The sequence below is a fragment of the Rhincodon typus genome, chromosome 12, assembly GCF_021869965.1.
Source record: "Rhincodon typus isolate 14 chromosome 12, sRhiTyp1.1, whole genome shotgun sequence".
Classification (NCBI taxonomy): Eukaryota; Metazoa; Chordata; class Chondrichthyes; order Orectolobiformes; family Rhincodontidae; genus Rhincodon; species Rhincodon typus.
The window spans coordinates 20,747,587-20,817,152 of record NC_063343.1 but is presented as its reverse complement, the minus strand read 5'-3'; the positions used below and the strand labels follow the sequence as shown (position 1 = coordinate 20,817,152).

Below are 69,566 nucleotides of genomic sequence, written 5' to 3'. Positions count from 1 at the left end.
TCTGATGCTGCTTGGCCTGCTGTGTTCATCCAGCTCTACACCTTGTTATCTCAGATTCTCCAGCATCTGCAGTTCCTACTATATCTTCTTCATTGCCTAGACAGATTCTCTCCAAATACTCTGCTAAAACTAAAAGTATTTTAACCAGAAACTAATCATTACTCTAAAAATAGCAGAGAAGCTCACTACAATTTTAATCATTGTCACATACTGAAAGTTTCCAAGCTGGAATATTAATCCACATCATGGAGACTATTCATAATGACTTTATGAAAATTGTAGCAGTCTGCTTGTTTGAGACATTGAAATTGTCAAAGGTCAAATTCTCTGCTTGCCAAAAATGAATAATTTGTGCGAATGACCTTCCAAGTTAATCAAACTGCTGTAGAAAACCACAGATATTTAACTGTGCTATTTGGGTATTTCATTTAAGTAAGCAAAGGGAAATTTAAATGAGTATTAAGTCAAAACTTTCAACAATTCTGAAATTTGAGTTCAACAAGAAGAACAATTGTAAATGGTAACTGGCGTTAGTAGGAGGTACATGTTTCCTTAGCTATTGGAAAAGTGCAAACTAAAGTGAATGAATGAGATAGAAAGGAAGTCTGGATCTCACTCACTGTACTGCTGCCAGTTTGGACCTACCAGCATTGCTGTTCTCTGTCTTATTTTGGAAATTTTCAATACCAGTGGTTTGGCTTGAGTTTGGAATCCGTTATGTGTGAGGGTGGTTTAAAATGCATCTGAGACAAGGCCAAGCTGAAATGTACAGTGTTTAATTTCTAGAAATGACTGTAAAAACAGCACATCTAATTATAGTTTACATCAGCTTAGTCCCATCATTGAAGGGATTTCAATGTGCTTTTTAAGGGAAGGGATTGAAAAAGAATTAAATATATTCTCCAAATATTTTGCACAGAGTGGAATTTAAGAATAAACTTCTTATAAAAAATCAAGATTAAGAAATTAATAAGCTAATGTGGTTCAATTAACTTTGGTTACATCTTGAATTGAGCTTCCATCCACATTTCATACCATTTCCCTTTACCAACATAGACCATCAGATTCAGCAACAACTGCTGCAGGTTGCAAAGTCCAGGCTACTTTTAAGGTGACATCACATCTTTGCACCTTTCTTGTAAACACAATTTAATATTAATTTTAACAGATAACATGCCAAATTAGAGTTTTGTGTTTACATAACAGAACAGCTCTAATTGGACATGATTCTGCCATATGTTAGGTTTTTCCCAATTCCAAAACTTGTTCTATCTTACACTTAGCTTCTGAAATAAGTGTATATCAGAACTCTGCAGTCTTGATTTACACTCCTGTTTATAGGTCTTTTCCAATGTCAGAAAATGTCTATGCCAGTCAGCCTTATGAGCATTGGCAGGTGGAACTCAAGCAGCAGAGAAAATGTCATTCACAATGCTGGCAATACCACTAGCAGCTTTGTTTTTCTGTGGAATCCTTGAAAAATCGGTTTCACTCTTTTGGTGGCGTAGTGACATTTCGTTTTATGTTGCAGAATTTCTAATGGTGACCAGTCTACAATATGAATAATTGGTTTTCTCTCATCTTCTGCTGCATGGCTGCCCAGGAAACTCTCCTGCTTTTATCACCTGCTGTCAGCTACATTGGTGAGATTTACAAGTTGATAATAACCTTTCTGGCCTCATTAGAAACACATTTTCCAAAGCCAACAAGTCCTGAGATGAGACTTGAATGAAAAGCTTCTGGCCAGTAGGCTCACTGTCACTGGAAGTACTCTGGAAAGTTTTTGGTAGTGCTGTGTTATATTATTGGATTTGCCAGAGACTACCGAATAGAATAGAATAGAATAGCCATTTATTGTCACATTGAAATGTGTATAGGTCGCCACAATTTGGCGCAATTTTAACTACATAAATTATAAAAAGAAATCATTGAGACAAGTTAGGATAAAGTTCATATTTTGTTCCCTCACAGCTCTTAGGTTCCTGGTGGCTACGGGATGCTGCCGCCTAAGCCAGCCCTGAAGTTGCCAAAGCGCTGCCACCGCTTAAATTACCACCAAAGCCGTGCAATGCCACCATAGCAAGTAGGGCCAGACCAGACCCACCAAGTCGCTGACGCTGAAGCTGTTGCTAAAGCTGTCACCACTTCAGTTGCTGCCCAAAGCCGCCACATTGCTGCCACAGCCATGAAAAAACGAGGAACAAACAGGAACCAACGTGCAACCACTGCCATGGCTGTCAAGATGAACAGACCAGGCCCACTGACAAAGAAGCCTTCAATAAAGCTGTGACAGCTATGGCCACAAGGAACGGACATCTGGATCTACCTCACTGACGCCACCACAGCAGGCCCTCGCAACTGCCTTCCTCCACCGCAGCCGCAGAAAATAAGAAAAGGAGAACTTTGATCCAAAAGAGAAATGAAGAAACAAAACAAAAAAAGAACAAAGAAGAATGCAGCTGGCTAGGTGATTGGGAATGGGAGCGTATGGACATAGAGCTCAAACACTTCCTACCCTGCCACCGCTGCATTCAATGGGTCTGCTGGATTTTGGGAAGAATATAAAAGCTGGCTGTATGGGGTTGGGGGACTATGAGATGGGAAGGTATAGGAGGGGAGATTGCCAGATGAGGTTAATGATCATCACAGAAATAATAGTTTAATGCTGAATGGAGGGGTCATGGTCAGGGAAGATTGGAAGGAGTGACGGTGATCTGGCACTCAGCCTCTGCATGGTAGAGGTCAATATGCCAGACAACAATAGCGCCACCCTTGTTGGCAAATTTGAATACAAAGCCAGGTTGGATCTGAGAGCACAGAGATGAGTAGGTTCAGAGGGAGAATGGGTGAAGAATGAAGAGAAATTAAGGAGACTGATGTCACGTTGAAAGTTCTCAATGAACAGGTCAAGAGCAGGTATGAAACCAGAAGGAAATGTCCAAGTAGAGGAAGAGTGTTAGAGGCAGGTGTAGGCGTCTGTGGAATGGAGAGAGGACCCCTGTTCAAAGAAAGGTGAGGGCAACAGAAGAGTTTGATGTCATGGTGTGCCTGAAATTCATCGAAAGGGGGGGCGTGAAGAGATAAAACTAAGTCCTTTGCTGAGTACTGATTGTTAAGAAGGCATAGGTTCAGAAGGTATGGTGGGGTTAGCGGAAGGGATGGATTTAGAGAGTTTGGGAAGGGATGAAGATTTCAGAGGGATGTGGGTATATCTGAATTGTTGCAGCTTGTGTTCTTTAAAGGAACAGAAAAAGTCTCTTGTTAAACCTTTGAACTAGTTGAAGAAAGATGTGGAACTCAGTAGCAGAATGGCTTTGAGACAGTGTGAGGTGGTGCCGATGGAGAGGGAGTTCGAGATAGTGCAGAATTTTGATGTCAGGATGCAGCTACGACAGCTGTCAGAGGAGGGTTATATATCATAGAGATACCCACGATCCTGGGTTGGTTTGAAACAAGAAGGACAAAGTTTTAGTTGGAATTCACATGGGGTATGTCTGAGCTGGAGGCAGTCACTGATGAAAAGATGTAGCCATGAAAGTGAGTTTTGGCAACGACTTTGTCAAACACTAGGAGGGAAGATGAACAAAATGATGGTGAACAAGAAGAAAGATTCAAATTGAAATCTTGTTGACAAAAGAAATAGAACTTCTTCTTAGCATAACTAAGCTCTGGGTCACCTGTACTATCAGCTTGTGTGGCTCCAAGACAAGTTTTATCTGACAATTATTCAGTTCTCTTAAAATGAGGCATAATTTCATGGTTGGAAGGATTTACATCAATCTCTAGCTTCAGTCTTGATATTTGGCTCCCATCAAACACCGTCCTGCAGCATTCTCACAGGGAAGGTAGAAGAGTAAATCATCTGTCTGCATCATGACAATAACAGATGTGACTTTGGAACTGCTAAAAGTTAGAGAAACAAAGCAAGGCTGCGGAAGGGTCATGCCCTGTGTGAAATGCTCTGCCAGCTTGGAACCAGACTCCTGATTGTCCCTTGACAAAGACAGGAGGCTGTCTGATGGGCCTGACAATTCACCCAGCATCTGTGCCCACCCCATCAAGGTCACCATCTCAGTACTCTGAAGAACCTCACTGCAATCTTGCCCATTGGTGAGATGGTTAAAAAAAAAAAAAAAAAATCCTTTCCCCTGGCTTGAATGCAGCCATTCACCATGTGCTGGTTCAATTTCCATATATAATTCCTGAGGAAATACTGTCCCAGCCTAGGTTTACAGCTCTGAGGGCAGGTTGGCAGAATGATGGGATATTTTCATCATCATTGCGCTGTTGCTTTCTTTCTCCCATCTTTGGGCTGCTGTGGTTGGGCTGATGGCATTTCTTGGGTGCAAGAACTCAGAAGGAGAAGGCTGGTGTGAAAGAAGAGGGGTGTCTGAAATGTGAAGCAGTGTTGTCCCACAGTCTCAGCAGTTTACATGTTGCAGAGATTTGGATGAGTGTGAGCTGGGAGTTGAGAAGGGGCAGAATGCAAGAGTGTACAATCATCTGCAACAGCGATTACATAGAGCTGGACACAGTACTCCAGAAGAAGCCTCACCAATGTCCTGCACAACCTCAGCATGACGTCCCAACTCCTATACTCAAATGTCTGAGCAATGAAGGCAAGCGTACTAAATATCTTCTTAATCACCCTGTATACCTGTGATGCAAATTTCAAAGAATTATGTACCTGAACCCCTAGGTTTCTCTGTTCTACAACACTACCCAGGGCCCTTGTTTGTTTTACTAAAATGCTTTACTTCGCATTTATCCAAATTGAACTCCATCTGCCACTCCTCAAACCATTGACCCAACTGATCAAGATCTCTTAGCAATCTTAGATAACCTTCTTCACTGTCAACCATACCACCAATTTTGGTGTTATCCACAAACTTACTAACCATACCTCCTATATTCTCATCCAAATCATTTACGTAAATTACAAACAAAAATGGACCCAGTACCAATCCGCGAGGAATACCACTGGTCACAGGCCACCAGTCATAAAAACAACCCTCCACTAGCACCCTTTGTCTGCTACCATAAAGCCAATTTTGTATCCAATTGGTAAGCTTGCCTTGAATCCCAAGTGACCTAACTTTACTAACAAGTCTACCATGCGGAACCTTAACAAAGGCTTTACTAAAATCCAATTAAACAACATCTACCACTCTGCCTTCATCAATCTTTTTGTACTATATCCTCAAAAAACTCAATCAAGTTTATGACACACAATTTCCCTCACACAAAATCGTGCTGACTGCCTCTAATCATTCATTGCCTCTCCAAAGGCATGTAAATCCTACCTTTCTGAATCACCACTGACAACTTGCCCACCACAGATGTCACACTCACAGATCTGTAGTTCCTAGGCTTATTCTTACAGCCTTTCTTAAATAAACACACAACGTTTGCCACCCTCCAAACCTCCAGCACCTCACCAGGGATTATAAATTATACAAATATTTCTGCTAGGGTTCCCGAAATTTCCTCCCCAACTTCCCACAATGTCCTGGGATAGACTTGATCAGGTCCTGGACATTTATCCACCTTTTATGTTTTCTGAGACCTCCAACACTTCTTCTGTAAAATGAACTGCTTTAAAACATCAATATTTATTTCCTGAGTTCTCTAGCCTCCATTTCTTTTTCCACAGTAAAAACTGATGTGAAATATTCATTTAACATCTCTCCCATCTCCTGAGGTTCAACACAAAGATGACCTCCTTGATCTTAAAGGGCCCCTACTCTCTCTCTAGTTGCTGTCTTGGTCTTAACGTACTTGTAGAATCTCTTTGGATTATCCTTAACCTTATCGGCCAAGACTATCTCATGTCCCCTCTTTGCCTTCCTGATTTGCCTCTTAATAATGCCTCTACACTCTTTATACTCTTAAGAGATTCATTTGATGACAGTTGTCTACATCTAATATATAATTCATTTTATTCCTGAATAGAACCTCAATATCTTTAATTCGTCTATTATTTTCTCTAATCTTACCAGACTTTCACTCTAACAGGAACATAATATCTCTGAACTCTCGTTATCACGCTTCTGAAATTGTCAGTCATCCCTGTACCTGCGAACAGTCTAGTCCAATCAACTTTTGAAAGTTCTTGTTTCATACCATTAAAATTTGCCTTACTCTAATTAAGAACTTCAACATTTATGGAAGGCTTATCCTTTTCCATAACTATGTTAAAACTAATAGAGTTATGATCACTAGTCCCAAAGTATTCCCCTACTAACACTTCAGTCACTTGTCCTTTCACAGTGTTGCGCTGGAGGAACACAGCAGGCCAGACAGCATCAGAGGAGCAGGAAAGTTGACGTTTCAGGTTGGGACCCTTCTTCAGACCTGAAATGTCAACGTTCCTGCTCCTCTGATGCTGCCTGGCCTGGTGCTGCACACTGTCTTATCTCTGACACCAGCATCTGCAGTTCTTACTATTTGTCAGTCATTTGCCAGGCCTTGTTTCCTAAGAGAAGGTCAGGTTTTGCTCCTTCTCTAGAAGGAACATTTGCATACCGATAAAGAAAATTTTCTTGAATACATTTAACAAATTCCTCACCATCCAAACCTTTATCATTATAGTAGTCCCAGTCAATGAATAGAAAATTAAAATCCCCTACTATTATAGCCGTATTATTCTTACATATATCTGAGACCGCTCTACGTATTTGCTCCTCATTTTCCCTCTGATTACTGCCCTATAGTACAATCCCATCAAGGTGATCATCACTTTCTTATTTCTAATTTCAACCCATATATTTTCACTGGACAATCCCTCACAAATATCCTCTCTAATTACAGTGGTAATGTTTTGCTTAATCAAAAATGCCATTTCCCTTTCTGTCTTGCTTCTCCTTCTATCCTTCCAATGGCATCTAAAAACCCGAAACATTGAGCTGCCACTTCTGTCCTTCCGTAAGCCAAGTTTCTGTAATTGTTATGACATCCCAGTCTCATGTTCTGATACGTGCCCTGAGATCATCAGCCTTACTTGTAAAACCCATTGCAGTGAAATAAATGCTGCTTAATTCTTCAGAGTTACCTCATTTTCTGATTTGGTCTTGTCTGTCTTTTCTAAGGAGCTTGCTCTCTTCTGATTCAGAACCATCCTTGTCCATCTGTCAGTTTTCACTGCTACTTAGGAAACCCCAAACCTGCTCCCTAAAGGTTTATAGGCTCCCAGAATAGAACCAGAACATTTCTTTGCCATGATATTGGTCCCTTTCCAGTTCAGGTGAAACCCATCCCTTTTGAACAGGGCTTTTCTGTCCCAGAAGAGATCCTAATGATTCAAAAATCTGACTCCCTGCACATAGCAGCACCTCTTCAGCCAATGATTTATCTGCCCTATCCTTTTATCCTTCAATAGAATTTGGCACAGGAGCCTAAACCAGAGATGACTATTTTTGAGGATTTTTTTTTCCACTTAATCTCTTATAAATACTCTGCAAAGCCTTAACCTTTTCCCTAACTATGTCTTTCCTACCAATGTGTGTAACAACTTCTGGCTTCTCACTCTATTCTTTGACAGTATGCTTCAAATGTTTTGAGACATCCTTAACCCTGGCATGAGGAAAGCAACATAGTATTCTAGATTCATGCTGACTGCCACAGAATCTCCTGTCTGTGCCCCTGACAGGAGAGTCCCCAATAACAATTATTCTTTTAAATCTTGACAAACCGCGCTTAACGTAAGATTCATTCTTAGTTCCCAAAATCTGACTGCCACTTCTATTTTCCTCTGACAGACTACCTCCTTCCACAAAACCCAAAATGGAATATCTGGTTGAGAGAGGAATAGCCACAAGAGACTTCAGAACTACCTTCTTACCCTTCCTGACAGTCACCCATTTATCTGCCTGATCCTGCTGTGTTATCACTTCTCTAAATCTTTTAGTCATCACACTCTGTTTCTCTTGAATGCTGTCAGTGACATTAGGCCTAATAAGAAGAAGCTGTCAAAAGCACCTCATATAAAAATAAACTACCCTTCCTTATCCACAGATTTTAATCTTAATCATGCAAAAGATAAAAAATATTAAACATATAAATGTTATAAAAAGGTCAAGCACTTAGTTCAAATAATCGAAAAAACGCTTCCTAAAGTCCTCCAACTATCAGCTTTCAATCTCCGGATTAAAAAAAACCTTTCTCTAGAGCTGTCCACATGTAGGCCTCTACAAGCTCCATATGTAAAGCAAGTTATCTGTCCTTCTTTGCGTATTTTTTAGCATTCATTTTTTTTTGAAGTATAAAGTTTCAAACATAGAAAAAATCCTTTTCTGGATTGAAACTCGACGAACACTTGGAGGCCTCTCTCACACAATGTTCTTATTGATGCCAGATATCACAAACGATGCCACAGCCAGCCCAATGATGCAGAGAACTATCTCCTTTGGAGTGTGTGAGATTCAGGTGCCCTGGACCCCACCGATACCTTCTATTGTGTAACAATGCCTCCTGCAAGTTGAGTGCCAGCCACTGTATAGTGCTGTGTTTGGATGATGTGTCTGCCATAGCTGAATAATTGACTGTAAATGGAGGCAGTGAGAGGTATAAGTGAGGCTGGCAGTATTAGTAAATGTGTGAGCATGAGATGCTCTATGTGCATGTTAGGCATGAACCTGTCCTAGGGATTACTACAGTGTGAGACATGGGGGTGCAGTGCATTAAGCAGCATAAGATATTGGTGGACAATAGATCGGAGATATAATGTGAAGAGGCATTTAATAATCCGTGTGAGGTTATTAGATATCCTGTACTACTATTTGGATCCTTGTTCTCGGACCCACACTCGAGGAGGTGACCTCTCTGTCCGGCTGCTCCCAGGTTGTTAACATCTATTGAAGAATTATTTAGTTTAGTCCAAGAGGATATGAAAATCCAATTGAACTATTTGGAGCAGTGGCAGATGAGAACCTTTTTTTAAAAAAATTTTGGTAACTATTGTGCCAGCATTGTATAATTTTACACCCTTGCCAGGGAGAAAAGATTGGTTGAGCACCCATCCCCTATTTTTCCCAGTATGCCCATTGGATGCTGAGCTGAGTCCTGTACTGGAGTGCAGGATGTTCACTTTGCAACAACTCTAGATGCCTTTCCCTGACAAGCATTGGCCTATGAAGGCTCACCACGATGATTAAAGTAACCTGTAACATTAGCAAACCTTCTCCAGCAGACACTTGTGCTAAGATCAGTTATAAACATGCCTGCAGTCTTTTTACTTTTCTCTGCAACACCTCTCTACAGCTAGAGTGAAGAAAGTTTTTCATGTGCATTCACCAAGGCATAGCTTGAGCAATGTAAAGCGTAAGTCTATTAGCAATGTAACAAGCTGAACTGCACTTAAATTTGTTTTTCATTAATGGCAGGTGGGTTGCTGATCTAGGCATGAACCAAACTTTCCATATCATTGGAGACTGTTACAATGATTTTGGATTCACAACCCAGCATCATCACATCAATTTTATGTAACCTTGGGTTAAAAATCACCAGTCCCTATTTTGAAATGTACAATTCATCCCTATGTTAACATTACTGTTCCATTAACCAAATGTAGAAAAAAATGACCATAGGCTCTGTTTATAAAATACCACACATTCCATAACCCATCTAAAATTCTTCCTGTATGCATGATTGGTGACGGTTAATGAATAGCTACGTTCACATCATGTATTTATCAAATAGTATCAGTTCAACAGAGTGCCAGATATTAAATCCTATTGAAGACGTGACTCAGGACATGTTCACTATTCTTTCAAAGTGTGCAAAATGCCAGCATAGTTCAATTCATTATATATGCTCCTCACTGCTGCAATATTTAACTGCACATGAACCTACTTGTCTGTGCTACTTTCAGATGAATATACTGTGTAGCAGGGCTTCTCCATGTGGGAATCAGGTGTCACTACTTAATCCACCAACAGTTTCCTGTTCCAAAATTTTCTTTCCATCATTATTAAGAGTCATAGAATCCTGCAGTGTGGAAGCAGGCCATTCAGCACATCGATCCCACACTGACACTACGAAGAGCATCCCACTCAGATTCTTCTCTATAACCCTGCATTTCCCATGGCTAATTCACCTAACCTGCATATCTTTGGACTGTGGGAGGAAACTAGAGCACCAGAGGAAACCCATGCCTGATTACCTGATTATCTATGTGGAGTTTGCACGGCCGTCGAAGGGTGGAATCGAATCTAGTCCCTCCCTGGGGCTCTAAGCCACCATGCCACTCCTTTAAACGGATAAATGATTGCTAAATAATCAGGTAATCAGGCAGAGCCAACATGATTTTGTGAAAGAGAATTAATGTTTAACCAACTTACTGGAGTTCGTTGAGGAAGTAACATCTGCAATCGATAAAGGAGAATAAGTGTATATACTGTGCATAAATTTTCTGAAGGCATTTAATGAAGTACCACATCAAAGGTTATTGTGGTAAGTAAAAGCTCATGGTGTGAGGGGTAACGTATTGGCATTGATAGAAGACTGGCTAGCTTACAGGAAGAACAGTAGGCATAAACAGGACATTTTCTGGTTGGCAACATATAAAGAGCAGTGTGCCTCAGGGACAAATGCTGGGGCCTAAAATTCTTACAATTTGTGTAAATGAATTGAATGAAAGGACCAAAGATGTAATAGCTACATTTGGTGATAACACAAAGATAGGATGACACGTCCACTGAGTTGGTACCCAACCATTGACTTCATAATTCACTCTCTTCATAACCAATTCAGATCTACAAGATATGCAGCAGTAAGTCACAAAGGATCCTTCGAAAGCAACTTCCATTCCGAGGTCTTTTCACCTGGAAGGACAAGGGCAGTAGATACGGTGAAACATTACCACTTGCAAGTTATCCTATAAGTTCCTAACAAACTGGGTGCTGGGTCCATGGCTTTTCATTATTTATATAAATGATTTGGATGTGAAGATAGGAGATAAAGGCAGTACGTTGGCAGATGACACCCAAATTGGAGGTGTAGTGGACGGTGAAGAGGGTTACCTCAGAGTATGAAATAACAAGGTGTAGAGCTGAACGCAGCAGGCCAAGCAGCATCAGAGGAGCAGGAAAGCTGACGTTTCGGGTCTGGACCCTTCTTCAGAATCTACCTCAGAGTAAAGTGGGATCTTGATCAGATGGGCCAAAGGGCATTTTGGAAAGGCAAATCAGGGCAGGACTTTATACCCTTTATGGTAAGTTCCCAGAGAGTGTTGTTGAGCAAAGAGACTTTGGAATGTAGGTTCATAGTTCCTTGAAAGTGGAATTGCAGGTAGATAAGGTTGTGAAGAAGGCTTTTGGAATGCTTGCCTTTATTGGTCAATGCATTGAGTATAGGAGTTGGGAGGTCATGTTATAGCCGTCCAGGACATTGGGTAGGCCACTTTTGGAATATGTGTGCAGTTCTGGTCTTTCTGCTATAGAAATTTTGTCAGTGCAGGCTTGGAGGGCCAAAAGGCCTGTTCCTGTGCTGTAATTTTTTTTTGTTCTTTGTTCAATAGAAAGGATGTTGTGAAACTTGAAAGATTTCAGGAAAGATTTACAAGCAAGTTACCAGGGTTGGAGGGCTTGAGCTATCAGGAGAGGCTGAATAGGCTGGGGCTATTTTCCCTGGAGCGTCGGACACTGAGGGCTGACCTTATAGAGGTTTATAAAATCATGAAGAGAATGAATAGGGTAAATCGACAAGGTCATTTCCCCAGCGTGGGAGAATCCAAAACTAGAGGGCATAGGTTTAAGGTGAGAATGGAAAGATTTAAAAGGGATCTAAGGGCCAACTTTTTCACATGGAGGGTGGTGCGTGTATGGAGTGAACTGCCAGAGGAAGTGGTTGAGGCTGGTAAAATTACAACATTTAAAAGGCATCTGAATGGGTATACGAATCTGAAGAGTCAAGAGGGATATGGGCCAAATGCTGGCAAATGGGACTGGATTAATTTAGGATATCTAGTTGGCCTGGATGAGTTGGACTGAAGGGTCTGTTTCCATGCTGTACATCTCTATGACTCTATGATTCTAAACCTGAGTTGTAACTATATCCCCATCCCTTCATTGTTTTTGTGACACAACTCTGGAACTTCCTCCCAAACAGTGCCATGGATGTCCCTAATCCACAAGGACTGCAGCAGTTTCAAGAAAGTAGTTCACTGCCTTCTCCAGGCTGATTAAGGATGGGTAATAAATACTTGCCAGCAATGCCTGCATCCAATGAAAAGAGGAAGAAAGTAAGTTGTGAAGAATACAGAAAAGGCTGTAAAGGAATAGTGACAGTTTGGTGAAAAAAGACCCATTTTGTCAAAGCCACATTAAAGGTGCTATGTAAATGCAAGTCATTGTTGCTGACGGAAGTAGACTGGCAGCATTTAACTAGACTTTTTTAAAGCAAGAATATCACAATTATTTATCAATAACTGTGATTAAAACCTTTATGCTAATAATAGATTGGTTTTCTTTTTGCAGCATGTTAATCAGAAAGTATTCTAATCATAGTAATTACAGTAAATTATTGGAATACACAATCATTCAGCATTCTTCTAGATACAATGACTATTTTGTTGTTTTATTCATTGAGTCATAACTACTTCAGGATGGCTGGAATGTACATAAAGGATGCATTTATTTTAGGCAAGTTAAGGCAATGGGCAAATTAAGCTAATAGTATGCCTGTATTAAAAGGACAACGCACTTTTATTATAAACTTTATTTCTTCCTTCATGTCAGCACACGTAGAAAGACAAAAAGGAATTTCAGCCACCATTGGCGATCCTGAAAACAGGTAACTCCTTTCATGACTTAAATAAGCAACTAGTAAATAGTAAAATGGTACTAAAATGTTACAAGTTAGTAATAACTGCTTACATTCCCTTATGAATGGAAGTTTGAGAAGGGATCTGAGTGAAAAATTTAAAATTTTACTGGTTTTGATAGTGTAAGTATGTATAAATTATTCCCACCAGCGGGTGAACCAACAACAGGGTGGTTTAGTGTTTAAATTAGGCGAGGTCATTCAACACCAGAATTGGGAAGCACTTTTTCTCACAAACAGCAGTTGAAATTTGGAAATCTCTCCCTCAAATGGCCATGAATACTCAGACAATTGGCGATTTCAAGACTGTGAGTGAGGGTATCAAGGGATGTGGAACATAAAGTGGAAAAATGATGATGATGTATAAATTAGCTACGACCTAATTGAATGGCAATGCTGGTTCAAGGAGCTAGTTGACCATTTCATATTTCTGCATTCCTAAACTAGTTGAGAAATAAGGAATCTTAAATCTTATTGCATTTCTGGTCTAGATGACATCCATGTGTTTTTAAAGTTCCTCATCCACATCTTTAGTAAATTACTAGAGCCTGGACTTGTTCCCTTGGATATGAATTCCAATTTTCAAAAAGGATAACAAATCATCCCAAGGAATGATAGATTTCTTATTCTGATCTCTGTTGTAGTACAATACTTGTAGGAGTCATTGAATATGTTCTTTCTGATTACCTCAAAAAAGGAATCAGTCCAACTTCTGAGAATAAGGTCACAACTTACTAAATTGCTAGAAATTATTTGAAAGTGTTACCAGGAATAGTGTTTGAGGGTCACATATTTGATGTCTCCCTTGATCTTCAGAAAACCTCTCCTATGGTACCTCATAGTAGTTTTGTCAATAGTACAGTCTTGTTGCATTAAATGAAGCTGTTATAATGGATTAAGAATTCATTGTATTCCAAATATTGGTAATGGTTGTGAATCTATTACATTTGGAAACTGATGGCGGCACCTCACAGGAATCAATGTTAGGCCCATTGCTTTTTGCTGTTTTCGAAAGTGAGCTAGAAATATGCTTTGGGGTGTTAGGTTCCCTAAATTACAAACAATTCTAACATTTGTGTAAGGGCTAGTTCCATGGAAGAGGACAAAGGTTTCTACAAACACACTGGAGTACTGTGTGCAGTTTTGGTCTCCTTACTTTAGAAGGGATATACTAGCACTGGAGGGGGTGCAGAGGAGATTCACTCAATTGATTCCAGAGTTAAGAGGTTTGGATTATGAGGAGAGACTGAGTAGGCTGGAATTATACTCATTGGAATTCAGAAGAACGAGGGGAGATCTTATAGAAACATATAAGATTATGAAGGGAATAGATAAGGTGGAGGCAGGGAGGTTGTTTTCACTAGCAGGTGAAACTAGGACTAGGGGGCATAGCTTCAAAATAAAGGGAAGCAGATGTAGGACCGAGGTCAGGAGGAACTTCTTCACCCAAAGGGTTGTGAGTGTGTGGAATTCCCTGCCCAGTGAAGCGGTTGAAGCTACCTCACTGAATGTGTTTAAGGCAAGGCTAGATAAATTTTTGAACAGTAAAGGAATTAAAGGTTATGGTGAGTGGGCAGGTAAGTGGAGCTGAGTCTCAAAAAGATCAGCCATGATCTTATTGAAGGGTGGGGCAGGCTCAAGGGGCCAGATGGCCTACTCCTGCTCTTAGTTCTTATGTTCTTATGTTATGTTCTTAAGTACACTCATGAAAAAGGAACAAAATCTGTCAAATAGCAATAAACCTTGTCTCCTAGTCCTTCTTGATCCTCAATGAGGTCAAAGACAGATGCAACGGTTAAACCTAACTAGACTACTAGTGGGCAGTGCTGTTTCTCTTGTCCTGTTGTCGCTGCTGGGCAAAAGACACTATTGGATTTCCCCGGTAAAAATCTTATAATGATGAGCTGGCATCAATTAAGTTATTAGATAACAACCATTGAATTTTAAGTGGGCCCTACCTACTTTTAGTGGGGGCTTATGCAGTACTTGAATGGCCCAACCATCTGCAACTGCTTCAGCAATAACCTTCCATCTTCAGCAGTAACCTTCCTTCCATTATGTTCTATTCCGAGGGCAGCAGTGGATGTGTTTGTTGATGATCGCACAAGGTTTAGTACATTGTATAGTGTTTAGTTCATTCATAACTGATTGGATAATGTAGCACCTGTGCTTGCATGCAGCAAGATAACATTCGAGCTTGGGTAACCAAGTAGCTTGTAACATTTATGCCAAACTAGTGCCATGCAGACAATGGCCACCTCCAACAGGAAACTGAGTCTCACCACTTCCCTTTGATATTCACCTGCATTACATCACTGAATTTCCCTCACCTCTCTACTCTTCCACCCACTGCCCCACATCAACTGTCCTGGATCTCACTATCCTGGGTGGCTCAGTAGTTAGCACTGCTGCCTCACGGTGCCAGAGACCTGGGTTCAATTCCACCCTTGGTTGACTGCCTATGTGGAGTTTGCACATTCTCCCTCTGTAAGTGTGGGTTTCCTCCCACAGTCCAAAGACGTGCAGGTTAGTCAGATTGGGCATGCTAAAATGGCTTTAGTGACTAAGGATGTATAGGTTTAGGTGGATTAGCCATGGTAAAGCTGGGGTTGGTCTGGGTGGGATGTTCTTCAGAGGGTTGGTATTAACTAAATGTAGGGATTCTATGATCCACTAGAAACTTAGTTCAACCAGCTATATGAATACTGTGAGTACAAGGGAAGAACAGAAAGTGGATATTCTGTGTTGAGGAGCTTACCTCCTGACTTGCCTTTTTCATAATCTGCAAAGCACCAATCAGCAGTCTGAGGCTTTTATCTTTATTTTTCATGGGATGTTAGCACCATTGGCAACGATGTTGTTACTAATCCTTAAATTTCCTTGAACTACGAGAGCTAGTAGATCATCTTCATTTGTCTTGAATAATGCAGATTTTAAAATGCTCAAAATGTTCGAAACTGTCCAGGCCAAAGCAGCCTGCTTGATTGGCATCCCATTGAAAATCGTAAACAATCATTCCATCCACCACTGGTGAACTATGGCTGCAATGTGTGCCATCTACATGATGGACTTCAGTAACTTGGCAAAGCTTCTTCCAAACCAGTAATGTCTATCACCTCTAAGAACAAGGCCAGCGAGTGAATGGGAACAAGGAAGCTTCCCTCCAAGTCACATACTGAGCATTGAATTGTATGCGAGGTTTATGAAAATAATAAATCCATTATTTTAAAGCAAGTTCACAAAATTGCTAACTTAGTATTTATCTTCTGTTTGATGCTTACTATAGATGCAAATGTGAAAATCTCATTATAAAGTCATAGAGGTATAAAGCACGGAACCAAACTCTTTGGTCCAACTTGTCCATGCCAACCAGATATCCTATATAAATCTAGTCCCATTTGCCAGTATTTGGCCCATATCCCCTAACCCTTCCTATTCATATACCCGTCCAGATGACTTTTTTATGTTGTAATTGTACCAGCCTCCACCACTTCCTCTGGCAGCTCATTCCATATAGGCACCACCCTGTGCGTGAAAATGTTGGCCCTTAGGTCCCTTTTATACCTTTCCCATCTCACCTTAAACTTATGCCCTCTAGTTTTGAACTCCTGCACCCCAGGGAAAAGACCTTGCCTATTTACCCTATCCATGCCCCTCATGATTTTATAAATCTCCATGAGGTCACCACTCAGCCTCCGATGCTCCAGGGAAAATAGCCCCAGCCTATTCAGCCTCTCCCTATAGCTCAAACCCTCCAACACTGGCAACATCCTCATAAATCTTTTCTGAACCCTTTCTAGTTTTGTAACATTCTTTCTATACAAGGAAGACCAGAATAGCATGCAATTTCCAAAAGTGGCCAAACCAATGTTCTGTATAGCCACAATATGACCTGCCAACTCCTGTACTCAATGCACTGACCCTATTTCAATCTCATCAGAAAATATTCCTCCAAAATAATTGGTGTTCAAACAAATGGATATTGTTGCTACAAAAATATTTTTTCTAGTCAGTAAATTTATTGTAGAAAGTCTTTCTTGTGTGTTAATTGTAGTACATTTGTGCATAAACAGAAAATCTTTTAGTGATGAACCTCCTGTCATGTGTAATTAAACATTTAGTTTCATTGGTATCAATCATAAAAAAAACTTGCATTTAACACTGCTCAGAAATATTCCTTAGTGCATCTTAAAAGTATTTAATATGCTATGTTTAGGGCATAGATTGCAGGGAGTTTTTTTAAACAAGTAAAGTTACTAATTTGCTGTGAATAATGCTGCCTTTGTAATATGGTGTTTTGTTTAGACTTGTGAGGCTGAACATGTGACATCAGTTAGATGGCATTTCACCATATTGCACAGAGAAACTAGGTATAGTTTAAAACGAAACAAACACAAAGTACTTTGGATGTTGGAAATCTGAAATAATCATATTCTGGAAATACTCAGCATTAGAGATCCAAAGTTGATATTTCAGGTTGATGATCTTTCATCACAGAATCGTTATGGTTGAGTAGGAGGCTGTTCAGCCCATTGTGCTACCACAATGGCTCTCTGAATGGGTTGTGACTTAGTGTCATTTTGGAAGAACTGAGAGAAGTAAGAGATGTGAAAGCTTTGAAGCAAATAATTAAGCAAGTAAATTGGAAAAGGGTGGAGAGAACAAAGTGGAGATAAAATCGAAGACAAGAGATTAATGACAGAGGTATAATGGTGCAAGGTAAAAGTGGGTGCAATGGATCAAGTAAGGAAACAAATGATGAAAAGGTAAATATGAAAACAGAATAATTACCAGTGGCTGCCTTCCAAAAAAAGAAACAAGAACATAAACAAAATGGGGTGGAGGAACTTATTTGAAATTCTTAAACTCAATGTTGTGTCAGATGGTGCTAAATTACATAATCAGAAGATGAAGTGCTTGTTGTATAATGCAGTAAGTACTTGAAAGGGTTAGCTGACATCATGAGATAAGCTCTGCTCATCAGGATATATAGTGTGTGTTCTGTGTGTTCAACCACTGTCTTGTTGGCTATACCAGGAATGTGAACTTACTCTTAAGTTGAACCTGATGTCTTAAGGGACTGTCAAGTGTCATAAATGTAATATGATTCAATGATAAGTGCAATGTATTACCTTTACTATTTATTAAGATTCAACATAACTTCTGCTGTTGACTTGTGTGGATATCCTTTCTTCCCTTACTACTGTTAACTTATGCTAGCACCAGGAGTGGCATTGAATCTATTGAAGGGATCCCAAATGATTCAGGCATATGACTATGGCACTGTAAAACATTGCCAGCAGTGGTTGTCCAAAGATATAGTTCAGCCACACCATATTATAAGATGACAACTGTGGAGACAATTTTGCCATTTTATATGTTACATTGAGCTTAACAGTTTAAGAACAGCACAAGAGGCCAGTGCCTGTCAAGATCACTGTTGATTTCAATGTCTATGCAAGCAGATCCTTCCAGGCAGGAGCAGACAACATAGCTAACATTTTGCATTTCTTCAGCTGTTGTGGAATCAGGGAAACGTTCACTTGAATTGAGGAATTTATAGTCTTATCTTTTACCTCAGAGAATCAGGAAGAGCAGGCATGTGACTTTCCAGTGTAAAGTGATTCTCAATGGTATAAAGAACCATTGACAGTAAATGTGCTATCCAATCTCAAGGAATATCATGGACCATCTGAAGTGACATACTTCCTGCCTAGAGCACATGGGGAAACAATACATGCCAGAGTACATTCCAAGAGTATCTCAGCTATAATATTAACATTTAGTCCACAACCACAAGCCCATCATCCATCTGCTATGTCCTATCACTGAACCCTTGTGGCCATAATTCAGAAACAAATTCACCAACCCGAAAAAAAAATTCCATAAAACGTGTCACAATGATCAGTCAGAACCCCAAAATACTTCTATGGATGTCTTTAGCCCTTAATTCCATGATGTGCTTTTTAAAAAGTGAACTCCTACGGGAACAAAGTAACTGAGGTGTGAATTCCAAGTCTGGCTGGCAAACCTATGTGGGACTAATAGGATGTCGCACCTAAAGGTGTAAAGGAAACTTCAAACAGAGGGGCAAGCACTTGAGAGAATGAGGAGCTGACGATCCCTTGCTCAAAAGCAAGCCACCCACTATGGATTATGTCCCAAACTAGACTCACTTTGTATTTTTCCCTTTGAACAAGACATAAGGACAGAGATCTAAAATACAATTTTAATTCTACCAGACTGTGCTAGGCTGACTAGTCAGGGTTAGAACGTTAGCGTGTTGTGACAATCACAGTCAAAGAACTGTCCTCTAGTCATCCTCGTATTGCAGGTTAAGACCATCACTCATGCTGAGTGGTAAAAATCAGCTGGCTAGCAGCTAAACAGAATGAAAGAGGATAATGAGAAGACTCCCTATCTCACCCTGTATGTTGGAAGGAATTGGAATTACAGAGTGTCAACCAATCTGTAAAACCATAGATCATGAACCTGATTGTTCAGCTACCAATTTTGATCGACTGGAAAGGCAACTTTCCAACTATTAGCTCTTTGGGATTCAGGTCATTAAACTTCTGGTGGGAGTGCTTCTGGGTCCTGAGAGCTAAATTCCAGGAATTGACTTGTCTGGCAACATGCTATCACTCTTGCTCAGAGGTTGCTGTGAATGATTCCTGACCCTGGGGTAGAAACAAGGATTCTCTTCCACTTTATATCTTCAGTACTAATACCTCCATCATGAGTAGTTTCTCTCTGTATCATTTTCTGTGCTTTTCCTTGTAGCTACTATCTCTTGATGCGATCTTGATAGAGATCAATTATCTATTTTTAAGTAACAAAATTCCAATTATTTACTTAAAGTATAACGCCACAACACTACACAGTTCAAAAAAGAAGAATGATTACTGTACAAGGGTCAACAAAGCAAAGACATGAATACTATCTACTCTATGTTCTGATATTCAGAATTAATATAAGTTAAACATGAATTAAAGGCAAATTGTGGTCAAACATAAATTGCACATTAAATGTTAGTACAACTAAGACAATCTTATATGGATTCAGCAGACCAATTGGACTTTGGTGATCACGCTGATTTGACCAGACCATAGCTTAGGTTCCCCAAGTTATTATGGTTCCAAATGGGATACTCCAAATTGTCAAGGCCCTACATGAGGAAAGATGATCTTGCTTCCCTTTTTTATTCACCTACCCTCTCAGTTGATCACTACGTTAGTTTTCAAATGATTGTGAATATTGTGAATTCCTTTCTCCCAAATCAGATGCTTTTAATTTTTAGGAGGAATCAATTGAAAGGAGTCCAGAAAATTTTTAAATGATATACAGTTCAGTCTCTGGATCATTCATGAAAATAGTGGAATGTTAATATTCGAGCATACTTTCTTGAACTAACACACACAGACCAGGACTGGACTGGCTTTAAATTCCTGTTCTTGTGCATTCTTGAAAGCAGAAGACGCAAAGCAGCTCCCTTTCAAAAAAACACCTGTTGGAATTAAAAGTTATTTCCATAGGTGATCCCGGTTAATGATTCGTGGTCTTGACAATAATCAATCAGTCACAAAGTCCTTCCAACTCTATCTTCCTTATGAAGAACTTCAGCTCTGATCCTTCTGGGAGCTAATTGGGGATAGACCCAACAATGTTATCTTCCAGGAAAAGAAACAGCTGCAGAAAATTATTCTGGATCTGAACTCTGACTTTTTCAGTCCTCTTCAGCTTTCCTGTACTGCACTAATAGACTCATCAACTGCTACTGCTCAGCTTGGAATGATTGGTGTCCTTTTATATCTTTTAGAAAGGTTCAGTTTGCCAGAAGTTTTGCTTTCAAAACATCAATTTGGATTTTGTTTCATTAGAAACTTGAAGAGGAAGTTTTCTTTCTATATTTACCTGTTCTTTTACCTTTTCTGTTCACTTTTCAGCAGTTTCAGTTTTTGTTAGGATCAACCTTATAAGATACAATTAAATTTAAAGACAGATTTCCTTACACTACAGTGCACCACCAGATTCCACGAGGTGACTGTAGCTTCCCTTTAAGAGAACCAGGTTGCCTTTAAGGCAATTAGGTTAGCTGAAACACATGCTAGCCACACACAGAGCTTGGGCCTCATGTGCAGAGGCAGCAATCCTGTAGGCGCAGGGTTACGAACTGAAATCATTCAATTAAGGAGGTAGCACTAAGTTTGTGCACTATCTGTCTCAATAGGACCATTCTTGTCATCCATGCTCGTACCAATGAAATTGGGAGGAGTAGAAAGGGAGTTTTGCTCAAAGATTTCGATCTGTTAGGAGCTAACTAAAAAGAAGAACTTGCAAAGTAATAATCTCGGGATTCCTACCTGTGATGCACGCAAATTAGCAGAGGGTAAATAAATTCAAGGAGTTAAATGTGTGGCTGAAAGATTGGTGTAGGAATTCATGGGGCACCAGCAGCCCTGGTGCAGTAGAAGGGAACTGTTGCAGTGGGACAGGCCTCACTTGCATTGTACTGTGCATATTGACCTGGTGAATTGAAAAATTAGGGATGTAGAGAGGGCTATAATCAAAATAAAGGGCATGATGGTTCAGAAGAGGGGAAACATAGCCTTAAAAGAAAAGATATTGTAGCATTGCAGGACAACAATGATATCCATATTGCGACAGGGAGTGAGAGAATATAGAGGTGAGGAAAAACAGCGAGTAAGGTCAAAATGATAAAACAAAGGCAAAAAATCTCCCTAAAAACCTCCTTGGTACCAACACGGATGACATCAGCTGGATCCCATTCCTTCCACTCAAAGTTCTCCCCAGGCTGAGGAGAAGTCCTTAACCCTGACACAAGGACGTTCTAATAATTTTCGACTGCGGGGAGAACTATCAATGTAATTTAGAAATATAGATGACTACAATGTTATAATTAGTAAACAATGAATAAGACTAGTAGATTGGAATGTTAATCCCATTGTGTGACAATGTGATAACTTTTCCAAGTTTTATAAAGGAAAAGTTTGGGTACTTTCAGTTTTGGGCAAGTGGATTGTGATTGGCAATTGCCCCACACACAAAGCTGGTTCCTGGGGAGAAGGGGTTGAGTTATCACGAAAGGGTGAACATGTTAGGCTTTTTTCATTAATGTTTAGAAGAATAAGGGGTGATCATATTGAAAGATACAAAATTCTGATGAGGCTTGGCAGGGTAGATGTTGAGGAGATGTTTCCACTAGTAGTGGATTCTCAAACCAGGGAACATAGCTACAGAATAAGGGGACACTCACTAAAAACTGAAAAGGAATTTCTTCCTACAGGCTGGTGAATGTCTGGAATTCTCTACTCCAGAGAGATGTGAAGGCTGGATCATTGAGGTATTTAAAGAGCTAGATTGGTTTTTGAAATATCAGGCAGTTGAGGTCTATGAGGACCTGGCATGAAAGCGGAGTTGAGGCTTTAGGTAGATCAGTCATGATCTAAAAGAATGGCAGAGCAGGTAAGAGGGGCTGAATGGCCTACTCCTGCTCCTACTTCGTATTTATATTCTAATCTGAAAAGGTGGGTTGTGGGTTGTGGGTTGTTGGATAATGGTAAAGCATTGCTGGGAAGGGGTAAAGTGGGAAGGGTTGTCATCCACAATCAGGAGCAAGCTTGCTTTGAGGTGGGACAATATATGACGACACCTGGCATGGATACCTTGCTTGCCAAGGGCTGGGGTAGGGGAATGTAGGCAGGTGCAGGCTCATGCAGATGGGTTGGATGGGGACCGAGGGAGATGTGAAGTCAGTGGGATTTACAGGATGGATTACTAGGAAGGGGGTGTAAATGCTCGGGGGCTGATCAACACGTTGAAGTGGAGGCTGTAAGGCATCAGCCAAAAAGATTTTGCTGTCACTTTCTATTATCCTGGAAAGTGAAAGTGCGCAACAAGGAAGAAAATGCAGTGTCCAAGCCAGAGTTGATGTGTGCAGTGAATTGACCTGTGAGGGAGTGGGCTGCAACACCAAATGACATTAGGGCTTTTAAAAGGAGAGTACAATGACATAAATCCCTGTGCTATATAAGACATAGATGTGTGGGCTCCCTATTCCTGGTCACCCTAAATCATTGCTGTCTCTGTATATTGCAACTCCCTGCTACAACCACTGCTGGACAACTCATTGATGAATACACTTTTGTGCACAGGGGCTATGAAAGAGTGGGGATGTTGCATAAGGAGGGCTGAAGATATCATCATGACCCAATACCATGTAAAAATCATTGTTCCTATTCATTCGACATGATGCAATAGACTGTCAGGGCAAACCCAAGGCAAGTTGACCCTCCACCTTCCACGGGTGGGTTGGTTGCAGGCAGGTTGGAGGTGGGGTGTCCAGCCATCTCTGCAGTGTCCTCAGCTGAGACTTCTGAGGGGGTTTAGTGTGGCTTCTCCTCTGGGGGGGTGCATCTTAGTACTGTCCTGTCTCCTTGTGAGGAAGGGACACTTACAATATACTCACTCTTGGATTTGGGGGCCAGTGGGTGGGCCAATGGAGTGCAGATGTATGTGCCTTTCCTATGCTCAGCAATCTGTGCTCCCAAACTCTCAAAACCTAATCTACTCACTGAGGTACCAGTACCTAAGCTGCTGAGGGGTGCTGCAAGCATCCTTCCTCTGCGGGCTTGGTACTTTCATTCTCAGAGATCAAGAACATGGAGCTGGGAGAGCTGGGTGTTTCTCTACATGTTTTGTAGAGATGCTGCCTGTACCTGTAAGACAGTAGAGAGAGAAAGCACTGAGGCCAGTGGTTAGAAGTGAATGAGATGCAATGAATGAGACTGACATTGGAGTTAATATGAGATTTGCATTGGACATAAAGTTTGGTACTTACTCGGGACATGAATGTCTCAGGATTTCCAAAGGAAGGATCCCTGTCTTCTCCTGTGAGGGCCTTGATTCTCTCCTTGTAGTGAGTGAGGAGCTGAATCACAGAACCATATAATTGTAGAATCCTTACAGTGTGGAAGCAAGATATTCGGCCCACTGAGTCCACACTGACGCTCTGAACAGCATCCCACACAGACCTGCCACCCGCCCACCCCCCTCCACCACCACCACCACCACCAACCTATCGCTGTAACCCTGTATTTCCCATCGCTAATCTATTTAACTCACACATCTTTGGATTGTGGAAGCAAACTGGAGCACCCAGAAGAAACCCACAGCAGGTTTTCAAATGGCGATGAGATATCTCGGGCAAGTGAGGAGGCAGCAGAGATGCCACGCAGCATTAATAGTGTGTTGGAGGTATGGGGGGGGCGGCGGCGGTGGGGGGGAGAGAAGATATTGCAAACAATAGTGACAGTGGCAGAGCATGAGCCTTGGAGGGAGGTAGGTATGTTTGCAGAAATAAAGTAAGTGTGAGGCTGCAACTAGAAGAATATGTTACATACCCTGGCACAGCAGAGAAATGTACTACCCTCAAAACTGTTAGCCATTCCACAACTTGTAGACCCCACTGACTTGGTGGTGATCTTGGAACAAGCTGCCAAATTCTGGTGGTGTAGTCTTTTCTGCTCGTCCTTCAGGAAGAGGACACCTCTCTGTTGTACCACTCCATCCACCAGGACCGCCAGGTTCCTGTCGGAGAATTGCAGTGCCTCCTTCCCCTTCTTCCATATGTTCTGACTCCATTTTTCATTGATCGTGGCAGCTTCAGAATGCTTCAAAATGCTGGTGCTCTGTCAGGTGTACAGTGGTTTTTAAAGAATGCATGTCATTAGGTGGAAATCTGTTGGGTGGAGAGTTGTTCCAGGAATAGTGTATAATAAGATGGAGCTATAATCAGGTGTGAGAGACACCATAAGGAAGTGATAGGTAATTAATATATGATGCAAATAATTGCTAGGCTTTGCGGCAAGAAGACCCTTCAAAAAATGTAAAGCTCTTCAGACTGAGACAAAAAAAAGTAACATCAGCCTGGTACAGCCTTCAGGGTATAGGACACGAATAATATTCCAAAAATATTGAAGGGACTAAGGAGGAGTACTAAATAAATATAATGATTATCAATAGAGATACATATAGAGTCATGGAGAGATTTTCTTATGAGGAAAGACTGGATAGGATGGGTTTGTATGTATTAGAATATGGAAGAATGAGAGGCAACCTGATTGAAACATTAAGATTGTTAAGAATATTCAAGGCTGAGATAGACAGATTTTAATCAGTAAGGTAATCAAGAGTTATGAAAATAAGGCAGGGAGATAGAGTTGATCATTATCAGATCTGCCATGATTTTGTTGAATGGCAGAGTAGATCTGATGGGCTGAATTGCCTTTACCTACTCCAGGATCTTATGGTCTTCCAGCACAATGTGTTATGTCTCTGCCTGTGAGCCAGAAGGTCTGGGCTTGAGATCCATTCAAAGACTTGATGCCCATGAAATTGGTTCATTGTATCCAAACAAGATGATTATCAACTTGCGAATCCTCACGATATACCTAGGCAAACAGTAGGAGTGGGAGAGATTCCTGGTCAGCCATTTTGGATGTAGAATGCAGTTCCTCAAGCTATATTTTTTGGTGTCAGGCTAGTGGCCTGTTTCACGAAAAATGTCCCATGGAAAACAGATGTAAATATTAATGAGGTTTTGTCTCTTCATGTGCCTCTAGATGAAGGAAGTTATTTCAGTGAAAGGGATACTTATGTTGAATCACATTAGTGATTTAAATAAGGAAACTAAATGTAATATTTTCCAGTTTACAAAAGACACAAAACTGTATGGGAGGGTGAACGATGAGGAGGATGCAGAGCTACTTCAGTGTGACTTGGACAAATTGAGTGAGTGGACAAATGCATGGTGGATGAAATATAATGTGAATAAATGTGAGGTTATCCACTTTCGCAGCAAGAAAAGGAAGGCATATTATTACCTGAATGGTGATAGATTGGGAAAGGAAGAAGTGAAACGGGTCATGGGTGTTCTAATGCACTGGTTGCTGAATGTAAGCATGCAGGTGCAGCAGGCGGTCAAGAAGGTAAATGGTATGTTGGCCTTCCTACTGAGAGAATCCCAATATAGGAGCAGGGATGTTGTACTGCAACTGTACAGGGTCTTGATGAGACCATGCCTGTCATATTGTGTGTGGTTTTGATCTAGTTATCTGAGAAGGATTTTCTGGTTATGGAGGGAGTGAAACAAAGATTCACAAGACTTATTCTTGGGATGGCAGGACTGACATATGAAGAGAAAGTAGATCAGTTAGATATTCACTGGAATTTAGAAGAATGAGGGAAGGTCACATACATAAAAAATAAATAAATATAAAATTCTAACAGGACTATGTAGGGCAAAAGCAGGAATGATGTTCCTGATGACCAGGGAGTCAAGAACCAGGGATTATAGTCAAAGGATATGGGATTGGCCGTTTAGGACTGAAATGAGGAGAGTTTTTTTCACCTAGAGAGTGGTGAGCCTGTGATTCTCTGCTACAGAAAACAGTTCAGCCTAAAACATTGAATGTTTTCAAGAAGGTGTTGGATATAGTTCTTAGCGCTAATGGAATCCAAAGGCATTGGGAGAAAGCAGAAACAGGGTACTGCGTTGTATGATCAGCCATGATCAGATTGAATAGCAGAGCAGGCTCAAATGACAGAATGACCTACTGCTCCTATTTTCTACGTTTCATTGTTTCTGTGTTGACTTTAATCATTCTTTTAGCTAAATGATTTAGTTCACACTTATGGTATGGATCTTCTCCAATGTTTCCGGAATAGAATTGAATAACTATCTTGTTTAAATTTGTTTAGCATGATATGACATCCTACCAATGTCAATTTCAAAATAAGCTACTGTTTGTGGAATTTATTTGATGTTATTTTTTAGGAAGAATAGCTGTATTTATGCTTGTTCTCACAAAGTGACAGAGGTGGTGAAGTCATGAGGAATGATACAAAGCACATCGCATAAAGGTGGAAATCATGTTTAAAAGCCTGACCTGGGTATTGGTAATTGTTGTTATTGAAACCCTTATGTATGAAGCAAAAATCAGCCCTGAATATTATAAAAAAAAAGGTAGTTTTGAATGCTTTGTGGTAGCTTCTTTAGGAAAGCGCTTCACAAATGTTATCAAAAATATTTGGCAGAATTATAGGGATTTTTAAAATTTTCTATCTGCTACAGCTATCAATTACATTTCAACCAACCACAGCTGATCTTGAAGTATCAAATAAGCACAGGAGTCTGAAAAACAAAATTAAATAGCAGTTGAATTTTAAAATAGTATTACAATCTTTTTAATAAGAGAGGCTGTAATGAGAATAATATCTTGAGAATTATTTAACTTGAAATTATCTTCATTCTATGATTTTTGACAGACACCAACAATGTACACAATGCTTCCCTTGAAAAGAATGGAAAACCTAATCCAAAAATATGGGCATTTTGTCTTTTTTTCAGGAATAGTTTACATTGGCAAATCAGTTTTGAGGTGAAGTTGCCATTGTGAACATGGTTGAAGGAATATATAGTGTAGGCTTTAACACAGGCTCTAAATCAATACCAGCTGTCTGACAGGACCTGTGTTGTTTGCCAAAAGTTTCACTGCAGCAATCTCTTGCCAGACAAGGAATCCAGAATGTAATGCCAAAGAAAACATTGGTCATTGGCCAGGGTACTCCCAAGACCTGGCAAAGAAATGAAAACTGCAATCGTAGACTTGGCATGATGTTAAGGAATTGAATAGATGCTACAAAAGGTCACATCATAACTGGTGAAGTATGACTTGAATATTACAACCACTAACCTATAAATGTTAATTTGGGTACAAAGTCCCAAAGTTTTCAGTCAGGATCACATCAGTTCGATAAGGGATGATACCAAACTTGGTTTGTATGGACAGTTAGGTTCAATACAGGTCAGTAGAAACAAAACTGAATCTGATTTTCTAAATTTTCACAATGGCCTGGATTTTGTGGTTAATGGTGAATGAACAGTATCAACCATTCATTATTGCTAACTTTTATCCATACATCCATGTGTTTTGCACAGGAATGAATAGTGATTGGTGAGCTACATTGGTATATCACCCTCTAGAGGGGAACAAGGAAAGCAGCTATGTAGCTCCTCAATTATTCAAATTTAAACATATGTACTAAGGCATGTAAAATCTGAACCAGCAAGTATAGGATGAATTTTACAGAAGGATTTATAGATTGCCAGTCTGGTCAAAAGATCAGTAAGCACCATGTCAACTTTAAATCTGGATGCCTCACTGTAATAAGACACAGGGTCAACCTTTACAAGGTACTTAGGAACACAGGATCAGGAGTAGGCCAGTCAGCCTATTCCACCATTCAGACTATGGCTGATCTGTGGCCAAACCTCATATTCCTGCCTTTAGCCTATATCTCTCAATACTTTTGCTTAACAAAAATCTATCTCATAGTTAAACTTCCACCCTCAGGCAAAGAAAGTATTTTATGATTGGCCAGCAGCCTTGTTGTCAGAGCAGTGCCAGAAGCAAGTACTGGCCACTGCTGGGATTATGAGGAGTTCCCAGCAAGGAGGAAATAAGATACTAGACTTTAAGGAAGATAAGGTATTTTGGTCAGCATGGAATGATACATCCATGCATCGTAGTAACTGGGAGGGTTTTAGAGACACATATGAGAATGGGTGGGAGGCTGCATACATAGTATCTTATGGTGAAAGGCGTTGCTACTCATGGGCACAGGGGAACTACTGCCCACAAAAGAAAAATTCCCACTTTACTACCTGCCTTTACCCTTACAGTGAAATCTGCTGAGCTGGCTACTTTTCTTTCCCCATCCCCTGTTACACATAATTCTGTGCTGAAGGTGAAAGTGACATCCTTAAATAGCCATTAAGGTGCATGCCTTAATTAACCAAGCCCCATAATTTGGGAGACAGATTGGGATGAACAGGAAGGTAGTAGACTGACCACAACTTTATTTTGACTACACCCACACCCCGTCACTGTATCTCGTTTGCGTAGGTTTAGTCTCAAGAAAGATTTTCAACCGTTCACACCTGTCAACACATATTTTTCATCCAGATCCCTCCTTTATTACCATCAGCACCTCTTTGTCAGTTGCTCTATGTACCCTCATTCTCTGTTCCATTCTTTATTTCTCGTCCTTTGTCAATAGCATAAAAATGATCATTTTCAGTTCCAAAGAAATGTCACTGATCTCAAAAATGTTTACTCTCTTTTTCTCTCCACACGCAGCACAGTGGCTCAGTGGTTAGCACTGCTGCCTCATAGCGCCAGGGTCCTGCATTTGAGTCCACCCTCAAGCAACTATCTGTGTGGCGTTTGCACATACTCCCCATGTCTGTATGGGTTTCTGCCGGGTGCTCCGGTTTCCTCCCCACAGTCCAAAGCTATGCAAGTTAGGTGGATTGGCCTTGCTAAATTGCCCATAGTGTTCAGCGATGTGTAAGTTAGGCATGTAACCATGGGAAATGTAGGGGTACAAGGAAAGGGTAGCATTATGGGTCTGGGTGAGATGCTGTTTGGAGGGTTGGTGTGGACTTGTTGGGCCAAATAGCCAGTTTCCACTCTATAGGGATTCTATTCTATGGATGCTGCCAGACCGGTTGCATTGCTCAAACACTTTCATGTGACCAGCACATTCAAATATGTTTGTCTGGGGAGGAAGTATAACATTTATTTCCATAATTTAAAATAAGTAATTCTGTGAAGTCAGGTACAGAAAGCAAAACAAAGAGAAAGAAATAAAGTCATGAAAGATAAGACAGAGGAAATAAACAGAAACAGTGTTAAATTTATTTTATTTAATCTTTCTAATATCTCAAACAATAAGTATGAGGAGTGTGACCACATACTTTTAAAATTAAGTTTTAGAGTAGAGTAGGTAGAGTAACTAAGACTTAACATGCTGTTAAAAATTTACCTCCGCAGGAATAGACAAGCTTTCTTTGCTTTGTGTTAAGTCAGTGCATATCTATTATGTAGATACAGTAACTTCATGCCATGCCATAAGTTTAAATGCGATGGCCATTACCAAAATACTGGTTCGAAGAAACTTCTGGAGGATCTGGGCAACGTAGGCAGCAACATCAAAAATTCTACCTTTAATGGTGGGTGCTGGAAATTTCTGTCCAATTTACTCTTTAGTAATAGTAAGGTCTGATAGCTTTATTGTTTCTTTTACCACAATATCTGTGCCAATATCTTGTGTTAAACTAGGTACTGGAAAGACATTCAATAAGGGAAGGATAATTAGGTACCGTTGAATTTTTTCTCTTAGAAATTCTAAGTGAATAGACTTGATTCACTTAATTTAAATAATATGAAGTTGGGAAAAAAGTCCAGTTTTTGCAATGTATTAATGTGGCCAAAGACTGTAAATACCACAGTCAACCATTTAAAGAGGAAACAACCAAATGATGTTTGAAATGTCATTATTTGCATGTGTTGAAATAGTGCTTGTTGAGCTATTTACAATTTAATTGCTCTAACATAATAAATACCAAGATTACTGTAATTGGAAAAGCTTACTAGAACATGCTTTAAGAAATGGATTATTGCAGATGATAAGATTTAAGTTTACCTCCAGCAAAATAAAGTTTATTGTTGTTCCCAAGGAAATTTTTGTACGAAATATATTGTCAGCAGTTATAAAGGATACAAATAACAGCACTTGAGATGCAGTGGGAATGGGTAACAGTAAGAATTATTCTGAATGTCAGCTGTTTTTGACCCCATCTTTGTAAATTAATCCACATGCTGAGTACATCACTGTGGAGTCCTTTATTGCATTGACCCCGTTCTATGTAGGTAAAAGGAATTTGCCCATATATTATACCTTTTCCGTTGAAGAAAGGGTCGTAGAGACTGCCAACCATTGCAGCATTCGCCATGGCAACACCCTGACCAATCAAAATTCACAATCTAGTCTGAATTTTTTTCAGCCAGCTGAGATTAACAGTTAACAGTTGCTGCTGCATCTCCATGCCAACCATGGTTCAATCAATTTGTGTTTTTTTCTCATGCTGTATAAATTGATGTTCACGTTCCAAATTTATTTTCTTGTGTGTCCCCTCTGATGTGTGCAAGTCAAAAAACTTAACTTCATTTTTTTATTGCAATATTTAAATCCTGTATGATCAAGCAATTATCTGTAACTAGAATGTTAAAAAGTTAGCAGTTCTCATAATTCATTTGTCTGTATAACATAAATAGCCTTAATGGCTATGTTACAGGGGTAGGTGATGGCCTAATGGTATTATTGCTAGGCTATTAATCCAGACACAAAGATAGTGTTCTGGTGACCTGAGTTTGAATCCTAAAAGTAGTGAAATTTGAATTCAGTAATAATCTGGAAATAATGATGACTATGAAGATATTGCTGATTGTCAGGAAAACTTATCTGGTTCTCTTTAGGGAAGGAAATCTACTATCCTTACCTGGTCTGGCTGATATGTGAAAATTGCTGGAGCACAATTTCTGTGAGTTAACCTTATCTAATAAGAACTGAAATTTGTGTTTTTTTTTACTATATTGAGTTACCAAAGCGCACATCTCAAATTAAAATAGGCTACCGATGCTTGTTCACTGGAGAACACCTCAAAAATCCATTACATATCTTGTCAATTTAGTTGCTGAGATTATCACAACTTGAGACCATTTTCTAAGGCATAAACTACCAGTTGAATCTATTACATTAAAATTATCTACAGTAGCAAAAGTATAAGCCAAGTATTAGACAATAACTATCCTAACATAATAACATAATAAGCTAGATTTTTAGAAAGCTCATTTCAGCTATTGTACTTTTGAAAAGAGCAGTCATTATAAAGTCCCAGATTAGCCTTATCTTGGGTTTTGGTTCAGTATTGTGTCATAGATATTTTTTAATCAACCTGCTTAGAGAGTTATTACACACCCCTGGAGCATATGGTTCTGGAATGTGGACCTTTTGGCTCAGAGGTAGGGACAGCATCATTGCACCACAAACACCCTACTGCCCAATCAGGCATCAAACCCAGCCATAACAACAACCAGTAGACCACAAGGCTGCGTCAGTTTAAACTGTGTTCTTGGAGTAAGATGTTGCATAGATTTGTGTGCCAAATACCTATGGAACACCCTGCATTTTCATTAGAATTGGAGACTAGCAACCAGAATTGGATTATTTATGCTTCTGACATGCTTTAAAGTACGGATATTGTTTTGAAGAAGTCAAGCAAACAAAATATTAAAAATTTTCATACCTTGGTGGACAATAGTATATTGTTATGTAGCAGTGAAATTTTAGTTTTTGCATTTTGATTTGGCATTAATCACATATTAATTTTCAATCACATTGTTCCCCATCACAGGAATCTCCTTATTGTTTATATCATGATCAAAAACCTTGGAAAGCATTGCAAGATCTTGATTTTTTTTAATGAGTTTTATGAAAGCAATGCTGCTATTTTAACTCTGATTGTTTAAACTATAGAAAACTAAAGACAGATACTTAGATGCATATTCTTTGATGGTCTCAGGCTGAAACCAACAATTGGATTGGATCCACAATTGTAACTTCACAAATACTTAAACTTTACAGGTTCCAAATGAGATAAAGTTTAATAAACTATACATAGAATTTACTGCACAGAAACAGGCCATTTGATTGAACTGGTCAATGGCAGAATTCATGCTCCATTTGGGCCACTATCCACCTTAGAATGCCAGAAAGTTCTATCTGCATTTGTAAAAAAGTATTGTAACAAATTAACAGTTTCTTGCATTGTCTGTTGCAAATAGTATCAGTAAAACCAATTGTTCTTGTGTAATATCTGCATCAAGCATAGACCCAGGATACATTTTAGCAATCCATCCATGCATTTGTCAGGATTTAAAAATAACAAAATTATAGAGCTTTTTCTTTCACTTTTCCTAAAAGTACAACGTTTCCCTGAAGTAAAATAGTAGGACACTTAAAACAGCAGCTAAAATTCTGAGTTGGCTTAATCTGGACTAAATCCAAAATACTTTGAATAAATGGGAGTTTAGTAAACTTGAGCACTTTGTTTCTATTTGTCCATTCACCAGTGTCTCCATTTCCTGTGCTTAAGCCTCTAGCTGTAGAATCTTGCACTGTTATAATGAGGAATGTATTAAGATATTCTCCAGTGAAACACCCATCACATCATAGTCCTTTTCAAAAGACAAAGTGTAGCTGTTCATGTGTGGACAGCTTCAAACTATTTTGTATTTAATCTCTTTGCAAAACAGTAGACTGTAGGAATCAACACTTTTAGTCTTAGAAGTAGCAAGAGTGAAAACACTGAAGGGTTATTTTTATTCAAAAAAATACAGTTCATGTTTCTTTTGGCTGATTTTTAATAGTCTATAACTGAAGTGTTTCAAATTCAGTATTCTGCTCCCTGGGCTGACTGGAAAATCTCAACGTTAAAATACATTGTCTACTATTTGGAGTTAAATCTCCTGGAGAGAAAGCCAAAGAATTGCACAATTGCTTTGCAAAGAATGCTATAAATGGATTCAGTTTTCAGTGTGATGAGATGTTAGTTGAAATTTTATGCTTATATTTGGACTTTTGGGAAAACTGTTGCTATTATGAAAGGGTAATCTCATCTCGCAAGACAACTGATCTGCTGAGTGATGGATGATGATTTGGTGTTATGTCTTGGCATGCACATCAACTATTGCATGTTGTCAACTAATGTATTTAAATGTACCTAATTCAGCCCTAAATCACTTGGGACACGTTTACATTGCAGCAAACAGATGAAGACTTTTCCTCAGCAAGAATCACAACTGTTCAATGAGGGAGTTTGTCATTTGGCTTTTTAAGGGAGTAAATTTTAGAAGTCCCTGGATGAACACCACGGATTTCTGAATGACATTTTAGCTAAATGCTTGCATACTATCATGACAAGGTGGCCTGTGGATTGATGGGGTCCAATATTAATTGATGGACTGTTAATATGATGAAAGTTTCTGAGGGGACAGAGGTTGGAATTGTTTGATCAGAATCTGTGCTCAGAACTGAAGCAACAAATTTTAACTTCTGGGCATTACACTGTGGATGTGATATGCACTCACAGGACTCAATGTCAACTCTTAATTCAAAGGGACAAGAAACCAGTAAAGCAGATGGTTGTCATGGTAGATGCTGACTCAGAAGTAAAGAAAGTGAGCAGACCCAGTAATGCATCTCTGTTAAGAGCAGAAAGAATGAACAGTTTCCCAGTGGTGAGAGAAAGAAACCTGATGTAATCACTGAAACACCTAAAACATTAAAATACATGTTTTTCTGGGCAGTTTGTACATTTTCACTTCAAATATGGTGCCGTGATCCATCTGCGGTTGCACCTGCAAGTCACACCAGCTCCTACTATCTTTGCAGGTAAGCTTTTAATTCAGAATGTTCAACTCATCAGTTTGATTTCAGTGGGAAAGAAAGGCAAACTATCATTCCATGCATTATCTGCCAGAAACATAGAGGTGACTCAAACAATAAAAAATTTGAATTAGTCTTTGCACAAACAGCAAAATATTCACAAATAATCACTGACATGGTCAGGGTCTCATGTTTTATTTTCCTCATTCCTTTTCACTTTTACAATGCAGGTTTGGCATCTCAGTAATTAGCTTGCATAAACTGTAAAAAAACAGCTTTAACACTGGAAATGTTCTAAGAAACTTCACAGAGGGGTAATTGATAAATAAACAAATATTGAATCAAAGGAGGAGCAAATGTGCGTGTGCACACAGTTACTCTACCAATGGTGGCACTGGCAACAAACACAGCCTTTTCTGGGAGTCAACAGTAGCTGAACTGTTGTATTCTTATGATGACCCTGGCAGTAATGTTTACATCTGATCTGGTAATCATCATTTTCCTCCTCCATGTTCTCCTTATCTGAAAATGTGTGATAAGATTTGATTCTCTTCCACCTGCCATTCTAGTTGTGGAGATCACAGCACACCTCTTCTTTTATGCAGTCCTTCAGGATCAGGAGGGCTCCATCTCCATGGGTTCTGAAATAAAACAAAGAACTGCAGATGTTGAAAATCTAAAACAGAAACAGCAAGTTCTGGTGAAACATAGCAATTTTGGCAACATCTTTAGAGACAAAAAAGAGTTAACGTTTCTTCCAAACTTAAAGAATTTCACCAGTTTTTACAAAGTATCACCAAACTCAAAATGTAAAATCTGTTTTTCTCACTACAGATGCTGCCGGACCTGCTGAATTTCTCCAAAACTTTCTGTTTTTGATCCATGGGTTCTGAGATGGCTGAAATGTCAAATGTGCAGACTCAGTCATATGCAGGGCATATCCACGAGGGTTGGGTAGATGGATATTTGGATGTTTAGGTGCTCCCTCCAATACCTCAAGTTTACTTCTACATATTCTCAATTATATCACTTGATATATTGGTTGCCTCCTCAAATGCACCTTTTCCATTTTGGTCATTCTCAAGCCAAGGTCCCTTATCATTTGATAAGGATGTCTAGCCTCTTTATAGGGATCTGAAGGCATCTGTAAAGCATTGCCATGTTTGTCCTAAGAGTCTGCTGCTGTGGAAAGTCCTATGTAGGATAGTTGCTTTGGGAATCTGGTGTCAGGCAAGCTAATGGCAGGAAACATTCAACAGAGCTGGCTTTGAGTGATTGGTAGCTTGAGAGAGGATACTGCTGTAGGACCACCTTTGTAGCTTCCAAATTTAGAGGAACTTACAAAGCCACTTTGCATTTTTCTCCAGTGCTTTGAGGTGCTTGCTGTGGGTTTTCCAAAGTTCTGAACCCATGTGAAACTTCTCTGCACAATCATTCAGAGACTGAGCTCCAGTTCACTGTCTGCTCCTTCTCCGAAGCACATAATGAAATGAATCTTGCTCTGAATATCTTCCAATTAACTCCTTTACTAAAATACTTCTTCCCGTCAATGAAGATCACAGCACTGCACTATCTCCCTAAACAGTCTTGATGCAGAATACAAAAGATCTATCTAGCACCCAAAATACATTGATTCCATAGACTTCCTCAATGACTGGCTGGTACTCATGTGGCTCTCACTGTAGTACTCCTGCTCCTCTTTGGTGTGGCTTCTCACACGTTCATGAACCAAGTTTGAAGAGGACATACCTGCTTTCCTGTGAACCAGCCCATCTGCTTCCTGGAATGAAAAGTCTGGGATGTTGGACTGATGCCATAAGAATCATCACAGTTTCCAGAGAATCTGACACAGACTTGCATGAACCTCCTCTTGTCGTTGTACGCCAGCTGTGCATTGATAGAATAATATTCCTTCTGGTTTATTAAAAACCCCGAGTTGTTGTGGTGGTACTTGTATTGCAACCTGAGTGTAGTCGATAGCAATTCCTGTTGGATTTCAGTCAGACACGTGAATCTGAGCTGGGGAATGTTCGGATTATCACAGGGGATGTTCCAGCTCTGGCAAGTCATCCATCTGTCACCTGCCTTATATAAATATATGAAACCTTGAGATGTCTCTGGTAGCTCCAGATAGGAAACAGGAGCAAAAGAAATTAAGGGCCGTAATGACCTTATCAGCTGTGTGATCCTGAGATGCAGCAACTAGCAAATCTTCAAATAGGATATTGACAATATCGGATACTACCTAACTCAACAACCTCAGTTTGTTGAAACATTGCTCTTTTGGGAGATTGAGAAACTTGAGCCTCTGCCTGTGCGCTCTTGGAATTAAATGGCATCTCCTACAGCCGTGACCCCCCACCCCCCACATCTCTCTCCTGTGATTCCTCTTCTGTGTCTCCTCCTCCCATGTGCCTCCTACCTGTGCCCATCGTCCTGTGCCTCTTGTATCTCTTCCACTTGCGCCATTTCCTCCCATGCACTTCACTCATGTGTTGTTCTGTCCTGTACACCTCCTTCTTGTACACATCTCTTCTGTAAACACTGTTTTGTAAAACTCCCTGCCATGCGCTTCCCTCTCATGCCCCTCTGTCTTTGTGTCTACCTCTCGTGCATGCACTGATCCTGCCATAGCAAGGGATCACTGCTGTGGACGTTGATGAGCCCTCTTCTGGTGTGCTACAAATGCATCCCACATGCTAATCCTGATTTTACCTGTTTACTGCCTCCAAAGTTTAGAAAATGGTGAATCTGTGCAAGAACTCTCTGGAAAACAATTACGAGACAGGACTGGCACACCAGTCAGGATGAATTCACATTGGGCATTCAAAGTTCTCAACTGATCTGCTTCTTGATCTATTCTTCCCTTTATTGGCCAGTTTCCTGAACTCCAAGGAAACCAAACTCAAATTCAGTTATTTATACTATCCCAAGCAAATCATCTGGGTAGTAAATTTACCTCTGTGGTTTCTAACACCCTAACTGCCTGTAAAGCTGTAGGATACTGGTTACTTAGCTTGGAAAAGACAGTTGCGCTTATTAACTGGTCTTTCTTGTCATTGAGCCACAGATGATCAATAAACTATCACAGGCACTTCTAAAATTGTAAGCACTAGTAATAACCATAAGACCTCAGCACAGGGGACATTAGTGTTCTAAATTCTCACCAGCTCTCCACCTATTCATCTATGGGACCTCACTGAATATGGTGTGAGATTTGCAGCTGTGCTAATGGAACAGTGCATGTGAAGTAGACCCAATTTCATGAATGTAATGGCTGAGAGCCACTTCAGGAAGTGAAGGTTAGCTCTCTCTAAACTCTGTCCCTATACAGAGGAGAGTGCAACAGCATGTCTAGGAGAGGTTGCTGCAACAGTGAGTGATGTTTTCAAAACCAAATACATTCGGCAAATCTAAAGGGCAACCAAATATATCCGTAAAGTTTACATGCATCTAAATTACTATTATTACACTGGATATTGACAATAATTCTATGGCCAAAGTTCACTTTGCAGCTACAACTCATATTTGGACACATAATTTGGTCTAACAATATCAGTGCTCCTGATGATGCTAATATCTCATGAATACATTTGTTCATTTAATTCCAGGTGGTATATATACAGAAGAGAGCAAATTCACATGGGAGAAGTTGAATTGAATCTCTTCAAATGGTGAGAATATACAGTGAGCATGGTAGAGTCAGTTTGGTGGATGAGTCCAATTCAGAGCTAATAGCAACCTGCTCGTATTATTTCTTCTCTCGCTACTCACTCACTTATTTACTGTCCCACAGGGCTATACTCAAGTTCACACAATGCGATATTGATATGTGAGTACTATTTCAAGTGCTGTAACACAGCCAATGTTTTAGCATCTGTCCGACCTCTGTTTCATTGGCCTTTGAAAAGAAACCAAGCCAACTTGCTCAGTGGCATGGAAGAAGCTAGCATAACATGAGATCCTGTATAATTCACCCACCTGTTGCAAGCAACAACACAGATATGCTGGGAAGTCTTGGTAGTTGAACTTGAGGAGAGAACATTGCCTAAATCACTGATCACAAGTGAGGCAAAGCAAGTGGTGGGTGTTAGAGACGATCACAGGGTCTGTTTTTCAGAGAACTAAGAAGTAGCTTTTATTCAGCTGCTGAGTCAAGGGCCTTGATGAACCACGTTTGTTATCTAACAATGTTTGTTTCATAGTTATTTGAGCCTTAGTGCAAGGGTAGTTGTCACTTAATGCAATCTGTTAGTCATATGCAATCAAACTTAGAATGGAATAGGATCCAAGCACAATGGAAGTATCTCATGCATAACTGCTTATCTTCGGCTCAAACATACAACAGGCTTTCTGGTCTGACTTCAATAATAATAGGAATCTGGTGAAGGGAAAGAAAAACAATGTAGGCTTTCCTTAAAGCCATTGTTGTCTTGAGATCTGTACAAATCATTGGATATTTTGAAGATTACCCATTATTAGAGCATTAGTTGTGTAGACTTGACAAAAACTGTGATTTCATTTGATGGCCCACATCCAAACAATATCATTCCACACACACTAAAATGCTAGTACATATTTATCAAAAGCTAATGGACGTTAGATCATCTCCATGATTCAGCACAGATAGCACCTCAACTATTATTTTAAATTAATGTCTGATATAAATTTTAACCTAAACAGAATACTTGGCATCTTGAGTTGAAACATGCCGTATACAACTGAACAATAATGACAAACTACCCACAAGCTTTTCCAATAAGAATTAATTAACCAAAAATCAACACATTAATATCGAACAGTTCATTGAGATATTTACTAATAAACCCAGCAACACACTCAAAATGTTTCAAAAAATTATGTATTTATCAAATCAGCAATTGCCTTTTCTGTTTCCTGCTACTCTCATAAAAGTGTAAATAGTAAGTGACAATGAGAGATTTTCAGTTTGCTATCTGTGTGTTGCAGATCTGCTGTTGGTTAAGGAAATCACCAGGTTGTAATCAACAGTAAGGAAAATCAAGCAGTTCATATATCTGGCAGCTAGATTACAACACCAATGTTATGCAGTTTTGAAATCCAGTCCATTGAGCACAATGCTTTTGGACTAAAGCAAAAAAAAAATTGATGTTGGAAATCTGAAATAAAAAACCCATAGAAAATGCTAGAAATACTCAGTAGGTCAGGCAGCATTAGTGACAAGAGAGAAAAGAACTGAGTTTCATGGGGTACTGGATTCACTACTCCCTCACCCCAAGTAAGAAGTAGTGATAGAGGTGGATCATCCTGCTGATGGTAACATCCACAGCCATTTTACAGCTGTCAGTAGGCTGGAGGCAGGACTGACCCTTTCTCCTTCTGAATCAGAATGTCCAGCCTCAGAAAGCTGCTGGAATCAGAATTTGGTAATTTTGTGTTATGGTATCACAATCAGGACTTCAATGTGCCTTTAAGGAACAATGAGTATCAGTCTAGCTTTAAGCAATGTGCTAATGGCATCATCATTGTATCATGGTATGTGACTTAAGGGTATGAAGATCACAGGCTCCATCTTAACTGAGATCCTTTGAAACATGACATGATATTGAAAGCATGCTGCTCTGTTGCAACCAAATAGCCTAATACAAACTCAGACACTTATATGTCTGTGAATATAATAATTGTATATAATAGCAGCAATAAACATCTGTTCGATCTTTCAATACAACATTATCCAGGCCTAGTTTCTTGTGTTACGAGCATTAACATAAACATTATAAAACTGAAAGAACTGCAGATACTGGAAATCAGAAACAAAAACAGAAAAACAGAATATGTGTTGGCGCAGGCTCGGGGAGCTGAAGGGCCTGTTCCTGTCCTCTGTTGTTCTTTGTTCTTTGTTCTTGTTCTTTATAGAACATTCCTTGTTCCAGTCCTATTCCAGCTCCCACTCACAACTCTTTCTCTGATATGTCGATGATATCATCGATGCTGCTTCCCTCTCTCATCCAGAATTGGAAAGGTTTATCAAGTTTGCATTCAATTTCCACCCCACTCACAACTTCACCTGGTCCACCTCTGACTCCTTCCTTCTCTTCCTCAACATTTCTGTTTACACTTCTGGGGATCAATATCCACTTCAAACCCACTGACTCCCATAGTTACTTTGACTATATATTCTCACACCTGCTTTCTGTAAAGACTCTATTCCATACTCCCAGTTCCTCTATCTCCATCACATCTGTTCCAATGATGTCAACTTCAACAAGGAGGCCTCCAAAATGTCCACCTTCTTCCTCGACTGAGCATTTCCCAGCACCGTAGTCGACCGGACCTCAACCGGGTCCGACCCATCTCTCACACTTCAGCCTTCATCCCCTCTCTTCTCTCCCACAACAGCAATAGGGTCCTCCTTATCCTCACCTGCCATCCCAGCAGCATCTGCATCCAAAGAGTCAATAGTCATCATTTCTGCCATGTCCAGTGGGATGCCACGACCAGACACATATTCATCTCCCTTCCCTTGTCAGCCCTCTGCAGGAGGGACACCCTGGTCGACTCCTCCTTCAATCCAAACACCCCTCCTCACCCCCACAACCCCATGGCACCTTCCCCTGTAACTGCAAAAGGTGTAACACCTGTCTGTTTACCTTCTTCCTCCTCTGTATCCAAGGGTCCAAACACTTTACTTGCACTTCACTCAATCTAGTGTACTGTATTTACTGCTGACAATTTGGTTACCTCAACATTGGGGAAACGAAGAATAGACTGGGTGACTGCTTTGCAGAACACCTATGTTCTGTCCACAAAAAAGACCCTGAACTTTCTGTTGCTTGTCACTTCAATGCACCACCATGTTCCATGGCCAACATCTCTGTCTCAGGCTTGCTCCAGTGCTCCAGTGAAGTTCAGCGCAAGCTGGAGGAACAGCACCTCATTTCCTGCTTGGAAACTCTACAGCCTTTTGGACTCAACATCAAGTTCAACAATTTTAGGGCTTGAACTTTTCCAATGTCCTTAACTCATTCCCACACTCCAGACCTTGTTATCATATAGTCTGCTATTACACACAACCCATTGATAACCACTAACAGTCCCTATTAACAGCTGTTCATCCTTCTAGCCTGACCGTTATGCACTCCTTTGTCTGCCTAACTGTCCTTTTCTCTCTTTGGGCTCTATCTCCAACTATTATTTACTCTTACCCCTTCCTTATCGTTTACATAAAAAAACAATTTTTTTCCTAGCTACCATTAATTCTGTGAAAGAGTCACTGGACCTGAAATGTCAACTCTGATTTCTCTCCACAGATGCTGCCAGACCTGCTGACTTTTCCAGCAATTTGTGTTTTTATAACATAAACATTGTTGATTAGGTTAAATATCCTGCTGGAAGAAAGCCTACCTCGAGGAGTTCTTCATTTCTGACAGTGCCACTGGGAGGGCGGCCACTGCCTGTGCTGAAATCAATGCTTGAGGAGATGAGATGCTCTGAATACAGCCCAGTAGGTAAAGCTGACATCCCTGTAAGTGACAAGCTGGCAGGCCTTGACACAGTGATAGGGAACAGGATGGGTGATGGAGAAACATTCTAGGCCATCACCACTCAGAGGATCAGAGGACTTCCAGAGACCAGGCACCCATTCGGACTCCAGCAGGAGAGGACCCAGTAGCCTTGGTTTTGAGAGACTTTATGCAAATGCAGAGTGAATTAGGAGCAACTGACAGGCATAATGGACACAATGATCCTTATTGTCCAGGAGCTGCAGCAGTGCAGTGAATTCTGCAACTGCCTGCCTCCATGCACAGGTTGGCAACTACCATAGAGAGACAGACCCAGTATCCATAGGGGATACTGGGTTGCACGCAGACTGATGTTTCATTGCCCTAGCCATTGGTCCTCAGAACTAAAGTCATGGAGACAGTCGAACAAAGAACCTTGACCCAGTCCACAGAGACAGGGCAGTGCCAGGAGGCCAGGATGAGCCACAGACACAAGCCCCTCAGAATGTTCGATTTAGGACATTCCAGAGGTGTCTGGGCCTTCCATATTCACCATGCCTACTCCCCTCTGGCCCTTTAAAGTTCCTGGTGCGAGCAGTCAATTTGTCCTTGGCAAGGACACTCTCAGTATGTTTGCACCGTTCAGACCCAAATACAGCCAAATCTCCACGGCCTAGGGCTCCAATGCCCAGCAGGCTCCTTCCACCCTATCTGAGGAACAGGGGGTCTCTCTAGGACACAGCAGGATGGAGGTGAAGAGGAACATGTACTGAGAGCATATTGGTGGCATGGCTGAATATATTCTGTAAATACTTGACAAATATATTGTAAACATTTGTTTTTCACCATTCACGTGGTTATTCATATCTCTATGGAGGGCTCAGTTACTTTGTTGCCCCTCCCTCACACATTGGCTCACTGGTCCCACCCATTCTGAGAGTAGGTCCCCCTGTCATCTTCCCAATGTGCACTTTCCATTTGCTTTATAATGGAAGGCAAAGTGTTTAGACCTCTGACAGTGGCCTACAGCCTCAGCCTCAATGTGTCAGTGAGCCCCTAATCATCACTATCCCATTCCTAGATGCCTATCCCATCAATCTTGCTGGTTTCACACATCCCCAAATCCCCACACAAGCCAATTACATCATGTAGATTGCCCACTCTTCCCCCAACCCCCTATTGCTATTTTCCCCTTCCTCATTATTTGTTCTGGATGGACCTGATGGGATGACTCTGGTCCAACCCCTCAACTGACCTGACTGCCTAGCACCAGCCAAGACCTGGTCAGATCCCTGAGTGGTGGTTAAACATGCCCATGATGCGACAGTCCTGTCCACTGGACTAGCCCCTATGGAGACAAAGAACTGACCATGACCCACTGCCAGGAAGCAGACGCATAGACCTACTGCACAAAGCCGCCCCTGCCTGACCATGGTCCAACACCTAAACTGGTATGGGAGGCTTCCCTTGATAAACCATGCCAAGTGCTACTGACTGACGGATGCTCCTATGGACCTCATGAGGACTACACCCCTCCATCTTTGAGACATGGCCGACTGCTTACTGAAGATGCAGGGTCTTTAACATGCACACTGCTGTCACATCGTACAGGTATCCACCGAATGAATCAAGCCCTGAAGAGTGAGTGATTATTAACATTACAACTTAGATCTCAATTAATCTTATGCTGAGTAGGCTGCTTAATACCACTTCTTATGCTGGTAAAATCCCATGGGGAAGTGGGCAATAGGCATGGATTTTTTGTGCTGTGCTTCTTACAAACCTGGCAGTGGGGATCAATAAGTAACCTATGGTTCAGAGTACAAGGCCAAAGGATTGGTAATGGGGCAAGTAAAGAAAAAAAAGTGTCCAGAAGGGGTGTAAATAGTTAATCCTGAACTACAGTCATGTGAAAGCAAAAAAGGAAAAGGCAAGACAGAAAAATAGGAAAGATAAAAACGAAACAGAGAAGAAAACAAAGAGAAAACAAACAAAATGGTAGCCAATGTAACAATCTAAGATGTTGTCTCCTCGACATTGGGGAGATGAACTGTAGACTGTGTGACTGCTTTGCAGAACACCCACATTTTGGCTGCAAAAATGACCCTGAGCTTCCTGTTGCATGCCTGCCATTTTAACACACCATTGTGTTCCCTGGCCAGATTCTGTACCTTGAGCTTGCTACAGTTCTGCGGTGAAGCTGAGTGCAAGCTGGAAAGACTCATTTTCTGCTTGGAAGCCCTGCAATCTTCTGGACTTAGTATCGAGTTCAATAGTTTTAGGGTCTGAGCACTTTTTTCATGTCCTTACCCCAATCCCTACACACTAAGCCCTGCCACCATAAACAAACCATTGTCAGCCACAAACCATTCCCATTCATTGACCCAGGCTGACCTTCATTCTTTCCTTTGTCTGCCCAACTCTCTCTCTCTCTGGGCTCCATTTCTACCTATTGTTTATTCCTTCCTCCTACCCCCAACCCCTTCTCTAGAATATACACCAATCCCTTCCTAGCTACAATCAGTTCTGAAGAAGGCTCACTGGAGCTGAAAAGTTAACTCTGCTTTCTCTACACTGATTCTGCCAGACCTGCTGAGTTTTTCCAGCAATTTCTCTTTTTGTTTCTGATTTCCAGCATCCGCAGTTCTTTCAGCTTTTTTTTTACAAGATTGGAATTATGTTTGTGGACTGAATAGAGGTGTTCTGCCAAGTGATCACTCAATCTGTATTTGGTCTCCCCATGAGCAGTGTTTATGGTATGTTAGATTGAAAGAAGCATAGGGAACTCATTGTTTCATATGTAAGTCTTAACTATACCTGCCTACATTGTCAGTTCACTTTGTCCTGAGAAATGTACACCACTTTGATCTTGACATTAGCGACTAATCTTCAAGTTTAAGTCATATGAGGTTAGTTTGCAGTGCAGTTGGTTTTTAAATCGGAATTGGTTCGTCATCAGACTTATGTGGTATGCTTAATCCATGAACCAAAATGACCTCACCTGTTGCATTTAATTTGCATCCAGACTGCATTTAGATAAAGCAAAAGCTGGAGGATATCTGAGGTCACCACCATGTTCCCTGGCCAACATTTCTGTCGCAGGCCAAGCTGCAGTGTTCCAGCGAGCCTTAGCATAAGCTCGAAGACAACATTTCATTTTCTGCTTGGGGACCCTGCAGCCTCTAGGACTCAATATCGATAACTTAGAGCTTAATTCCATCTTTTCATTTGTTTTGCACACCCCACACCCAATCCTATTAAGACATGAGTTGCTTTTAGCACAGTCATCCATTTTCTGACTTTTAGCTCTTATTTTCGGTTATTCAGCTGTTCTTCTGTCCTGACCTGCTATCCATAATCTCCTTGTTTACCTACCCCATTCATATCTGTCTTTGTCTCTGGGCTTCATCTCGACCTATCTGCTCATATCTCACCTACCCCCACCCCTGTCCCCAACTTCAGCTTCAGCATAAATATCCCTTTTTCCCAGCTGCTAACAGCTCTAATGAAAAGTCACCAGACTCAAAATGTTAACTCTGCTTTTTTTTCCTACAGATGCTGCCAGACCTGTTGAGCTTCTTCAGCAAATTCTGTTTTAGTTTCAGATCTTCAGCATCCACAGTTATTTGTTTTAAATACATTATAACTGTATCTCAGGCATTGATATGGTCTGGGCCTTTTCACTTAAACGGTCGACTGACTTTTCTGCTGGATTACAATGTGAATAATAGTATATAATAGTGAATATTAGGATATTACATGTCAAGATTTTTGGGTGATATCATTGAATTAATTCTCTTAAAGATATACAATTGCCTGATCATGGATACAAACAATGTCCACAAAATGAAGCAAGATCAGCAAACAACAATAGGACAAAAGTCTCCATTTCACAAAGGAGGTTTTTACTGAAATCTGCTTTCTGTTGCAGGTAGACCTGCAGCTTCTGAGTAGGTCGTATTGAATTTTGTGATCCACTGTCTGAGCTATCAGTTTTGTTCTTGAGCACCTCTATGATTTCTGTTATTTGATATCAGTAAACTTTCACTGAAACTGATAGACAATAGTGGCTTAGAACATGATGAGGGAAAGAATTTCACCCACATATTCAGTCTGGAAATAATATTCAGTGGTGAGCCACAAAACAAAATTTAAAAGTTTGTAGTAAATTACAGCATTATACCTAATAGGAAAAGTCAATATCTAAGTGAGGGAGATTGACAGTACAACTTCTGATTTAAGACATGGCAGATTGGAGAAAGGTAAAAATGGTGAACTGTCAGGTGAAATGACTGATACCTTGAATGTGAGGTTGAAGTCAACTTGACCATAAAGAAATGGTGTATACCAAAACTGCTGCTCAGCAAAGAAAAAAAAAGCTTGCAAAGCCAGTTAAATATAATGAATGGGCCTACAACATCAGCCAAGTTATTCCATGGCCAAATATCCATTAGGTTATTGGGAGTCTCCAGAATGAACAAAACATCTCCAAGTAAACGTGCAGTAGTAGTGTCATTAACTCAACAGCAGGATAACTTTAACACTACCCTAAAAGCCCAACGCATGTTTTTGCAAAATAATGCAATCTGATTCACTCTCCTTTTAAATGCATGACTTTAAGAATGTTATTCTAGGTTACCAAAGTCTTGCATAGACAGATAACTATGAATGAGGATGATCCTTCTGGTCTTTATGGTATCACATAAGGTTCTTCAGATTAATTATGTGTAAAGGACTAACAATACTGCCAGTGGAGCTCCTATAACAGCTGATGGTGACATCTGGGCACGGATGAATCTTGTTTAAAGCTTAATGAGAGTCGCTATCATCAAGATCATCACAATGGAGTTTGTAGCTATCTTTTATAAACCGAAGGAAAATCACATAAATCATTGGGAAGTGACGAATCTTGCGTGGACACCACTTACTTTGCTGAGTGTAAAATATCTCAGATATTCTCCAGTTTTTGTTTTATCTGAATGCTGTCTGAATGCAAATTAAGTGCAACAGGTGAGGTCATTTCGGTTCATGGATTAAACATACCACATAAATCTGATGACGAACCAATTCTGTCTTAAAAATCAACTGCACTGCAAACTAACCTCCCATGACTTAAACTTGAAGATTAGCGATGAATATCAAGATCAGAGAGGCATGCATTAGTCAGGATGAAATGAACTGACAATATAGGCAGGTATAGTTAAGACTTATATGTGAAACAATGAGTTCCATTTGCTTCTTTCAACCTAATATACCATATACGCTGCTCATGATGTTGTCACCTTTATAGTGGGGAGACCAAATATAGATTGAATGATCACTTGGCAGAACACCTATATTCAGTCTGTAAGCATGACCCCAATCTTCAGGTTGCTTGTCGTTTCAATTTCCCCCTTGTTTCCATGCTGAACTATCTGTCCTCGGTCTTTCAATGAGTCTCAAAGCAAGCATGGGTATCACCACTTCATTTTCTGAAGGGACACTGTAAGGACTTCCTGACTCAACATTCAGTTCAACAATCTTAGATTGTTACATTGACTCCCTTTTTGTTTCTTTTCTCTTTGTCTGTTTGGGTTTCTCTTTCCTATTTTTCTCTCTTCTTGTCATTTTCTTTTTGCTTTCAAATGACTGTAGTTCAGGATTTGGCCATTTACACCTCTTCTAGATTATTTTTATTTACTTGCCCCATTACCATTACCTTTGGCCTTGTACCATGAACCACAGGTTAAATATAGATCTTCCGCTGCCAGGTCTGTAGGCAGCAGAGCACAGAAAATCCAATGGGTGACTTGCTTACTGCCCAGTTACACAATTTTGCCAACATGAGAAGTGGCATCAGGCAGCCTACTCAATAGTAGATTAATTGAGGCCTAAATTATCATGTTAATGCTAACAATCTAATAATCACTCACTCTTCAGGGCTTGATTTATACTGTTGACAATAAAACATATTATAAGTTATGAAACGGACATTACAACAAGCCAACTGATTTCTGTAAACCAAGTTTTGTCCTCAACCATGGATTCCCCACCACCATAGCTGACAGTGCCCTCAGCTGTGTCCAATCCACAGCTGCAATTCGGCAGTCACACCTTCTCCTTACTTCCACACCAGCAATAGGATACCCAAGTTACTCAATTACCATCCCACCATCCAAAAGATCATTAGCTACCATTTCTGCAACCCCTAGCAGGATGCCACCACCAGACACATATTCCCCTCCCCTCCCTTGACAGCTTTCTGCAGGGACATTTCTCTCCAGGACACCTTGTTCATTCCTCCTCCACACGCAACATCTTCTCACACTCCCATAACACCTTCCCATGCAATTGCAGAAGGTGTAACACCTACCTGTTTAATTCCTCCCTCCTCACTATCCAAGGCCCCAGACACATCTTCCAGGTGAAACCGTGATTTATCTGCACTTCATTTAATCTAGTCTATGATATTCACTGCTCACAATGTAGTTTCCTATTGAATATTTTCAGTCAATTAAAAGGGTTGGATGGGAATGTTGCCAGCCAGAAAGCACATATGGTTGAAAAGGACAGCTGCAGCTGGGGTGGAATGAATCTGCTCTGTGATGGAGCCTGGTGGCCTTGAAGGCTTAGGTGGACAATCTTGAGGCCACTTGTGACTAGAAGGCCCAGGGAGATGGTGGATCCTGAAAACTTTGGAGTTTCCTCAGAGGGAATTTCCATGGGAATGGAGGGACCTGTCTCATTGAGAGGATAGGACTCCTCGAGTGTGATCTAGGTATCTCATCGCTAAAGTGATGGAGCACAGATCTCCGTGGTGCGCAATTCTGGCAGCCACTGAGTTTCCTTCGGGAACTGGCTCTCCATGGCACTGCTAAACTGTGCATGAAGATAGCCAAACACATGCATTCTGGAGCCAGTACAGCATTGAGTCCTCCAACTGTCAATCCAGTTTACCAACTGTTTCCGACAAACTCCCCCATGTTTTCTATGCCTGACTGTGCATTCGCATGAAATTATTACTAGTTGACACTATGGGATCACCTTGTTTGTGGAGTCTGGCACTCCTCTGAGTGGCAGCGATTTGGGGCATTCCTTCTTTGATCAGCTGTGAAGTCTTTTGTTTGTGTTGTGCTCACCAGATCACGTTCCTAAGTCTAATCTAAATAAAATTTAGGGGACAGCATGGTGGCTCAGTGGTTATCACTGCTGCCTCACAGTGCCAGGGACCCGGGTTCAATTCCACTCTCAGGCGACTGTCTGTGTGGAGTTTGCACATTCTCCCCATGTCTGTGTGGGTTTTCTCTGGGTGCTCTGGTTTCCTCCCACAGTCCAAAGACGTGCAGGTTAGGTGGATTGGCCATGCTAATTTTCCTATAGTGTCTAGGGTGCGAAATATAGGGGTGGGTCTGGGTGGGATGCTCCTCAGAGAGTCGGTGTGGACTCGATGGGTCAAATGGCCTGCTTCCATACTGTAGGGATTCTATGATTCTATGAAAAGCCCACTTAGGTGAAAGTAGAAGGTGTAGGTAAAGGCTCTGCATCCTCTGAGGGTTCAGTGACTTTATCCTAAGAGGCACTCGCCTCTTTATTGCATGGGAGGATCACTGGGTACCACTGGTGCTGGCATAGCAGAAGAGAGGCAATCAAGCTAGATTTCAGTCTGAGATTTGACGTGTATAGTATTAACAAATTCAGTAATAACAGAAGTATAACAATAAATTCTCTTAGAAACTATGACAGACAAGTGAAATTGTCTGCTTTTTAGTTAGGGACCTCGAGGTCCTGGTGGAAGAAGTTGTGCAGAGGTAGGATAGGATAGGATAGGAGGGTACATATAATTCAGGTAAGATTAGGTAATAATGAGGCGAATAATGAGTGATGATTCCCTTTAATATGCTACTTGCCATTCACAAGCAAGATTCTCATCTCAATGCTTGGAATGCTGTTGCAACCTTGTTGCTTTCAACGTTGAGAAAGGCCTCACTTGACTTCTAACGTGGTTCTGCCAAATTTCTCACCATAGCCCATGTCATTCAGGGCCTGGGAATATTCTGCCTCATGCAGAAGTTTAAACAAAGTAGTTTCACAAAAATGAAGCAATGTCATTACAGGTATTACTGAGAATCTTTTCTAGGTCTCAGCAAAACTGAGATATTACAGAATTCCATGTCTTGGTGACATCCTGATGGTTTCAGTTCAATAAAGCTGAAATTGAATTCAGCTGTCATAAAAGACGCATAAGCAGTTATCGTATATTATTTCCAACACAAAATTTTATTAATTTTCCATCTGCCGGTTGGTTGACAGAGGACAGAGTTTTCTCTTCTAAACATTTGCTGACTGTGAATTATCTTGTTGATTCATAATGCATGTTTGATTTGTTGAATTCAGAATTTTTCTTCTATCCAGCATCCAGTTGCTAACTGTTAGAATTTGGCTCCTGCTCACACTGGTCTTTCAATCTCAGAATGACATAATTTTTCATAGACAAACATACAGATCATAAGAAAATTGTAACATTGGGATAAATGCTAGAATGTAAAGTACCAGAATTGCTACAAAACTTTGGGGGCCTGGGTCCTGTGTCTTCTGACTCAGAGGTCTAGGATCTACTTTGCCTTTCATGTGTTGTGCATGTCGCAAAGTGGGTGAGACATATTGTGCATATGTACATACATTTTGTAGTCAGACTCATTAAGAAATAAACTTTAGTGCAAATGAGGGGATCCACAATGTACCTGAAGCACTAGAACAATGACAGTAAACCCAAGGAAAGCAATGGGCCCAAACAGGGCCCCCAGCCATGCACTTAGATCCTGTGCTGGAGGAGGTATTTGTTGACATCTTCAACCCCTTCTTGCTACAATCTGAAATCCCCACCTACGTCAAGAAGACGACCATCATCCCAGTATCAAAGAAAATACATGCAACATGCCTTAATGATCACTGTCCAGTGGCTCTGACCTACATAATCATGAAGTGCTTCGAGAGGATGGTCACGGCCCACATCGACTATAGCCTCCCAGCCTGCAATTTGCCTACCAGCGAAACAAGACCACAGCAGGCACCATTTCCCTAGCCCTACGCTCACCCCGGAACATTTGGATAACAAGGACACTTATGTCAAGCTCCTACTCATCGACTACAGTTCCACCTTCAATACCACAATCCCTACCAGACTAATCTCAAAACTCCGAGACCTAGGTTTCAGCTCAGCCCTCTGCAACTGGATCCTCAACTTCTTGACCGACAAACTGCAATCAGTGAAGATAGACAACAGCACTTCCTTCACGATAATCCTCAACACTGGTGCCCCACAAGGATGCGTTTTCAGCCCCCTACTGTAGTTCCTACACATCCATGCCTGAGTAGCCAAATTCTATATGAGATGACCATGGTAGAATGGATATCAAACAATGATGAGTCGGAATACAGGAAGGAGATAGAATGCTTGGTGTCATGGTGCAATGATAACAACCCAAGTTAGGTGAATTGGCAATGCTAAATTACTCATAGTTTTAGGTGAGTTAGCATGGGAAATGCAGGGTTACAGGGATAGGGTAGGGAGATGGGTCTGTATGGATTCATTGGGCTGAATGGCCTGTTTCCACACTGTATGGATTCTATTCCATATAGTCTAGAAGGACACACCCCTATCTATATCAACAGAGCTGAGGTGGAGAGGGTTGCCAGTGTCAAGATCTAGGAGTGACAATCTGTCCTAGATCTCCCATGTAGATGTGACAGTCAAGAAGGCATGATAATGCCTCTTCTTCCTCAGGCAGCTTAGGAAATTCGGAATGTCTATAAGGACCCTCACCAACTTCTAAAAATGCACCATAGAAAGCATACTATCCAGGTGCATAATGTCCTGGTATGGCAATTGCTCTGCCCAAGACTGTAAGAAACGACAAAAAGCTGTGTACACAGCCCAAGCCATCACAGAAGCTAACCTCCCATCCATGGACTCTATTTACACATTTTATTGCCGTGGAAAGGCTGCCAACATCATCAAAGACTCCTCCCACCCCGGTAATGCTCTCTTCCAATCTCTTCCATCAGGCAGAAGATACAGAAGCTTGAACACATGCACCAACAGGCTGAAGAACACTTTCTTCCTTGCTGTTATTAGACTGTTGAATAGATCTCTCTCACCTCAAATAATGTTGGATCTTCCTAATGTTAATCTTGCTTTGTGCACTTCCTGTGCAGTTGTAACTTGAATGCCTCGCTTTGTCTTAACACCCTTTGATCCGTATGTACATGCTTGCTATGATCTGCCTGTACTGCTCACTTAGGTACATGTGACTACAATAAATCAAATCCATACTTTGGTAGGTCAGCATCCGTTTAAAATAGGCACTTCAAGAGTGAGTGATAGAAATATTCATACCATATCTCTTATTTGGAAAACAAGTGAGATATGATGGGTTGAATTGCCTTCTTCTGTGCCATAACTCTTCATGATTCTGTGATTCTGATGCCATATAGAGCCAACTTTATTGCAGGATCTTCTACTGAATTGCTTCAAATACCTGGCTTAGGAAATTAAGTATTCTATCTCAAACCTTTTAGAGAAAACAGACAAAGCTCTAGGGGAAACAAGCATGCAAGTAACAGTGGTAACAATACTCTCCCAGCACAATGTGCACTATGATAAATTATATGTTTTTCTTCATTCAATGAATATATAGGGTATGACAGGATTAATAAACATCTTTGTAAGTTGAATAGATTTGACAACCACTTGGTTAAACCTTGCAAATCTTAAGAAATTCTTATTTTTCACTTCTTATTTATTTGATATATCGTAAATCATAGAATCCCTACAGTGTTGAAGCAGGCCATTCAGTCTATGAAGTCCACACCCAGACCCATTCTCTTACCTTATCCCTGTATTTCCCATGGCTAATCCACCTAGCCTGCACATCCCTGGACACTATGGGCAATTTAGCATGGCCAATCCACCTGACCTGCACATCTTTAGACTGTGGAGGAAACTGGAGCACCCAGCAGAATCCCACACAGACACACAGAGAGAAAATGCAAACTCCACATGGACCATCACCTGAGGCCGGAATGAAACTCTGGTCCCTGACATCAGTTCAAACCACAGAGCCACCATGGCACCAAATGTTTTGCTGCTAAACAATACGATTCAGGCTAAAACTATAAATTAGATTTATTTTCAAGAAATGAGCTTATAGATAGACACACTGCTTTTTTTTGTGAGCATCACACAATTCCAGATGTGAGGGAACAGAGTCTGGAGACCTTATTATGCAAAAATAAAATAGGTAATAATGAGTTCTATTCTACATTCCTCCATTTCTAAAATTTCATTGAAGTCAATGAAGAGGTGAAGCTGGCAAGAATCTTTAGTCCTGTTTGCATCATATTTAGGACATACTAGACAATTCATTGCACTCACATGACTCACATCTGCTGATAGATAGTATGGAGTACATGTTGGCCTACCAGAAGACTCCAAATTTAAAGATAATTTTGCACTTGATATTCTTTTATTTTTGAAGTAGAAATAATCTTTATTTATTATTTAATCTTCTATCTAATAAGGGCCTATATTCAGCATCCTAACCCATCCCCTCAGAGTAGGGAGGTGGATTTCAAACAGTGCAAATGGTGGTTCCATTTATTTATACCCCTACAAATGAAGGACATCTGCCTTCATTATTCAAAGAACAATATGCTGTGATGTGGTTCAGGGACAGAGAAAAGTGAAAGCTGGGAGTGGACACTCCATTCTATCATATTTCTACCATGTTGAATGGATTTACAGAATCCATTAAGTCATTAGACTATGTTCTCCAGACCTAAACGTGAAGAATGGACATTTCTAAATCCAAAGTAACAAGTGCCAATGAAATAAGTGACAGTAGCTTTGAGAGGGGTCAGATTTAATAATAAAATGAAAACAGGGGTTCCTGATTAATCAACAATCGATGTTCAAGGACGGAACACATTTATAGCACTGTATCTTTGGATAGCCACAAAAGAGGTTTCATATTTTCTGATATTATCTTCTCCACTGCTGTTTAAGTCAGAAAATAAGTTTCATTCAGCAAGAATATGATAGAATCAAATGATACAAAATACCCTCTGTCTTAATGTATTTCTAATGCTTCAATTTTTTTTATTCATTAATGGGATGAGGGTGTCACTGGCTTGGCAGCATTTATTGCCCATCCCTAGTTTCCCAGAGGGCAGGTCAGAGTCAACCACGTTGCTGTGGGACTGGAGTCACGTGTAGGTCAGACCAGGAAAGGATGACAGTTTCCTTCCCTAAAGGACATTAGTGAACCAGATGGGTTTTTCCTGACAATTAACAATGGGTTCACAGTCATCACTAGATTCTTAATTCCAAATAATTTTATTGAATTCAAATTCCATCATCTGCTGTGGTGGGATTCAAATCCAAGTCCCCAGAACACTACCTTGATTAATAGCCCAGTGATAATACCACTAAGCTATCACCTCCCCATTGAGTGCAAAGAGACTAAATATACCACATCACAAGAAGAATCACTAAAATAAACAAGCTTGATATTTGGTTTTGAACATAGCTGCATACACCATCAGCGGTTGGTATATCCAAAGCTGTTCTGTGCAGATCCTTCCATCACCCTGAAGGAAAATATCCATCACATGATATATGACATATATCATATCATCACATATGATATATGATATATATTGTCTCAATTTTTTTCATAATTGATGTAATTAAATGGTGCTGGTTTATGCACATTTTACTGTATTTTCATAAAAACAAGTAACAATAAATTACTATGCCATATACTGTGTGAGTGAGGGAGCTCTGAGATATGTTATGACAAATCCTGAAGAACATCACCAGCAGAGTGAGACTGCAATTAGGTGCAAGTTTAGTGCCTTTTGTGATTAAAGAAGATGAAGATAGAGTCTTGGATGTAGACATCTTTGGCACTTTTCCCCAGAGTCCCAAAGAAATCGCCCTTGCTCCCCTGTTTCAAACCATAAGCAGGCACAAGCCTCAACACGAGATCTTCTGCAATAAGCTGGCTAACAACACCTCTGACCAAAATTAACATCCTGCCCTGCAATATCCACTATGAGCCACACATATTCCTTGCAGGTGAAACAGTGATTTGTATTGTATGTCTTTCAATGTATTGTACTATATTTCCAATTGACAATATGGTTTACTCTAGACTGGGGAGATCAAATGCAGAATCAAGTGACCACTTTGCAGAACACCTCCCATTCAGTTCGCAGATGTGATACTGAGCTTCCAGCTGGCTGTCATTTTAATTCTCCACCTAGCTCCCACTCGAACCTTTCTATCCTCAGCCTCCTGTTGTGTTTCAATGGAGCTTTACACTAACTCAATAGACAGTGTCTCAAATTTTGAATAGCTAATTTTCGGTCTTCCACATTGAGTTCAAGAATTTTAGTTTGTAACCTCTGCTCCTATTTTGTTTTGCTTCTCTTTGTACTTTTTTCTCTTTTTTGTTTCTCTCATTTCCTTTCCTTAAAATTTTGGAAAGCAGCTCTTCATGATTCTGTTGTTCATATGTTGTCCACATACATCTTTTGTTCCTTTACTTGTCCCATTACCATTCTTTTTGTCTTGCACTGTGAAATCCTTTGACATTTAATCTCTATAAACTACAGATAAAATGGATCAATTTGCAAAACTTTGTACCACAACGCAGTTTACCATTTGATTACATGCAGGCGATTCTTTTTGTCTTGCCCCATGAAATCCTTTGACATTTAATCTCTTCTGCCCTTCATTCTATCACAGACCTTCCCCATTGTTCTTTTTTTCACTTGTCTACAGTCAACCCCAACATCCACTTGTTTAAGTGCATTTCTAACTTTTCCCAGTTCCGATGAAGATCACAGAATCGAAATGTTAACTCAGTTTCTCTCTCCAGAGATGCTGCCATTCCTATTGAGAATTTCCAGCTTTTCTGTTTCTAGAATACCCACTGTTGCCTCATTTATGTCACCTGAGGAAGGGGTGATGCTCCGAAAGCCTGTAATTTCAAATAAAACTGTTGCACTATAACCTAGTGCCGTTTGACTTCTGACCTCATTTATGTCCCTGCAATGGGCTTACATTGCCACTGGCACAGGCCCAGCCTGAGTCAGAGTTTTATTGCTTTCTCTCCTTCACACGTCAGAGCATTGACAGGTTATCTAACTCTGGAAGATGCCGTTTCTCTAGTCACAGTTACGTACCCGATTTCCAGAGGGAGCACTGAGAGCTGTCAAGATAATTGTTTTCTTCCCTCCAAGGAAAATAATTCGAATGGAGAAAAGTGGTCTCTGGCTTCAGCCAAAATGCAATATTTTAATTGGTTACTAGGTATAAGGCCGAAGAATGTTTTTTATTTGAAAGCAGTGATTTATATTGTTGCAACTAAGCCAGCACAATTCTTTCCCTTATTGTATTGGAACACTTTCCTATGTTCCACATTGCGAAATTATTAGACTGTTTACTTCACAATTACCTATTTGACACATAACTGTTTGTTTTATTGTGTTGGATGTTAACCTGTCCACCGACTTAAACGGACGTTTGAGGAATGACCAAATCAAGTGTACATTCATTCATTTGCTATCAGCAAATACACTGTTAGCCATATAAAAGAATTCAGACCACACTGTAATTTAATCTTGATGAATACATCACTTCTTTGCCAAGACATTTCACGCTTGGGTTAGGATCTCTATAAACTTCAGATAAAATTGGTCAATTTGCAAACCTTTGTACCACAACACAGTTTATCATTTGCTCAGCTATTCAATCTAACTAAAAACAGGGAATACTGAACATACTTATAGTTTACATGCAGGTGATTTACTTATAAAATGCTGCTTTGATTGGATCATGTTTAACAGTGGATTAACTATGTTTTGTGTGCTGAATCTAAAGGAAATAATCAGAGGAATATTTGATACTTGGCTAAGGCACTCAACAAAATCACAATGAATGCAATATGGGTGGTTATATAATCCCACACTTACATATGTGTAGGCATGAATTTGAACCAACTTTATAACAAGATCTGCTACTACATAGCAAGGAAAATGAAAACTTTAAGAATCCAGATTTTAAAAGATGTCTCCCTAGATTCCAGCCACATTTCCACCCTTCATGTTTCTGATCCTCGCATGTTTACAGATATTTGCATGACAGTCTATGTTCCTGAAACTACTGCTGCCATGGCTTTCTGCGACTTACACTCATAACAGCACATAATTCTATGTGAGTGTTTTTGAACTCATACTTTTATAGAATTGACGTGGGCTGCTGTTCCATCTTATCCTTCAACTCACCTGTGCTTTAACAAAAACATTTTTTTCCCTTTTGGATGTCAAGGATGGCATGCTTCAACAATTCTTAGATGCTCTTAGGATCTCATTAGAGAACAATAACTTTTTCTTTAAAAAGTAGTAGTTCAAAATCCCATTCTTTAAGAAACGAATGAAGCCACAATTTCCCACAAAACTCCTGCTTAAAATCTACAAAGGAGAAATTACATTGTTGGGAGTGTACTGTAGGCTTCAAAACAGTCAGAGAAAAATAGATAACACAGTGTGGAGCTGGAGGAACACAGCAGGCCAGGCAGCATCAGAGGAGCTGGAAAGCTGATGTTTCGGGTCGGGACCCTTCATAAATTTTAAGAAGGGTCCCGACCCGAAACGTCAGCTTTCCTGCTCCTCTGATGCTGCCTAGCCTTCTGTGTTCCTCCAGCTCTGCACTGTGTTATCTCAGACTCCAGCATTGGCAGTTCTTACTATCTCAGAGATAAATAGAAGAGCAGATACGTAGGCACATTTCAGGGAAGTGTAAAAGTAATAGGGTACTGATAGTGGGAATTTAAACCTCTCCAACATTATTTTGGATAATCATAATGCTAAATATTCAGAAAGCACAGAATTATTAAAAAGTATCGAAGATAGTTTTTTAAGCCAGTACATAAAAGGCCCTACAAGAGGGGGTGGTCTTGGGCTTAATTTTAGATAATGAGGCCAGGCAAGTAGTTGAAGCATCAGTAGGTGAGAATTTTGCAGATAGGGATCATAAATCTGCTAGATATGGAAAAAGGACAAGGATTAGTCTGAAATCAAAGTTCTTAACTGCAGAAAGGCTGATTTTAATGAGATCAGGAGTGAATAGGCCTGTGGACTGGGAGCAGATACTTTCAGGTAAATTTGTGTCAGTGCGGTGGGACGCATTCAAGAAGGAAATAGGGAGAGTACAGGACCTACATGTTCCAATAAGACAAATAGTGCAACTGACAAATATTGTTAACACAGGGTATCGCGGGAAATACAGAACTGGATGAAGAGGAAAAGGGAGGTTTCTGGCAGATACTGAGGGCTCAAAACAGCAGAAGCCTGAGAAAAGTATAGAATATATAAAGGAGATCACAAAAAGAAATTGAGGAGGGCAAAAAGGAGGCATGAAATGATAATTGCAGGTAAAATAAAGGAAAATCCCAAACTATTTTCCAAATATATTAAGGGTCAAGGGATAACTAGGGAAAAAGTAGGGCCCATTAAGGATCACAGTGGTAAGGTGTATATAGAGCTAGAGGATGTAGGTAGGATTCTAAATGAATACTTTGTGTCAGTGTTCACTCGCAAGCGGGACAATGTGTGTATAAAAGTCAGGGAGAAGATCTGTGATACAATTTAAAAATTAACATAGACAAACAGGAAGTTTTGAGTCATCTGACAAGATTAACACTCTCGGGCCAGATGAAATGTATCCAAGGCTGCTGAGTGAGTCAGGAGAGGAAGTAGCAGTGGCACCAGCAATAACTTTACATTCCTCTCTGGCCACAGGAGAGATACCAGAGGACTGGAGGACACTCGGTGTGGTACTGTTATTCAAGAAGACAGGAAGGGATAAACCAGGAACCCACAAACCAATCAGTCTAACCTCAGTGGTGGGGAAATTATTTGAAACAATTCTAAGAGACTAAATTAATCTGCACTTGGAGAAGAAAGGATTAATTAAGAACAGTAAGCAAAGCTTTGTTAATGAGACACAATGTCTGACCAACTGATTTCGTTTCTCAAAGAGGTGACAAGGCATGTAGGTGAGGGCAATGCATTTGATGTAGTCTACTTGGACTTCAGCAAGACTTTTCATAAAGTCCCACATGGGAGATTGTTATCAAGGCCATGAGGTCATGTGATCCAAATTTATCCAGAATTGGCTGGGTGTCAGGAAGCAGAGAGTAATGGTCGATGGGTGTTTTGTGACTGGAGGCCAGTGTCCAGTAGGGTTTTGCAAAGAACAGTGTTAGGGGCCTTGCTGCTTCTGGTATATGTAAATGATTTAAACTTAAATATAGGAGGGTTGATCAGTAAGTTTCTGGACAACATGAAAATTGGTGGTGTAATAAATGAGATACCTTAGATTACAGGAGGATATAGATGGCCAAAGAGATCTAGGGATGCAGAAGCATAGTTCCTTGAAAGTGGAGTCGCAGGTAGACAGGGTGGTGAAAAAGGCTTTTGATACTGTTGCTTTCATTGGTCAGATCATTGAGTACAGGAGGTGGGATGTCATATTGTGGCCGTACAGGAGATTGTTGACGGTCACTTTTAAAATAGTGTACAATTCTGGTCATCCTTCTGTAGGAAGGATGTTATTAGACTTGAGAGGGTTCAGAAAAGATTTACAAGGATGTTACGGGACTGGAGGATTTGAGTTACAGGGAGAGGCTGAATAGGTTGAGACTTTTTTCCCTGGACCATCACAGGCTGAGGGGTGAGCTTATAGAGGTTTATAAAATCATGAGGGGCATGGATAGGGTGAATAGGCAAGGTTTTTTTCATAGGATGGGCGAGTCCAAAACTAGAAAGCATAGATTTAAGGTGAGTGGGAAAAGATTTAAAAGGAACCTGAGGGATAACTTTTTCATGCAGAGGGTGGTGCGTGTCTGAATGAGTTGTCAGAGGAAATGGTGTAGACGGGTATAATTACAACATTTAAAAGCAATCTGGATTAGTATATGAATAGGCAAGGTTTAGAGGGATATTGGCCAAATGCTGGCAAATGTGATTAGGTTAGATTGGGATGTCTGATTGGCTTAGATGAGTTGGACGGAAGGGTTTGTTTCTGTGTGAATAACTCTATGACTGGTCAGATGGGTTGATCAATGGCAAATGGAATTCAATTTGGATAAGTGTGAAGAGGTGCATTTGGGCAGGGCAAACAAGGCAAGGGAAGGCAAGACAATATGTGACTAATGTTAGGACCCTGGGAAGCACTGAGGTTTCAGGAGGACCTTGGTGTGCATATACACCCATCCCTTAAGGCAGTGGGACAGGTAGATAAAGTGGACACTTGCCTTTATTAGCCAGGCATAGCATTGAAGGACAGAGAGGTTATGCTGAAACTGTATAAAATGCTGGTTAAACCACATCTGGAGTATTGTGTGCAGTTCTGGAATTAAATGAGTTATGTGGTTGCACTGGAGAGGCACAAAGGAGATTTACCAGGGGATTGTCTGGTTTGGAGAGTTTTAGTTATGAAGAGAGATTGGATAGACTGAGGCTTACTTCCTTGGAGCAAAGGGAACTGAGGGGAGCATGACTGAGATGTTTAAAATAATGAGGGGTGTAGGTAGGGTAGATAGGAAGGAACTTTTCCCCGTTGCTGGAGGGATCAATATCTAGGGATCATTGATTAAAGTAATATAAATAACTGCAGCTGCTGGAAATTTGAAACAAAAACAGAAATTTCTGGAGAAACTCAGCAGTTTGGCAGCATCTATGAAGAGATAACAGAGTTAACGTTTTGAGTCTGTTCTGAAAAAGGATCATTGGACTCATACATTAACTCTGTTTTTCTCCAGAGATGCTGCCATACCTGTTGAGTTTCTCCAGCAATTTCTTTTTTTGTAATAGATCTAAAGTTGGGGCAGAGGTTTAGAGGGGATATGAGGAAAAATATTTTTCACCCAGAAGTTGGTGAGAATCTGGAACTCACTACCTTTAAGGGTGGTAGAGGCAGAAACGCTTATATCTTTTAAGAAATATTTAGATGTGCACTTGCAACGTCAAATATATGCAACTGCTGGAAAATGGAATTAGAAGATTTAGATGCTTGTTTTTGATAAGCGCAGACTTGAAGGGCCAAACGGTATTTTTCTGTGTTGTAGACCTCTTTGACTCTATGAATCTAAACTTTAAAACAAAAGAAATATTATACAAGAATTAAGCAAAGCAAAGGCTATCTCAGAAAACCACATATACTCTAACATCCAGCAACAACACAAATCAAACATGAATTAACATGCATTTTTTTTTATTGATTCCAAACAACCAATTACCCACTAAATGGCAGATTCAACTAAGACAGTGTTCATGAATTGACTTGGGAACCTACACAGCACATAGCATTTAACTAAGTCACAAAGTCACTCAAAAGTAAGTTTTTCTTACAAGGAATATCAGCTTCTCTCCTTTTAGGATGCAGACTACTGCCCAACAGACAGCAAGTACACATGCAACCTGAGTTCCTTGGGTATAGTCCTCACTACAAATGGGAAAGATCTGCAGAACTTGCTCAATTCAGTCTGGATGGCATAGGTCCACCAATGTTATCATCAGGTTGCAGACACAGCTGCAGCAACAGTTCTCAGCTTTTGGATCTGGATTCTGTCTTTTTTTCAGTGTCCTTGTTCTACAACACTGGGCTCAATAAATACAACCACCCAGCTTGGATTGAGCGGTGTCTTTTTTTTTACCTTTCAAGTAGCTTCAGTCTGCCCAGAAGTTCCTGCTTCCAAATCCTGGTTGTCTTTGTTTCCTTAGAAACTGGGAGGTTCAGTTTCCTTGATAACACGGTGTAGAGCTGGATGAACACAGCAGGCTAAGCAGCATCAGAGGAGCAGGAAAGCTGACGTTTCGGGTCGAGACCCTTCTTCAGTTCCTACTATCTTTGGTTCAGTTTCCTTTCTATGTTTCCCTTTTCTGTTTCCTTTTCCTGCTTCCTTTTCAGTTTCTTTTTTCAGCTGCTCAAAAAAAACATAAAATTTAAAATCACAGATTGTCTCACAATACCAGCACCCATTTGATCCTTCTTCCTCTTCATTTTCCACTGCTCCTTCCCTTTAAGTTCACCTTTAGCTGTAATTTCACTATTCTGTCTAATCTCCCTCTTTCTAATCAAATGTTGGTAAAAGCCTTACCTCAGTGAATTTAAAGTTTGGCCTGTTGCTGAAATCTTTTTCTGTCACTTTCACCTCCAAATCCACTTCTTTGTTTAGAAGCTTTACCCCACTAACTGCACACCACCCCCTACCCTCACCGATCAAACCTTCACCCCCCCAATCCCCACCACTACCAACCCCCTGCCCTACAGACAGTGGTTTCATGTTTTTAACTTCTTATTCTTTGGATCCCATGCCTCTGATCATTTTGCTGTATATCTCTTTTCATTAAGCATTGCTACTGTGCCATCAAAACATCAATTTCTCTTTTGCCTTCACATATTCTAATATACCTCCCTCTGAATTTGCTGCATTCCTCTCTCTCAAAACCAACCCTGATGTTGTCATTTGCAAGGGCAGCACTATTGTTGCTTAGTTAACTTAAGTCCATGCTACGACAGCTGAATTCTACCTCCCTGATATTTCCTCCTATATTCCTTTAGACCATGACCCCCTATCATTAAGGCATTGTTTCATGGACCATCAGTGAACACACCCCCTCTGGAGATCTTCCCTTAATTACCTCATATGACAATCCCTTTCAAACCCACACAGTCCACTTCTACATTCTTCTCAAGATCTAAAATAAGATTGTGAATTGCTTCAATGTATTCTTGTGCCTTGGAATTTAGAATCACAGAATCGCCTCCATGTGGAAACAGGCCATTCAGCTGTTCGAATCCACACCAACCCTCCAAACAGCATCCCACGCAGATCCAAATCTATAATATATACTGATTCACCTCTACATACTCTATTAGTTACACCCTCAAAATAATTCTAATAAACTTGTTAAATAAAGATTTCCTTTTGTAAAACCATGTGGACAGTTCCTAGTCATTCTATTCTTTTCTGTGTGCATTATTAAGACTTCCTTAACATTGTTGAAAACAGCAACTTGTTATTAAAGACAATTAAAGGCTCCCCATATTCCTGGGTAATTCAAGAAAGGAGCAAGACTGGGTTGAATTCCTATTTGTTTTCAAATAACATGTTCCCTCATTTGGGGGGGTGGGGGGAGTGGGGAAATGTTGCTTCTAGCATAAGTGTAAATGAACCATGTTACCAGGTTGACAGATCTTCAATCAGTTGTGGTGTAGCTATTAGCACAGAATTGTTCAGCAATCACTGAATATCATCCAACAGTAAATGTTTGTTATGGGCTTTGCAAGTGGGGTCTTTGAATATGGTCTGCATTCTGTAATGAACAACCAAAGGAACACACTGTTCAATTCAATCAACCAACTGTTTTGACATATGGCCTGTGTATCTGGCACCAAGCAGGCACAGGAATCCATCACAACATTGTTCAACTGTATGATTGATTGACCACCTTTTTGACTGATGGAACAGTTCCCTCTTTCCCAGAGAACAAAGTGTGGAGTTGGAGGAACACAGCAGGCCAGGTAGCATCAGAGGAACAGGAAAGCTGATGTTTTGGGTTCGGACCCAGGAAGGGTCCCTGATGCTGCCTGGCCTGCTGTGTTCCTCCAACTCCACACTTTGTTATCTCTGGCTTCAGCATCTGCAGTTCTTGCTATCTCCCTCTTCCCCAGTACTTGTGTCAGTACCCCATGAATCAAAACTCACTTTGCTCACAAGGGTCTTTGAATCGCAAATTCAACTCATTGGGAGGAATCTTATTGAGGTCTGAATAATATTGGTAATGGCATGATTTGTAGCAGAATTTGACAAGAAGTCTGGTGAGGCCTGTTTTGATGTTGGGTGAATTTTGCTCCGTCTTTTTTTTTCACAAATGGAGTAGCAAGATTCTCACCATGTAGTGGTGAATTACCAATTATTAGTGATTAAAGCTTGTTAAAAGTCTTGTTAATTAACCAACTGACACATCATTAATATTCAAATTTCTATCTTACCAAAATCACCATCAAGCTGTATGCTGAGAAAACCCGACATGAAAATCAGAATGGACACCTGCTGTATTCAACCGTCCACTTGCTCCAAAGGATTCCATGTTGGACGCAGAGCACCATCATCTTAGGGCATGATCCATTAGCACCGGCCACATGATCCTCGCATCGACAGATGTTGGCATGTGAAATGTACCAGCCTCCAAGAACCATCGTGGCACATATTCAATTCGTTTATATGACATTCTGCAGTTCAATGCTGCACCTTGGGCTGCACTGGTAGCTATTGTTGTAATGCTGTAGTGAAGGAAACCTTGTGCACATGAACATGAACTGAGGTCATAGATCAGGTTGTACCTCTGAGCTCTTTGCTCACTCACTCTAAGCCTACCTGGATACTCACAGCATGCCTACCTTGCTTTGCCTTTTTGCATCTTGCCCCCTCAGTTAGACATGACAGGCTCATTTTACTTCTGTGCAGCCTTGCCATTTACCTCTGACACAAAGGAAGGAAGCTTGACTTGGTTTTCAGCAGACCTCAGTCAAGGAAAGGAAAGTCAAGGAAAATAGATTTTGTTCCAAGACTCCTGGCACGGTAAGCCAAGGGCAGCCACTGGTACCAATCTAGGGAGTTGGAAGACAACACCTTGCCTTTGTACCACCGTTCAGCAGATCATTTATGATCCATCCAGCAGAGGAGGTGCTGATTTTCCATTGTCTGCCATTGTCTGGGTCAATTACCTGAAACTGTGCCGGATAGCTCCAGACTGACAGCAGTTGCCTGAGGGCACAATAGCCTTTTAAAGATGGCACAGGCACAAGAAATGACTGGGATATTCCCTGAATGGTGGGTTGTATTAAGTGCCTAGAATGATAGGGTCAGAATCAGACGTGAGGAATACCACACAGCTGGGTTATATAGTTAATGAAATGATTTTGGTAAGATACTGCAAGAGAGCTCACTAGGCCTCACAGCAGGAACACCCCCATAAAATTCCGACTTAGCCAATAAAATGTAAAATTCTGCTTTCTTCTGATCTTTATTTGCTGAATGTCAATTTATTTGTGGCTCAGGTAGCAATCCAGAGTTTATTATTTTTGTATTCTGTTCCTATAATTTAGTCTCCAGCTGTTCATACTCTTTTGGTAGAACCTCTTTTTTGGAACAATCAATGTGGAACAATTAGATATCCACTATCTTATCCCACTCCATGTTCATTTCCAGCCCCTTTGAGACTTATTCTCTCATTGGTGGAGAAGAGTATCTATCCCACTACCTAAATTTTCCCTTCGTATTTCTACATTTCATCTCACTCTCCCTCTCCTTTATGTTTTTTGCACCCTGGTGCCATGGTCAGTTTGCTTATCCACTCTACAGTCCCTGCTCGTCTGATACTCAGCTCAATAAGAATTAAAGTTGAGCTATGAAGCTGATTGTAGTATAGTGTGGTCATCCATGTGTTCCTAAGAAGTCACAAGTTAAGTGTGTCAGGAGTGTCTGGTGTCCTCAAGTGGCCCAAAGGTGTTAAGGATGGATGTGCCAATGACAGCTGTTGAAAATACGTGAATAGTAGATCAACTTGTAGTCACCATACAGCAGTTGCAAATGAATTGAGTTGTGTGAAGCACTCCACAATATGATATGAGTTGTTGGGACCCTGGACTTGGCAAGTTGTGGAAACCTGCTTTGCTGCTTCTGGTTGTCTATGGAAAATGTAGCTAACTTTTACTGTAGCAAAAGTATCATCACCTAACTGCAATGTACAAGCAGGTGATATTCTCTGTGGCAGTCTGAAAGGACGCTGTAGAGCTGCATTGAACTTAGCTGCAAGAGGCTTTGCTGTGCTGACTGAGGCTTGAACGCCTCATTGCAGGAGATGAGAACCCCCAGCACAAAGTAAAACCTACATGATTTCTGTGAGTGCACCTCCTTTGATTTCTTTTTTGTCCCTGTTGTAACAGCAACTTTAACTGCTTTTGTCTCTTGTTTCTGCTCACTTTGCCTGAATCAAACTAGCAGCACTAACCCCACAAGCATTGGCAGAAGCATTTAAATATTCGGAACAACAAACATTTGAAATAAATAATATAAAAGGAATACAATTTAATAGTGTAGTGGGCTAATCTGTGAAGGTGCACAACTCAAAGCTAGATACGCCATGAGTTAATTTCTGATCAATTGGAATCAGAGCACATTGATAGTTGAGAGGCTGACATTTTAGCAGGGTTTTTAAAATAATATGAGTGGGCCAGCAGACCTAATACAAAGACTAAGATTTTGGGGAGCAGATGATGACATAAGGATCAGAAGGAGAAACAATATCAATGAAGCGATGGCAAGAGAAATAGTTATAATCCTTCAGAGTTTCCTAGATACAAGAGTTGTCCCTCTGAATGAAAAATTGCATGTCTGTAGTGATGGAACCAGGTGGATCTTGTTAACTACAGATCCTTGATTGGAGGTGTTAACCTGGGCCAATCAGGAAGCCCTGGTTGACTAATATAAACAGGGATTGTTTTGTGGCCCTGCAGAGTGTGTGGACCATGTATGTTTTGGGTGTGGGCATTTGCACTCCCTTTTCAGTTACTGCAAAGACCGCCTTTTGTGTTTTTGGCTGCACTTCAGCCCCATGCTCCTGATCTTTGGGCACCTGTGTGGAGGGGGGCGAGCAGGTCTGTGGATCTCCTTGTGGGTCTGTCTGGCCAAGCTGACCATTAACAGGTTCAGGCAGTGGGCCATGAAGGGGGTTGTCATGGCCAACTGCCTGCCCCTCTTCTGTGGCTATGTCCGTGCCTGGGTGTCCCTGTAAAAGGAGCACTGGTGCACTCGAAGCCTTTCAGGAGACGTGGGCACTGCGGGGTGTGGAGGGCTTTATTTCCCCCACAGACTCTATTTTGATTTGATCCCTACCCTCCCTGTCACTTTTTCTTTCACATGGGCATTGCCCCTAGAGGCTCTGCTTGACGCTGATGCTTTTGTCACATGGGTGCTTTTTCTGGTGGTGGTATGTTAATAAAGCTATTTGCACACCTGGTGTTTTTAACTGTGTTTCACGCCTGCACATGCACAACAAGGGTGCTAAGGGAAATAAGCATCAGTGCTGTATGGCGGTAGTGTAGGGATTTTTGGAAGGAAAAACTATAACCAGGGGAAAAAAAAGACCCAAGATCATGGAGCGATCCAGATCACAGATAAGGAATGATGGGAGAAAATATAAACAGGGATTGTTTTGTCGCACCGTGGAGTCTGTGGACCATGATATATATTGGGTGTGGGCACCTGCATTCCCTTTTTAGTTAACTTAAATACCTCCTTTTGTGTTTTTGGCTGCGCTTCAGCCCCATGCTCCAGATCTCTGGGCACACGGTGTTGAGGGGAGCAGGTAGGTCGGTGGATCTTCTTGTGGGTCTGCTCCTGGGCCTCTTCCATGGCTACATTCATGTCTGGGTGCCCCTGCAGAAGGAGCACGCAATGTCCACCAGTACTCTTGATTCCTTTTGGGAAAGATGGGCACTGTGGAGGTGGAGTACCTTATCTCCCCCTCCAATTCCATTTTGATTTGATCCCTACCCTCCCCCTCACTTTTTAATAAAGTTATTTGCATAGCTGGTGTTTTTTTACTGTATAGAAAAGAATATATAAACAGGCATTGTTTTGCAGTGCTGTGGATTCTGTGGACCATATTGGGTGTGGTTGCTTGCACTCCCTTTTTAGTTATCTTACAGACGTGCTTTTGTGTTTTTGGTTGCACTTCAGCCTCATGCTCCTGATCTTTGGGTATCTGGTGTGGAGGGGATGGGTCTGTTCCTGGGCCTGGCCAAGCTGGCCATTAATACGTCCAGGCAGCAGGCCGTGGAGTGGCTCATTATCGGTGACTGCCTGCCCCTCTTCCGTGGCTATGTCCACGCCCAGGTGTCCATGTAAAAGGAGCATGCGGGGTCAACCAGCACCCTTGGTATCTTTTGGAAGAGGTTGTCATCGTGGGGTGTTGAGTGCTTTATTTCCCCCACGAAATGTATTTTAATTTGATCCCTACTCTCCCCTTCACCTTTTCGTTCACATAGGCATTGCCTCGGGGGCTCTGCTTCCTACTGGTTCTTTGGTCACATGGGTGTTTTTCCTGGTGGTGGACTATCAATAAAACTGTTTACACATTGGATGTTTTTACTACACATACACAGGTGCCCAGTGGGGGTGGTGGGGGGAGAAAATATAAACGGGAGATTGTATGGGCAGGTCAGAGAATCTCCTCATGGGTCTAATCCTGAGCCCGGTCAAGCTGTCCATTAACAGGTCTAGGCAGTGGGCTGTAGAGGGGGCCATACAGCAGACTATCTGCCCCTCTTCCACAGTTACGTTTGAGCCCCGGTGTCCCTGGAGATGGAGGATGCGGTATCCACCAACACACTTCTGATGAAGGGTCTAGGCCCGAAACGTCAGCCTTCCTGATCCAATGATGCTGCTTGGCCTGCTGTGTTCATCCAGCTCTACAACTTGTTATCTCAGATTTTCCAGCATCCGCAGTTCCTACTATCTCTGATACAATGTCTATGGATGTTATTTATATGGACTGCCAGAAGGATATGTATTCGGGCCTTGATTATTTACATTATTTATTGATGACTTGGATAATGGTAGAAAGTCATGTATCCAAATTTGAGGATGACACAAAGGTGGCATTGTAGTCAATGTAGATGATAACGTAAAATTACAAAGAGATATAGATAGATAAATAAATGGACAAAATGAAGGCAGATGGAGTGTGTAAGCAAGTGTGAGGTTATCTATTTTGAACCGAGAAAGGATAGTTCAGGGTTCTTTCTAGATGATATGAAGTTAAAAGCAGTGGATGTACAAAGACACTTGCAAGTTCTGGTGCATAGATTTTTAAAATGCCACAAACAGGTGCAGAAAATAACAAAGAAAGCTAATGGAATGTTGGCCTTTATATCTAGAAGGCTGGAGGACAGGGATGCAGAGGTTATGCTCTAATTACACAAAGCCCTGGTTAGACCCCACTTGGAGTACTGTGAGCAGATCTGGGTATCACACTTTAAGAAGGATATATGGCCTTTAAAGAGAGAACACTATACGTTAATAAGAATGATACCTGGTCTTCAGGGGTTACGTTATGAGGAGGCATTATACAAATTAGGCCTGTTGACTCTAGAACTTAGAAAGTTAAGGGTTGATCTGATCAAAGTCTTCAAGATATTAGCAGGAAAAGACAAGGTAGATAATGATAAACTACTTTGACAGGGTGGGAATTCTAGAATTAGGGGGCATAGTCTAAAAATTAGGACCAAACTATTCTGGACTGATGTTAACAAGTACTTCTAACACAAAAGGGTATAAATGTTTTGAACTCTTTTCCATAAATGGCAGTAGATGCTAGATCAGTTGTTAAGTGTAAATCTGAGAAAGATAAATTTTTATTAAGGAAAAGAGTTAATGGTTATGGACCAAAGGCAGGAATATGGAGTGAGACCACAGATCAGGCATGATTTCACTGATTGGCAAAACGGGCTTGAGAGCTGAATGGCCTACTCCTGTTCCTATGTTCCTAATAGAGTACACCAAAAACATCTGTCACTCAGTACATCAACCAAAGCCACAAATATTTTCATTACAATTACTTCCAAACCACCAGCTGTTTTTATTGAACTCCTCGCCCTCTCACAGCAACAAATCGTTATTAACAAGAAGGTTAAATGCTGGTGAAATAAGACATTGTCATTAAATTGTGGAAATCGATATTAAGTACCTTCCATTTCTTGTTTTATATCAATAA

General features: G+C 40.7%; 1 long non-coding RNA gene across 1 annotated transcript; it reads left to right on the top strand.

Moving 5' to 3' along the window:
* Positions 1-31,221: 31,221 nt before the first annotated feature.
* LOC125484527 lies at positions 31,222-34,114 on the top strand. The gene is made up of 2 exons (XR_007263351.1): positions 31,222-31,288; positions 33,572-34,114. It is a non-coding gene; the product is annotated as an uncharacterized LOC125484527 (long non-coding RNA).
* The last annotated feature ends 35,452 nt before the right edge of the window (positions 34,115-69,566 follow it).